Consider the following 71435-nt stretch of genomic DNA (forward strand, 5'->3'; position numbering starts at 1 on the left):
ATATTCAACCATGTACATTGCGACAAAGCAATGTCAGCAGCCAGATTTTCAACAAAATCTACAACAAGAGCTTCAAGAGGTTGGTAGTGGTACACTCAAACATTTGACATGCGGAGTGGCGGAAACAGTGTGTTCACCATATTCCTATGGCTACGCAACCAATGAGCCATTTAAAAGACATGAACATCCTAAACGTATGAGCATCTGTTTAAATGCTGACAACAATGATGAGACTGCTATATGGCTTTTTAAAACGCAGATGAAAAAGGGCCAGCCTCTGAGTTAATCAACCATTATTGAATGGCAAGAACAAGCTACATTTCACACGTCGCGAAACAAAATATTAAAACACCAATCGTTTCTGTTCAGATCTACATCTGACAAACCGAAATACATAAATGAGAAAGGATGTGAAGTAGCAGCCACAATAGAAATCAACCCTCCCCCGGAAGGTTGGCCCGACGAAGTTGAGCTTCACTATAAGCTTATCGTTTCAGTAAATGAACCCCTGATAGAAGTCAATGACTTGTTATCTAAAAAGCAATTCAAGGCTAACCTCGTTGAATCAACATTTAAATCTGATTTTATTTTTCTAGGACACCCATGCTTAGCAGGTGCTTTGTTTTTTGGATTAAGCCCGTTCAACATTAAGATTTACGTATGTGTTTGGTTTTAATCCAGTATTCCAACGAACGGGAGATCAAGGTCACATTAAGTACCATGTTCCCGGCAAAAGAGTAGGTCGAATTGTGTTCTACAAGATAATAGAGGAGGGTGAGTCGCTGTGCAAAGATATGGTGTTTACATGGCGGTTCAATGCCATAGATAGAGAATGGATTGCTTTACAGGTATGTTGTAAGATTATAATGACACATGCTTAATACGACCCATATTTGTTCGCATAGTATTGTCTTTTGAACATTTGGTGTCCACAATGTCTTTGAGCAACAGATTTTATTTTCTAAAAGAAAACATCTCTATGATGGCCTAAATTTAATTCAAATATTCCTTATAGACATTTTCACTGTTCTGTCTCCGCTGAAAGAACCTGTAAGTATTGAGAACCCAGCGGACCAGTTTGAAGAGGTAGCTTGGATATATATGGAGAATTCCTCCCCCGGGTGTTTGTCGTCTTAAAGGTACAAAACAACAAATTCCAACAGAATGCATGTTACCAAAAGCAGACCAGAAGTTATTTTTAAATCTAACGAAGTGTATTGAATATCACGTCAATAAGCAAAGCAAATGAGCAGATGAACATAAATAAATCACCATTTATCTGGCTGTATTTCGAATGTTTTAGACAAGGAGAAAAATATAATACATTATGATATAAATGCATCATAAAAAAGGTATGTATGTCTCTTATTGAATAGTGTTACCGTTTGTAGCTTGTATTAATTAATATGTTTAAGTTCTTCGACCGGATGCAATGCAGTGGGAGGTACAGCTGATTGTGGACGACAAACATCTCGTGTTTAAAATGATCCACATCGAGACGGGCCAGGAGTCAGTGAAATACGTGGAGTTTTAACAATACAATTAATAGTTGTTTAGGTGCACTAATCTAGTTATGAACTTAGTTGAGAAAAACATTGTTTGTCAACAATTGTTTAATTTTCTCGTTTGCGGAAAATGCAAAGACAAAATTGACTGGCAAATGTTGTGCATATTGACATATCTAATACAAGCAACAATATCAAAAGTCAGTTGTATGTATTCGGTGAGCTTTCTTTTAAAATTGCTTTCACCTGAATAAAGCTTCGTTTTCCATCCTAAAAACAGTACTAGTTTTAATATGTATGAACAATAGGGAAGAGAAAGAAATTCAAATCATAATGGCGTATTTAATGATTAAAACGACTGTGAATGTTTAGGTTTGAATTAATACTGCCCTTGAAAATGATAACAACAAAAAAGACATCCCAGAATTACCTTCATCTTTTATCAGGCTTAAGTAGCTTATTTCAATTAAACAAAAGGCATAGTTAAATGTGATTTTAGTGAATAAAAATATGGTTTATTGTGATAACCATAAAAGTAATTCCTATTTAAAGTCTAATAACTCTTTATGTAGTTAATATTTCGCAAATTAAAAACAACGAAAAAATCGTGAGATTGGCTTAATCCTATTATAAGGGACTTTTTAAGAAACTGGGGCTGCTGATCTCTCTATCGCATACGCCAGAGGGAAGCAGCAGAATTTACTTAAACCTCAAAGTTAATGCAAACTTGACCTTTGACCTACTGATCTCAAACAATCGAAAGCGGTCATCTACCAGTCATGGCCAACTGATATTCCAAGTATGAAATTCCTAGGTGCAAACGTACTTTAGTTATTAAGTGGAAACATACAATCTTGAACTACTCATCTCAAAACCAAAAAAGGGTCATCTACTAGCCATGACCAACTCGCATACCAAGTGTGAAGTTTCTGAACCTCAAATGACCTTCAGTTTTTGAGCAGGAACGGATTTTTTCACCTCAAGGTCACCGCACCCTTTACCCTACCGATCTTAAAATCAATAGAGGTCGTAGACTGAGCATGACCAACCTGCACATAAATTATAAAGTACATGGGTCCAATAGTTATTGAGTTTAAAGTTTGAAATACGGACGGGTTGATGGACATGAATGGGGGGGGGCGATAAGAATTTGTTGACGTCTGTAAAGTCCCTACAGATTTAAGATTTTAAATCTTAGGACTACAAAAATGTCAAAGCTAAACTGAATAAAGACTTGAACAAGAGCTGTCACAGTATGTGACGAATGCCCCCGGTTGTGACATTGACCTATGAACAAGGTCAGTACATGAAAAGTTGATCTTGCCTTTACATGTCAAATACATATGGCAAGTTATTTTAAATTGCCTCTAAACATAAAAAAATACCACCCATACTTGACAACCGACACTGTTATGTCCTTATATATGCAGCATTCCATTGTGAATAAACACCCAAGTGTGACCTTGACCTTAGAGATAGGGACACGGGTCTGTCATGCGACACGTCGCCTTGGTATGCCGAACACATGTGGCAAGTTATTTTAAAATCTGTCCATACAAGGGAAAGTTACAGCCCGGACACGACAACCTATACTCTATGTCCTTATATGCAGCATTCCATTGTGAATAAACACCTAAGTGTGACCTTGACCTTAGAGGTAGGGACACGGTTCTTGCACGCGACACGTCTTCTTGGTATGCCGAACACATGTGGCAAGTTATTTTAAAATCTGTCCATACAAGGGAAAGTTACAGCCCGGACACGACAACCTATACTCTATGTCCTTATATGCAGCATTCCATTGTGAATAAACACCTAAGTGTGGCCTTGACCTTAGAGATAGGGACACGGGTCTGTCATGCGACACGTCGTCTTGGTATGCCAAACACATGTGGCAAGTTATTTTAAAATCTGTCCATACAAGGGAAAGTTACAGCCCGGACACGACAACCTATACTCTATGTCCTTATATGCAGCATTCCATTGTGAATAAACACTTAAGTGTGACCTTGACCTTTGAGGTAGGGACACGGTTCTTGCACGCGACACGTCGCCTTGGTATGCCGAACACATGTGGCAAGTTATTTTAAAATCTGTCCATACAAGGGAAAGTTACAGCCCGGACACGACAACCTATACTCTATGTCCTTATATATGCAGCATTCCATTGTGAATAAACACCTAAGTGTGACCTTGACCTTGACCTTAGAGGTAGGGACACGGTTCTTGCACGCGACTTGGTATGCCGAACACATGTGGCAAGTTATTTTAAAATCTGTCCATACAAGGGAAAGTTACAGCCCGGACACGACAACCTATACTCTATGTCCTTATATGCAGCATTCCATTGTGAATAAACACTTAAGTGTGACCTTGACCTTTGAGGTAGGGACACGGTTCTTGCACGCGACACGTCGCCTTGGTATGCCGAACACATGTGGCAAGTTATTTTAAAATCTGTCCATAATATTCTGAGTTATTGAGTCGGACGGACGGACGGACAGACGGTGCGATTTTAATATGCCCATCTTCGTGGGCATAAAAATACCACCCATACTTGACAACCTACACTGTTATGTCCTTATATTCAGAATTCCATTGTGAATAAACACTTAGTGTATCTTTCACCTTAGAGGTAGGGACATGGGTCTTGCACACGACACGTCGTCTTCGTATGTGGAACACATGTAGCAAGTGATTTTAACATCTGTTCATACAAGGGAAAGCTACAGCCCGGACACGACAACCTATACTCTATGTCCTTATATGCAGCAGGTTAAAGGTCAAGGAAGTGGTGACTTCATTTAGCAATTTTGACAGGACTGAGGTACACACGCACAAACCGAGAACGAAAAAAGCCCTTGAGCCATCTTTTAACAAGAGGCCCAAGAGGGCCTATGTCTTACTGGCATGGCTCTTGTGGTCATTTTCAATCCAGAGCGTGTACGTATGAGTAAAAGGAAGCAAATATATAGTTCACTTTTTGTGTTTGGGTTAGCTGAAAATGCTGCACGTTCAACATCTGAGGACAGAAAATGTTGTAAGCAGATTAGTTGCTATCTCAATATGTGCTAGGTAAAGGTAATCTGAGGGTAAAAAATATTTGCTTTCAATACTGTACTCACATTAGCTGTAGCTTTAAAACAGTTGGTTAAAAGTTCAAAATTCAAGGACATCCGAGGACAACAGTGATGCGCTTTTTGCAAAACTGTACACATGGTCAAAATTCCATTGCTGAAGCTTAAAAAATTAAAAAGTAAGTCGAAAGGGGTGGGGCCAGCTTTTGCCCAAGGGGCATAATTTCAAATATTTTGTTCATATGGTGCTCCACAACAAATATCAAAGGTATGGGCCTTGTGGTTTGAAACAAGAAGATTTTGAAAATATTTCTTAAATAAGTCTCTAGGAAATTTGTGACCCCGGGGCAGTGCCAGTTTTGACCCAAGGGGCATAATTACCAACAACTATGGTAGTGGACCACTAAATTAGGCCTTGTTCAAAATAACAGGGATCTGCATAGCTGTTTCAGACAAAAAGGTTTTTAACATTTCCCAATTTAAGTATACGTAACCTGTGAAGCCGGGGGCGTGGCCAGTAATGACCCCATGGGCATAATTTGAACAAACATTTACAAGCAATCGTGACTTTACATGTAAACTTGGCTAAAAATACTCTTCGCTCATGTAGACTTGGCTAAAAATAGCATTACCTGGCCTTTGGTCAGTAGAGCTAAGAATCGTATATATAAGCATGTTTGGCCACCGTTGATAGCTTTTATAATATATCTGGATATAAAGGATATACACAATAAAAGTTTATTTAAAACATAATTATCTTACTAGTGTTGAATTGTGGACCCAAGGCCCGGCAAATTCAAAGTATGCCAATACTGGCAAGCATACAAGCACATATGTTTGTCATACACAGCTCCTCCAATCCCGACCAGCACAACAGTGAGATAAAGACACAAGGCTGACACTTATGACTTGTTGTACAGTTATTTATTACATACATTTAAAGAAGAATATCATTTAACAAGGCTAATGTACAGACATCAAGTAACACACACAATCATTTCATGCCTTATTTTATATAGGAGCACTTCAATTAAGCAGAAATCTGCTATGTGGGCGTGCTGTTCAGAACTTTGTTAACTATAAGATCAACGGCAATCTGGTGAACAATTTAATGATGTGTTCAGATATTTAAATATATCAGATGCAGCCGAAACAGTTGCCTTAAAGCTGCACTCTCACAGATTTACCATTTTTAAAACTTTTTTATACTTTGTCTTTGAAAGAGCAAATTTTTGCGTAAATATCTGCAAACAAGTGATATAAGACTGCTGACAAAAAATCAGATTGTAGATTTTCATATTTCCATTCGAAAATTAATGTTTTATGGCTTAATCTGTTACTAACAGTTTAAGAAAAATGCATAAAACATTATTTTTTTAACTAAAGTATAAAAATCTGCGATCTATTTTTTGTCAGCAGTCTAATATAACTGGTTTCCATGGATTTTCGCAAAATTGGCTCGTTCCAAGACAAAAAAATAAAAAAGTTGTCAAAACATCCAATCTGTGAGAGTGCAGCTTTAAATCTTGCCAAAAAACACACCAAGTTTTGAAGGTTTACAACAAAGACATTAACAAAGTTCGAATCAATTGCCCCAATAACCTCACTCAGTAATTTAAATAATCCATACATTAAAACTGAAAATCAGTGCATGTGAAGTTATGCTAACATAAGTATTCAATGAACATATAGTAAAAACATTGCACTTCACATGTTGAATTACCTGAATAAGAAATCCTTGATAAATGTAAGAGGCTGATGTTAATACAAATAAATAAATAAAACAATAAACTTCATTCATGCAATTTTGTGAATATTTTGCAAAATTTCTCATAATTTTTAAAGTCAGATAAAGCAAAATGGAGAATAACTGTTTGTTTAAATGTAAAATTGTAATAACTTTCAAATCATGAACCCCATCGGTAAATATTTCACTCTGTGCTATGCTTTATTTCAATAAGCGCGCTGTAACATAATTTCGAAAATAAAGTCGAAGAATGTACATTGGATTTTTTCATTTGAATAGTTTGAACAGTCTTAAATTTCAAAACTGTGAAAAACATCAAATTTATATATCTTTGCAAATGATTGAAAAGCATGTATAATAATTGAAGTACATAGTTTATTAAAACGTAGTAAAGAATGCTTGTAAGTGCATTATAATCTTGTAGAAAAATTAGCTCAAATTTGAGAATTAAAATCTAACGGATAGGCTTTGCTTTGCTTTAATACATTTCTAGCACGTAAATATACACAAACTTTAATATACAATTATCTTTTTTTACACTTTGAATAGCACATTACCATTATGCTGAAAAAGACGTCAGAATTTACAACTAATCGAATAAACTAGGAGTGTATGCATAATGTAAATTCAAACATAGTTTATTTAAGTGCAATTAAAACATAATGTAATTCAAAATATTACACAATTGCATTCTTCTATCGTTAGACAAAAACAATTCTTTATTTCCACTAACATTTCCAAAGAAAATAGGGTAGGTAGGTAGGTAGGTAGGTATAATTATTTTTTTGATATTTTTTTTTTTTTTGAGAACTGGCATTCTGTAGCGAACTGACCTTTATCAAGGTATATCACGCCGCCAACATAAATGACGCAATGCCATTGGTCTAGGAGGGTCACACCGTGACTCAATATATTTCCATATTGGGTCACCAAATTTATACCGTACCAAAATGGCGTCTATTTTCCGATTCCAATAAATATTCCAATGCATAAATGAAATATTTAAACATGTAAACAGGTTGCCATATCATATGGCATAAACAGGGCACAGGAAACCATAATCAGGTTTGAACGATATGGTTTCCTTTGCCTCTTATATCCCATATTGGGTCACAAACTAACCCCATAACTTATGATATCCCTATTGTAGCGAGTTTTAGATATAAATTGTAAAATTTTAACATGTTCTCTCATTAATGAACATTTTTTAAGAAATTATGGAAAAAAACACAACACATTACAGCCAAAAAATGCAGGGTCGGGAGGAAAATAATAAAGACATTCAGGTTAATGGAAACAAACAATTTTTTGTTTATGCCTGATTAATTTTTGATTCAGTCTGGTCACTTGACCAATACATAGAGGATATTTGTTTATTTCAGTGTAAGATCAAATTTTATTTCACAAGCGTCATAGAAAAATATTTTCACGAGTGGCAAAGTGGGAAGGGGAAGTAACAACAAAGGATTTTAAAAGTAGTTCTGAAACTTGATATTTTCACTCTTATTTTGCAGTGAAAATATCAAATTGATATTTTCACTGTTGTTATTTCACTGATAAAACTCCATATTTCATCGAAAAGCATGAAAGAAATTTCATTCATCCACTCATACCACCAGTTTTTACTCCTAAAACAATACATTTAACAAAATGAATTAACAAAATGAATTATCATCAACAAGGTATACATGTAATCAACAGACAATAGTCATAATCAATCCGGACTAGACAATCATTTCCAAAGATACCTTTGTCGCTTGAATAGCATTAAGCTGATTGGTCAGCTCTTTGTTAAAGTTAACGACAAAGTTAACAAGTTTGTTGTTAACTTTTAAACGTCAAATAGTTGACAATTTGCTCACATATCTAAATTAATCAATTGAAACAATGGTCTCGAATCTTGCTAGAAATATTCATTAAACTTCAAAAGCAGTAACAATTTGAAAGTTAACAATATTATTAACTTCAACACATTTCTGAACAATCAGCCCCATGATTATCAAAGAAGTACCAATTGATTGTATTGATAGACAAACTTATGAAACCAAGGCTGGTATTTATAAAACATTTAAGTCATTTCTTAAGTCAATTTCCTATACTTTCATAGACAAATTCAAAGAAAAGTCAAGGCGTTTTAAACATAGAAGTATGTATATTTACATACTATTAATGAACATGAAGTTAATTAGATATCATCAAGTTATTTTATCATTATGAAGGTGAGATGTTTAACTTAGGGAAATGACTTAAGTTAAAAAATGACTTTTAAGATGTTTTATGAATACAAGCCCAAAGATATGATTAAACAATTTGATTGCTAATCACAACTCTTTATATCCCTTTGAGAGCAAATTAAGTCTACAGATGAATATTATGAATTATACAATAAGCTATACATGTATAATTCCCTTAGACTTTCTGATGCATGTCCTTTGTACAATTTGTAAATAAACTTTGCACCAACATGGCCCGATTATAAAAACATATAACTGTAGATAGCTTTAAATTCTTAAGTTTGTTTTGTGCGTTATATATATATATAATATATATTAACTGATTTTAAGATGCATTATGTTTTCCTTATATCATTTTTTGAGGGATTTGAATTTTGTATCCTATGTATCATATTAGCAAAAATACCCCCCCACACACACAAATTTAAAGCAATATTTAAGTGTTAAGATGTTGCATAAAGAACTGTAAACCAATACAGTTTTAAGACCTAACAGCTTGAAAAAATGTAAAAAAGAAATGGTTCTCCAGTTATGTAAAAATAAACTAAGATTGCTTTTTTGAAAAAGTGATTGTCACTCTCATTGTGTGGTTGTAGCTAAGAATTGATCAATGATAGGCATAAAATTATATCTTTTGACTGGAGACAAACCAACAGTGACCTTGAAGTGTGGCTTATTCACCTTTATTCAATAGTGAGCATCTACTGCATTAGATCAGTGATCCTGTAAATATTAAGATTATTGTGACAAGATGGATGTAAAAAGTACTATTTTGTTTTATGAACAATACCAAGTTTCTGACTTTCAGATAACTGCAACCTTGACCTTTGACTTACTGATCTAAAAATCAATATAGGTCAGATACTAGTCATGACCAACTGGCATTCCAATTATGAAGTTCCTGGACAAAACAGGTCTTGTCATTGAGGGAAAACCTTTTTTTCACCTCAAGGTCATCGTAACCTTGACCTTTGACCTAATGCTGTCAAAATATACAGAAGTCATCTACTGGCCATGACAAACCTGCAAACCAAGTATGAAATTCCTAGGTCCAAGTGTTCCATAATTGTTAAGCAGAAACAAAGTGTGACATACAGACAAACTGACAGACAGACAGACAAAAAACAAATAATATAAATATTGTTAATATAATTATTATGACTCCCATTTCGGGAGAAATAATAATTATTACATTAACAATATTTATAATAATCTGGGGTTTTAACAGCTGAAAAATGTCAATCCTGAGGTACCATATGTTTGAGTATGAGGAATTAATGCCCAAAGCAGAGTCAAGGGGTTAAGACACGTTTGAAATTGATCCCTTTATCATTTATTTTTATTTCAGGGTACTTTGTACTGTTTTTTATGCAAATGTCTGAGAAATAAACTTTTAAAATTGAACAATAGTCTAAGGTCATAAGCTCTCTATACAGATTTCCGGATTAATATAAAAATAATAATAATAAATTTCTTATCGTCATACTTTGAAATTTATGCATTCAATTAATGATCTTATTCTAACTAGAGTTACTAGACAACATATTAAAATGATGTGTACATTTACATGGAAATTAAATATGCATGTATATATAATCAAACAATCATGAGTTCTCACTAAAGCACCACATGTGTACTGGCATCCACACTGTATGATTATTTCTCCACACTTTCAGTGGCAATGCACATGTTCCATGTATAAATGATGATCCCTACATTCAGTTCAGGCAATATGGTAATTATTTCATCAACAGCACAGACTAATTGCTATATATATCGAAGTTTCAAAACATTATCGATTTAGAGCTTACTTAGGTACCAATGGCAGTCAAAAATTGCTATGCCATTGTCTGAAGTCAGTCGTGAACAGCTAACTCAGGGATGTGATTGACCTGGCAGCTGGAGGGCTGAAACATTTTCGGCCATGGGTTTATGGGGCGCTCTTGGGGTCAAAAGCGCACTGCTGTAGAAGAAAAAATGGCTTTTTAGAAGCTCTTTTGAGGGCTCGCCTGACTTTAACTTGAACAACTGAAAGCAGCCAAATAACTTTATTCAGGTAAAAAAATAAATAAAAATTATAAAAAAAAAAATATTATTATTATTTATTTTTTTATTTTTTTTTGGGGGGGGGGGGGTCTATGGGGCCATTAGATGCGTGGAATTCCGCGAATCCGCAGACAAATCACATCCCTGTTACTATACACAATGTTCACATGAAAGCCTAAAATTGTCTATCTTTGTCTTTAGTCAATCACAGCATCACAACATTATATTCTTAATGGAATGAATGAATGTCAATGGTCACAACTGTGAGTACTGTCTACGGTGAAATCCTCTTCAAATTCAACTTCATGGGAGCACATCAGTTCCCTGAAACAAAATAAAACATTCTAATGAATATCAAAAGATAGTTTTGTGAGTGAACATCCTCACTAGTATTCAAAATGCAAACCTAATGCTTCCTATGAAGTTTAAAACTTGTATTTGACCACTGAAGTAGTCCAGACAAGATTCGTTACTGGTTGTATAAACTTATCAAAGAACCTAGAAATCTATTTAAATTTCTTTCTTAAAATTTTGCCTAAAAGCATCTAGAAAAAATAGGGAATGTACTATGAATTTTCCTAAATACTGTACATACTTTTTCCTAGTTTCAATCATCTATTCTATTAACATCATATTTCATGATCATATCACATTTCATGCTTACATCATTTTTCCTGCTTACACTATCACATTTCATGCTTACATCATTTTTCCAGCTTACACTATCACATATGCTTACATCATTTTTCCTGCTTACACCATCACATATCATGCTGACATCATTTTTCCTGCTTACACTATCACATATCATGCTGACATCATTTTTCCTGCTTACACTATCACATCTCACGCTTACATCATTTTTCCTGCTTACACTATCACATCTCACGCTTTCATCATTTTTCCTGCTTACACTATCACATATCACGCTTACATCATTTTTCATGCTTACACTATCACATTTCATGCTTACATCATTTTTCCAGCTTACACTATCACATATCATGCTTACATCATTTTTCCAGCTTAAACTATCACATCTCATGCTTACATCATTTTTCCTGCTTACACTATCACATTTCATGCTTACATCATTTTTCCAGCTTACACTATCACATTTCATGCTTACATCATGTTTCCTGCTTACACTTTCACATCTCATGCTTACATCATGTTTCCTGCTTACACTATCACATATCATGCTGACATCATGTTTCCTGCTTACACTATCACATCTCATGCTTACATCATTTTTCCTGCTTACACTATCACATATCATGCTGACATCATGTTTCCTGCTTACACTATCACATATCATGCTGACATCATGTTTCCTGCTTACACTATCACATTTCATGTTGACATCATATTTGTAAGAAGAACATTTTCTGCTTATCACTAACCTTTAATATTCACTCACCTACATATTGTTCTCGGAGTTCCAAAGCGAGGTCAGCCCTGTTTGCATTAGTTATGGCTTCCAAGAGTTCCTCGATTAAGTCTTCCTGACCACTGGCTTTAGTCACTTCATCACGCCATCTGAAGAATGGAACAAACCAGTTTGGGACTTATGTTTTGTGCATTTGGCCAAAATTTCTCGAAAAGTCTTAAACCTCTTATAACAGGATTAAGATAAGCTAACTATTTTTGTTTTCCAATAATTTGCATCACATTAACTTTTTTAAGAGTTTTTATACTTTAGATAGGAATTATCTGTATTCTAATCAAAAACAAGATCTGTCACAGAGACAGCGCACTTGACTATTCCACCGCTTTTCAATGTAAGGATTGAAAAGTTTTGGCGAAACATGCATGGATCACTGTTAGATTAGATTTCAATGAAATACGTGATGTGCTGAGATATTAACATAAATGTGGTTACATGCAAAATTTTAACCAGAATTTTTAAGTCTAATAATAAAGGGCCATTATTTGCGAAAAATAGTTATCTAACTTGGTTATTCAAGTAGGTTGGGTGGTTGAATACCATTGTATAAAGTCTCAATGCAATACATCAAGTAGTTGCTGAGATATTATCCTATGTGTGCTAACATGCATGACCTTAACCAGAATTTCGCATAATAAAGGGGCAAAAATTATATAATATGAAAATGAAAGATAGAGTTATCTTACTTGCTTAAATAAGAAGGTAAAATGGTTGGGAGCCTGTGTGTAAAGTTTCAATACATGATGTATTCGCTGATGTATTGACTTAAATGTGGTTACATGCAAAACCTTAACCAGATTTTTTATGTTGAATAAAAAAGGGGCCATTATTTGAATTTAATGCAAACTAGAGTTATCTTACTTGGTTATTTAAGTAGATTGGATGGTTGAGTACCATTGTATAAAGTCTCAATGCAATACATCAAGTAGTTGCTGAGATATTAATCTGTGTGCTTACACATGTGACCCTGCAGCTTTAAAATAGTCCAAGAGTTCAACATGGGGAAACATTCTGTTTAAGTCTGATGAATAATGGACTCATTATAATGCCTCTAGTGGGTTTAAAGGATTTGACATAGTCACCTAGTTTTTTACCTCATGTGACCTACATTTACAAGCGGTCGAGCCTGTTCTTCAAGAGGAACATACTGACCAAGTTTGAACATTATATGACAAATTCCTACCAAGATATGGTTCTGGACAGAAAAAAATGATGGACGGAGGGAAGGATGAACAGAAAAAAATGACAGAAAACATGTCAAAACAATGTCTCCATTCCAAAACCTTTGGTTTGACAGTGAATTATATGGTTTAGACTAACCTTTTTGGTGTGTCAAGCACTAATACTAATAATGGCTTCAAATTAACTGAGTTGAATTTCATGACTATGTTGGGTATGTTGGGTGTGGCATAATGAAACGTCCGATATGATAAGTAATAAGTACAACTATTACAGATCTATATATATAATGTAACTAAAAACAGTCCTACTTGATAAGTGCAAGGAATATATGTCTATGTGTGTTAGATTTTTCATTGTCCATCTGTATGTGTTCTATCTGTGCCTGGATGAGACCCAGCTCTAAGGCCACTGTTATCCACTCTACTCCAAGTTTGGCTGCGATACGTAACAGGATCAGGTCAGTCAGAAGGCCTGAAATGTTGCAGAAACCGACATGTACAGTAAGGCACATCCTCGGCACCCCAGCGGATTCATGACCTTTATGATAGGTTACAGAGTATGAGTAAGGAAGTAATTAGAACTAAAAGTCTCCTAGCTTTGAAGAAATCATGAAAATTGAGATATATATTATTTTTATATAAAACAAGAGGGCCATGATGGCTCTAAAACGAGATATGTAACGAAAAACACAACACATAAACATTTCATTGGTAGTACGCTACAATGACATGTAGTAGATATATTTAAGTAACTCTTATATCCTGTGATGTAACAAATATTCTAAAGATAACTTTAATATCCTGTGATGAAAAAAATATTCTAAAAATAACTTTAATATCCTGTGAGGTAACAAATATTCTAAAAATAACTTTATTATCCTGTGATGTTACAAATATTCTAAAAATAACTTTAATATCCTGTGATGTAACAAATATTCTAAAAATAACTTTATTATCCTGTGATGTTACAAATATTCTAAAAACAACTTTAATATCCTGTGATGTAACAAATATTCTAAAACTAACTTTAATATCCTGTGATGTTACAAATATTCTAAAAATAACTTTAATATCCTGTGATGTAACAAATATTCTAAAAATAACTTTAATATTGTGAGATGTAACAAATATTCTAAAAACACCTTTATTATCCTGTGATGTAACAAATATTCTAAAAATAACTTTAATATCCTGTGATGTTACAAATATTCTAAAAACAACTTTAATATTGTGAGATGTAACAAATATTGCCAAAATAAATTTAATATCCTGTGATGTAACAAATTTTCTAAAAATAGCTTTATTATCCTGTTATGTAACAAATATTCTTAAAACAACTATTAATACTAACTTGTGATGTAACAAACATTCTGAACATAACTCACCTCCCCCGTCAGTGGAATCAGAAATGCTGCGAAGAAAATCAGTTACTATAGTGATGTGTCTGCCAATATCACTTTGTGAAAATTCTGAAATATATTCAATCAATATGTGTTATTGTCTGATACAGAAAATTATCAAGCATATTTTTTAACAAGCATAACAGTGGTTGAAATTAAACTTAGCACAAGCCTGGCATTGATAAATGCTTGCATAGCTTTTTCGATTTTCAACTTTTTACACAGCCACGCGTGCTTCAACTATAAACATTAAAAACAATTTTATGTAATCTGGCTTGTTTCAATGACTTTAAAGCCAAAATCTCACAGATTTTCTGTTTGGAAATTACTTTTTTTATTATTTTGTCTTGGAATTAGTAAATTTTTGCATAAATGTCTGGAAACCAGTGAAACAACAATTTTTGACAGCAAATATAAAAAACTTCGATCTGATCAGCAGTCCTATATCACTGGTTTCCAGACATTCAAGAAAAAATTGGCTGATAACGGTCAATCTGTGAAAAAAATGGCTCAAAAAGCTCAATCTGTTAGAGTGCAGCTACAATGTAAGTACAATTTAATTTGACTAACTTTCATCGGTATTGGCTTGTCACCTTGCATAAAACGACCACTACACAAAATGAAATCCCTACCTGGGTCCAGCGGGTACACTAGGCAAGACGGCACCCGTGCATCATTTCTGGAGCACTTGATCTCGTAAATCCCCTTCGGACACTTCATGTTGAGAATCTCGCCCCTCCACAAGTATGGTGTGGCCTCGCCAGTCAGTATACAGTGGGCACAGACCATGTACTCGTCCACTTTAACAAATGGCCATTCCTGGAAAACAATGATAATCATAAGTACTGAGTGTTTTGACAGGAGTTCTAACAGCTGCAAATTGTTAATCCTGAAAAATGGAGGTGGGGGGAATTCTGAAAAAAATGGAGGTGGGGGGATCTGTTTTAAAAAAAGGGATTTATGCCCAAAGAAGGATAAAGGAGCTTGCACTGCTTTTGTATTGGTTTCAAAAGCCATTTATATTCATCTCAAGGTAATTTCTACTGTTTTTGATGCTAATGTCCCAGCAAAAAAAACACTTTTTAACTGCACAAAAGTCTGAAAATAAATTAAAAGGTCAATCTTGATTTTGCAATAAATCCTGAAATTTAGAACCACTAGTTTGGAATTAAAATAAGGAAAACAGAAGCTGCAAATGAAGATTAGAAAAGTAAGCATCTTTACTGGTCAACCTACATTGGATTGAGACTATTAACTCCAACAAACAGCATTCTCGGAGAATATAATCAATACTATCTGTTTTGGATATTGAGTATGACTACATAACATTTTTGATTGGGGAAAAATGCAAACATGCTTTTAGGTACAGATAAAAAAGTATAAGCCTTTATAAATGCTTATTTTTAATTAATAGCTACCCAGTCACAATTTCCCCAGTTCAAAAAGGGCAAAAATTTTGCTTATATTTTTTTATCTGTTCCTAAATTACATGCATTTTTTTGTTTTGACCAATGAAGTCAAATGAGTTAAACACGACAATGCATAAAAATAAAAAATAAATATTAAAATTTTTGCAATGAACCTAAATTGAGCACCATTAAAATTAACAACCATTGATTAAATAGTGCATACCTTCAATAAAGTCAGCATCTCACTTCTTATGTTCAAAACCAGGAACCACAACTCTTGGAGCTCTGCACCCCTCACCGACAGAGTTATACAACTTGGTCCATGGATCTTCTTCCTGGTCAGTAGAAGCTTGGTGTTGTTCCTCGTTGCTAGGATACCATCCTTCCAATCTTCTCGCTGAGTGACAATGCCCTGAAGTCTGGCGGACATTTTCTCGAAGAAATTTGGAAGTCCTTTCTTTAGGAACTGCAGCTGATAACGAAGCTCAATAGTATTTGATGGGACCTGTTGAAGGTAAATATGAAAGCGTTATTATAATAAAACAAGACCAGTGGAAGGCAAATATGAAAGCGTTATTATAATAAAACAAAACCAGTGGAAGGCATATATGAAAGCATTATTATAATAGAACAAAACGAATGAAAGGCATATATGAAAGCGTTATTATAATAGAACAAAACCAGTGAAAGGAAAATATGAAAGCGTTATTATAATAAAACAAGACCAGTGGAAGGCATATATGAAAGCGTTATTATAATAGAACAAAACCAGTGAAAGGAAAATATGAAAGCGTTATTATAATTAAACAAGACCAGTGGAAGGAAAATATGAAAGCGTTATTATAATAAAACATGACCAGTGGAAGGCAAATATGAAAGCGTTATTATAATAAAACAAGACCAGTGGAAGGCATATATGAAAGCGTTATTATAATAAAACATGACCAGTGGAAGGCAAATATGAAAGCGTTATTATAATAAAACAAGACCAGTGGAAGGCATATATGAAAGCGTTATTATAATAGAACAAAACCAGTGAAAGGAAAATATGAAAGCGTTATTATAATTAAACAAGACCAGTGGAAGGAAAATATGAAAGCGTTATTATAATAAAACATGACCAGTGGAAGGAAAATATGAAAGCGTTATTATAATAAAACATGACCAGTGGAAGGCATATATGAAAGCGTTATTATAATAGAACAAAACCAGTGAAAGGAAAATATGAAAGCGTTATTATAATTAAACAAGACCAGTGGAAGGAAAATATGAAAGCGTTATTATAATAAAACATGACCAGTGGAAGGAAAATATGAAAGCGTTATTATAATAAAACAAGACCAATGGAAGGCATATATGAAAGCGTTATTATAATAAAACATGACCAGTGGAAGGCAAATATGAAAGCGTTATTATAATAAAACAAGACCAGTGGAAGGCATATATGAAAGCGTTATTATAATAAAACATGACCAGTGGAAGGCAAATATGAAAGCGTTATTATAATAAAACAAGACCAGTGGAAGGCAAATATGAAAGCGTTCTTATAATAAAACAAGACCAGTGAAAGGCAAATATGAAAGCGTTATTATAATAAAACATGACCAGTGGAAGGCAAATATGAAAGCGTTATTATAATAAAACAAGACCAGTGGAAGGCATATATGAAAGCGTTATTATAATAGAACAAAACCAGTGGAAGGCAAATATGAAAGCGTTATTATAATAAAACAAGACCAGTGAAAGGAAAATATGAAAGCTTGATGACAATGAAAAAAGACAAAGCTATCATAATAATTTGACATAGACAGAGATGCTAACAACAACAGCAACACCAGCAGCTAGCGTAATAACGTGAATTTTCTTTGAAAATATCAAGTTCATGAATTATAAATTGTTTTTACAAATCATAAACAATTATAATTTATGTCCAAGGTGAAAATGTTTTGCACAGAGACAACACCTAGGCTACGACGCCTACTTCATATTTTTCTTCGAAAAATAGACAAGATTTCAAAATGGGAGGTCTGATTTTACCTGATCAGGCCACTTCGTATCCAGATCAGGGATTGGAGTGGTCGGTAGAAACCATGGAAACTGGAGAATACGTTCTGATCCCATGGTGGCTGGGGCACTTGTTGAATCTTCAACCTGAAGGTAGAAAAAATAGTAGAAACATAAAAAACAAGAGCTGTCGTAAGACAGCGCGCTCAATTTCGCCGCTTTGACTTAGAAGTGAATACAATAACAATGTAATATTACCACGTTTGGTCTATTTATGTCAAACCTAACTAAAATTATTCAATACATAAGGTGACTTTGATGTTGCCCTCCCACCACCCGAAAAATGACGCAAGTCATTCAAATAACTTGATTTCCCATTATGAAAATGTGGTTAAGAATATATAAGTATGCCTTTCAAAAGAAATTAAAATGAAATTTTAAAAAAAAAATAAAAAAATTCAAGGGCCATATAGTATATCCTTCCTAGTTTTCCCTTGGTAAAATATGGTTAAAATGTCAAAAGAAATTTAAAAAAAAAAATATATTCAAGGGACATAATTTGTATTTAGGGTTAAAATGGAGTAATGTTTCTTGTTGTAAGATGGTTGTAAATAATTTTGAATTTTATTAAGTGAATTGATTGAAAGGTGTAGAAGTTTTTTTTTATTAAAATCCCAACTTGCCCTTAACTTTTACTTGCCTAAAACTTTAACCTAAGTCAATCAGGGGCCATAACTTGTATTAAGGATATGGAGTTATGTAACCTCATTGGGTGATGGTCCTGAACACTTGTGTGAAGTATTAAGTCAATTGAATGAAGGGTAAAGAAGAAATTAAACAAGAGATGTTTGTCAAACATTATGCCCCCCCTGAGCGCCATGTTGTCAGGATTATATGGACAATTGAATGAAATATGCATGGACCGAAATGACAGCTGATTTGTTGCTGTTTTAAGATTATGACCATTAAAGTGTGAGGATAAAGTGTGTTATGACCGTCATGACCTTTGACTCTATGAACTCAAAATCCAGAGTCATCAGCTGGTCACCAGAAACCTAAATGTCAAGTTTGAGGGCCATGGGTGCAGGCATTGTCAAGTTATCACAGGACAAGTTTTTTTTGTTCAAGGTCACTGTGACCTTGACCTTTGACCCGATGACCCCTTAAATCATAAGGGGTCATCTACAAGTCAGATGCAACTCCAAGTCAAGTTTGAAGGCCATGGGTTCAGGCATTGTTGAGTTATCACTCGGACAACCTTTTACCATTCAAGATCACTGTGACCTTGACCTTTGGCTCTATGAATCTACTGGTCAGGCTTAACATCCATGTCAAGTTTAATGATCATAGGTTCAGGCATTGTTGAGATATCAGTAGGGGAAGATTTGCTAACTTTTTTGCGTTAAAGGTTACTGTGACATTGACCTTGGCCTGATGACCCCCAAAGTCGATAGGGGTCATCTACTGGGCAGGCCCAACCTTCATGTCAAGTTTGATGACCATAGGTCCAAGAATTGTCGAGTTTGCTTTCAAGGTCACTGTGACCTTGACCTTTGACCCCTAAAATCAATAGGGGTCATCTACTGGTCAGGCCCAACCTCCATGTCAAGTTTGAGGGCCATGGGTTCAGGCATTGTTGAGTTATCACTTGGACAACCTTTTATCATTCAAGGTCACTGTGACCTTGACCTTTGGCCCAATGACCCCTAAAATTAATAGGGACAATCATCTGGCCGGGTTCAACCTACTAATCAAGTTTTAGGGCCATGGGTGCAGCCATTGTCAAGTTATCACTCGGATAACCTTTTACCATTCCAGGTCACTGTGACCTTGACCTTTGGCCCAATGACCCCTTAAATCAATAGGGACCATCTTCTGGCCAGGCCCAACCTCCAAGTCAAGTTTGAGGGCCATGGGTGCAGGCATTATCGAGTTATCACTCGGACAACCTTTTACCATTCCAGGTCACTGTGACCTTGACCTTTGGCCAGATGACCCCCAAAAACCATAGGGGTCATCTCCTGGTCAGGCCAATTCTTCAAGTCAAGTTTGAGGACCATGGGTGCAGGCATTGTTGAGTTATCAATCGGACAACCTTTTACCATTCAAGGTCACTGTGACCTTGACCTTTGGCCAGATGACCCCCAAAAACAATAGGGGTCATCTACTTTTCAGGCCCAACCTCCAAGTCAAGTTTGAGGGCCATGGGTGCAGGCATTGTCACGTTATCACTCAGACAACCTTTTACCATTCAAGGTCACTGTGACCTTGACCTTTGGTCTGATGACCCCCAAAAACAATAGGGGTCATCTACTGGTCAGGCCCAACCTCCATGTCAAGTTTGAGGGCCATGGGTGCAGGCATTGTTGAGTTATCACTCGGACAAGCTTTAAAATTATTTTACCATTAAAGGTCACTGTGATCTTGACCTTTGACCCGATGACCCCCAAAATCAATAGGGGTCATATACTGGTCAGGCCCAACCTTCATGTGAAGTTTGATGACCATACGTCTAGGAATTGTTGAGTTATCACTCGGACAAGCTTTGGTCTACCGACGGACGGACGGACGGACCGACCGACCGACCGACCGACATACCGACATGCCTGTGCAAAGCAATATACCCCTCTTCTTCGAAGGGGGGCATAATAATAATAAATATCCCAACCTGCCCTAAAACTTTGACCTAAGTTCCATAGTCAATCAGGGGCCATAATTTGTATAAAAGATAATATGGAGTTATCTAACCTCATTATGTGATGGCTCTGAACAACTGTGTGAAGTATTAAGTCAATTGAATGAATGGTATTGGAGTTTTAAGTGAAAATCCCAACTTGCCCTAAAACCTTAACCTGCCCTAAAACTTTAACCGAAGTCAATCAGGGGTCATAACTTGTATTAAAAATAATATGGAGTTATGTAACCTTATTGTGTGATGGTCCTGAACAACTGTGTGAAGTATTAAGTCATTTGAACAAAGGGTATAGAAGTTATTAATAAATATCCCAACCTGCCCTAAAACTTTAACCTAAGTTCCATAGTCAATCAGGGGCCATAATCTGTGTAAAGAATAATATGGAGTTATCTACCCTCATCATGTTGTGGCGCTGAACAACTGTGTGAAGTATTAAGTCAATTGAATGAAGGGTATTGGACTTATAAGTGAAAATCCAAACTTGCCCTAAAACTTTAACCGGACGTTGACGCCGACGCCGGGGCGAGTAGTATAGCCCACTTATTCTTCGAATAGTCGAGCTAAAAATGGTAAATTGTTTAATTTATAATACCCTTTCTAATAACATTGACCTTGACCCTACAGGCCACAAACGAATCCCAAGCTATGTCCTCAAGCTACCTACTCGTCAAGTTACACTTTCCATCAATGCAAACTAAAGTTATTGAACAGAAACCATTCTATTCTGTTTTAAGAAACAGTGACCTTGACCCACATACCACATAAGCAATCCCAACTTTGTCGTGCCTTTACCGTGGGAATTATACCTGTATGACCTATAACGGGGCCAGTGTAGTTGATTATTTGTTGACACACCATGATAATTTTGATCTGCTTGCAAATTTTACAGTCGGGGATTTTAATACGTTCTCTAACCATGCACCTGTGTCATTCTCATTTAAAATAAAGACAATACATCGGGATCCAAGCGATGGAAATAATGAATTCACATTTTATAAATTTGATACAAAATACACGGCTTCTTTTGTGAGAGATATAACACAAAATATTGATAGCCTGATACATGATCTAAATACTGAGATCAGCGGGGAGGGGAATGTTGATAGATTGACATCGATTTTTACAATCTTTTTATGTGATCACGGAAATAAGTATTTTCGTAAAACAGCTAAAAAAAGAAATGTCGGATATTATGATGGGAATAGGAAACAGGAATGGTTTGACGATTTGTGTAAACATAAATATGAAATATATAAAAATGCAGTGCGTCAATTTAATCTTAACCATTTTGATGTTGATAGAGCATCTTTGTATAACGCGAAGAAAGACTACAAGTATCAGTGTCGGAAGTCTAAAAATATATTCAACTTTGCACGTTGTCGTAAAATGAATGATCTCAGACGAAAGACCCCAAGAGAATTTTGGAAAATATTTAAACCATCGAAGATGGTAAATGGGTCCGATTATATCACTAACGAGGAATTTCAAACTTTTTTTAGTAACCTCATGTCAGGTGTTGAATCTCGTGATAATGATGACTATGATGATTTTGTTGGCCAGTTCGATGCGGAGGTAGAACAAAATGTTACATTTGATTCGTTGGATGCACCTATCACAAATGATGAAATTAAAAAAGCAATTGGGAAACTAGGCTCAAATAAGGCTGCTTCTATTGACAATCTGTTATACGAGTATTTTAAGGTATCAGTCCCACTAATCATTGGGCCATTGAATTCTTTTTTTAATCATATATTGGACATGAAGTCATTTCTAAGGGCTTGGGCATCTGGTGTTATTATCCCAATCCATAAAAAGGGTGATCAATCAGATCCAAATAATTATAGGGGGATAACTCTTACTAGCTGTTTTTCAAAATTATTCACTGTTATATTGAATGAAAGATTAAAAGCGTGGGCGGAGGAAAATAGTATATTAACAGATGCGCAATTTGGGTTTAAAAATAAGTACAGTACTGTGGATCCTGTTTTTATTTTGCATTCATTGATTCAAAAGCAGTTTGAAAGAAAAAAAAAGCTTTACTGTTGTTTTATTGATTATAAAAAAGCTTACGATTGCATTGATAGAAACAGACTCTGGTATAAATTTATTAAGTTGGGAATTGATGGTAAAGTTTTGTCCCTAGTAAGATCAATGTATAATGAAGTGAAACTATGTGTAAAACACTTGGGAACAATATCAGATTTTTTTAATAGTGACATTGGCCTGTTTCAAGGAGAGATAACCTCACCGATATTTTTTTCTCTCTTTCTTAATGATACTGAAATGCATTTACAAGAAAACCTTGACGTCGGAATTAACATTGACCATATTTCAATTTATTTGCTGCTTTTTGCCGACGATGCGGTTATTGTATCAGAGACTAAGGCAGGATTGCAGAATTCTCTAAATAGTTTACATTCATACTGTCGCAAATGGAACCTCACTGTTAATATAGATAAGACTAAGGTAATGGTGTTCAGAAAGGGTGGAATTTCATTTCGTCCTCAAATGTCCAGTATATGCGGACCTTAGACGTCAATATATTCCGAAGTATTTTTACACTCATACGAGTTTGATAAAATATATTGTTTTAATGCAAAGTAACAACCAAACCACCCTAAGGAAGTTAGCGCTTTACTGTGATAAGTCCTTCAAATTACGTGATTCCTTAATATAGTATAAATTTTTGCTATGTTTCTTTGGTATTTTGATTGTATCATAAACGGTAGTGTTTAAACATAAATCTGTAGATCCTTAGGACATACGAGATGTACATATTCTTTTTCCTTTTGTGTGCGTGTTTTTCCTTTTGTTGTTATTGTTGTTGTTGTTTTTGTTGTCTTTTTTTTGTAATATTCATAGCCTTAAACAGTAGCCACAAAGTTGTATGTATCACGCAGCTTGAACCTTGCGGCTGTATTAATCAACGTTGAGAAGTATTTATATATAGAGAGAAATTCATATAGATTTTTATAACACCGAAATCATTACCTTTTCATATTATACCTTAATATCGATGACATTCTTGTTATTGTTATACACACTCTCACAATATTTATATCAAACTTATGATTGATTTATTAATATAGCTTATGTTATATTAGTCACATGCCATGCATTGTTTCTATACATATTGTTGTGACGATGAGCTTATTATGCTTAAGTCGAATAAAATTTCTGTTCTGTTCTGTTCTGTTCTGTTTGTCTTAACATGTACAGTATTATACTATGCATAGGACGCACATTTTTACCCAAAATTATCGTCTAAAAAAATTGCCTGCGTCCTTTCTATGCTATTAGGATTTTATCAGTTTTTCTCAAGTCAATTTCAGACCGAAAATGTAGGACTGGAGACAAACGCAGCAATGGTAAGTACCGGTAAAGTGTCCTACGAAGAGAACAACTGACGTAGGTAAAATCACGCAAGTTAACACACGCAGAAAAAAATATTGAATGTTTATTTTAAAATGATTTATTGAGAAATAAATTGAAAACAAATACCAACCTTGTAACATAGGTCAAATTTCAGCATGAGGTCGACAAAGATGTCTTGGGATTGAAGACTTAGGCTAAAGTGCTGTAGACAGAAGTTCAGTAGTTCCGTGGTCATCAAGCCACGCTGTAGGAATGCAGTTTTCAAACCATCAAACTTCCCTCGGGTCAGACCTGCCATGAATATAAAACAATTATATAAAAGACTCGTGGTGACATTTTATCTCCATGATTTCATGATTACAACTTCACAAATTTATTGTTTCAACTTCACAAGATTACAATTTTACGTCATGATTTTTCTACATAATATTTATTCACAAATTATTTATGTTCTTCACAAATTCATAATACTTCTCCACAAACTCATGATTTCCTGTTCACTATTTCAGGAGTTCATGATTTTACAATTTTTCTACATCAATTCAAGATTTTCAGGAATCGCCAATTCAATTTCATAAAGATATACATTTAGTGCAAAGATTAAACAAAATATTTGTTGAACTGGACTAAATCTAAAAGGAACAAGCCAGCTCCGGGATCTGGGAATATGCCCCCACCCTATCCCCTACCCAGATTTTTTCTTAATTAAGCGCTTCATTTCCGTACCTGTATTTTTAGCCATTCAGCGGGTACTTTAATTTCTCTAACATTTTTCATTAAACAAATAGGGATAGTAAGGTTTTTCCAAGATAAAATACAAACAAGAAAAAGTTACAGTCATGACACAAGAAATTGAGCCCGACCCATGGATAGATGGACAGACGATGTGATTTTAATATGCCAATTTTCGGGTTCTTAAAAACTAGGAGCCTTGCAATAAAGTTAGAAAAAGTAGAAAAAGTATGCTATGCTTAAAAGACTGGAATAGGACATAAATTATCAAACTATTGCACCATACTCAAATATATATTTACTCACAATGAAATTCATTTACCTGCAAGTTGTCCATAAGACTCCACATAGTTGACCACCTCGTTAAAGTCATGCCTGAAGATCGCCCTTAACATTTCAACGAGTGTTTCCGGGTGATGAAAAACTATACCCCGCAGCTTAGGGTTGTCATGGTACCACACTATTTCACCTGTAAAAGAAACAAGTAAGTATTCTGGCAGGTAATTTTGGTCATTTCGTAACGTAACTTCAACTGACTTATAAATTTTGCAGATAACATAAAATGGGTGGTAACAATGTCATTTGAAAAACACACACAACCTCTGGTATGCAGATGTCTTCACATTCAACCCTTGTAGGAAACTGTATTGAATATTAAGGCAATATAAAGGGGGGTTTAAATCCCAGCTCCTTTTATACATGCGCCAAAATAAGTTTTTTACCCATCAACCTGTGGCATATGGATAGCTGAGCACATTTTCCAAGCTCTTCTCAGCCGACCCCTGTACGGAACTGTACAAGATATTGATGCCCTTAAGATTGGTCCCATCCAAGCCCCTATTTAAATATCAATTCTAGACAAACCAACCTACGGTTTGCAGATATCTGAGCACAGTGTCCTGACTTATCTCTGTTGACCCTGTAGGGAACTGTACGAGATATTGAGGTCCTAAACAAAGGTCTCATCCCAGCTCCTCTTTAAATAAATATCAATTCAAGACAAACCAACATATGGCAATCAAGTTGATATCTGAAGCAGATTCATGGCTTTTCTCGGCCGACATCCTCGGCAGGAAACTGTATAAAATATTGAGGTCCTTTAAAAGGAGTTAAAACCCAGTCCCGTTAATATATGTAACAAAACAAATTCTACACCAACTTACCTGTAGCATGTAGATATCTGAGCACAGTTTCCAAACTCTTCTCGGCCGACCCCTGTAGGGAACTGTACGAGATACTGAGGCCCTTCACTAGGGAATCAAGTATTTGCAGGGCCTCCGACCACAGGAGTATCTTCTCCGGCCTTTCTTGTATCTGTGTCAGGAACCTGAAGTTGATGAGACATAATTGTTAATTACCTTGGATTGTTTATTTACTTATATGTGTGAACATTTGACTGTTAACCTCAACTCTGTGGCAGGGGATTAATTATTATAATTCATAGGTAGTGCTTGCCATGATAGCAAAAAAAAATTACCGACCAGGGCTTCAACCATGTCACACATTTTTGTAATGTGTTTTCCATCAATATACTTTCATGAATATATAATTTTGGGACTGATTTTTTAGGCATTTTCTGTAACTGCACTCGGTCTGGCAAAGTCAAAATCAGTCCTGACCGGCAAATTGTCGGTTTTTAGAAGCCCTGCTACCGACCATTATTTTTTGAAGGCTGGTCCCAGACACAAAACATATTTTTTGAGGCCCAGATAGCTATGATAATTGAAAATTTCCTAAAAATTTATAAATTATGGGCCATTGTTCAAAACTTTGTTTAAGTTAAAAATGTGATAAATGAGATCCAAGTTAACTTTTAAACTAGAATTATTTAATGTTGCCCTCATACATTTAAATAAAAAAGGTGAAATAGCCATCTCAATTCTTGTTAGAAATACTGGAGATCATAAGTGTATCCAGATATAGATCTGAAAGTTAACAATGATGACATTAACAACCTAGCTTGACAAAGTTCTGAACTATTGACCTAATAGTTACAACACTCACTTCAACCAGGAGTCAGGCAGGAGCTGGGGCTCAGATGACTTCAAGTTGCTGGTCAGGTCCTCATGGAAATAGATTATACCTGTGGAGAAAAATGTGTGAACATTTACTTTGTGTGGATTATTCCTATGGAAAAATATGTGTGAACATTTGCACTAAGTGTGTTTTTTATTCCTGTTGACAAATATGTGTGAACATTTCACTTAATTGGGATTATTCTAATGGACAAATATGTGTAAACATAAGCACTAAATGTGCACTATTCCTATGGACAAATATGTGTGAACGTATGCACTAAGTGTGTTTTTTATTCCTGTTGACAAATATGTGTGAACATATGCACTAAGTGTGTTTTATTCCTGTTGACAAATATGTGTGAACATAAGCACTAGATGTGCACTATTCCTATGGACAAATATTTGTAAATTCAATTCAACATTTTATTGCATTAAACATATCAGACATGTTTATAGCAAATACAAAATACATACATGTGCAAGGCATGGATTTAGGCACAAATTGTTTTAACAGAAGAGCAAAACATTTGTTTATGGATACAAACAACAACATACTTATTAGTTTCTTAAGATGTTTGCATAGTGTATAAATTTTGATAGATTAACTAGAGATTTATTTGAATTGTTAGATAACAAATTAATAAACTTTTGCTTTGTTGGCCACGTGTAGTAATATCTTTTAAAGTATTTGGCTCTTAAGTCAGCGTATTTCGGACATATTAGTAAAAAGTGATATTCATTTTCAATCATTCTTTGGTTGCAGTAGATGCATAATCTTTGAGACCTAGGTGTATTAACGTATCTACCACGTTCAATTTGTAGATCATGTGATGAAACTCTTAATTTTGACATTGCTTTTCTAAGTTTTGAATCTTTTACATCATAAAGGTATTTTTCTATCCGAAATGTATGTTTAAAAAGACAATATGTTTCAAGACGTCCTGAGTTATTAATAGATGAATACCAGCTTTGGTGATAATTATCTAGTATACGCTGTTTTATAACACTTAAATCGATAAACATATTAGACAGATTCTCCCAGAAATAGCCAAGCCCGTGTTCATAGAGAATCTGTTTAACTCTGAATGCCCAGTTACATCCATTATAGTTAAGTTCATTATTAGTATCGTTTTTTAGCATATTATATGTTTTATAGATTAAGAAGTTCTCGTTTAAATAATTAATCTTATCCAGTACTTTATTAGTAGTATTTTTCTGTGTATTGACATCGGTATTCGACCAAGTTCACCATACAGAGCTTCGCGATTGGTAGAGCGTCTCACACCTAATATTTTCCGACAAAATTTCAAGTGCAAAATTTCTACATCCGGTCCCTCATGGTAGCCCCATACTTCTGCCCCATAATTTAGTGTTGGTAAAACAAGCGAGTCGAACAATTCAACCCTATCACTAACTGGAAGGTCCAGATTATTGTAAACGACAAATAAATTATGGAGTGAAAACGATGCATGTTGGGCGACTCTTTGTTGAGTGCGATTCCAGTTTCCATTTTTAAAAAGATGTACACCCAAATATTTGAATGAAGAGACAACATCGATCTTAGAGTTATATAAATAAAAGTCATATAACGTATGGCGACCATTTTCAAAAATCATAACTTTTGTTTTATTAACATTAAGACGCAAACCCCACGTGTTACAGTATCTTTCGATGTCATCTAACATTGATTGTAAGGTTTTAGGATCATTTGCAAAAACTACCGCGTCATCAGCGAATAATAACATGAATATTTTCAGGTCATCAATTTCCAATATGCCATTTAAGTTGCTATTTATACTTTCTAAGATATCGTTTAGAAAGAAGAGACACAAAATGCTACTAGCCGGGTCCCCTTGTTTGACGCCTATGTTAGAATTAATTGGAGGAGACCTTTCATTTCTGTATCTTATGTATGATTTGACAACAGAATACATAGATTGTAGGCTTTTTACAAATTTTGTACTTATATTCGAAGACAAGAGTTTTCTCCACAATAAAACCCTATCAATCCGGTCAAACATTTTCTCCCAGTCTAAAAATGCAACATATAGTTTATTCTTATTTGCAAGAGATTTTGTGATAAGGGCGTGTAATACAAATATGCAGTCAATTGTCGATTTATTTTTTTGGAAACCGAACTGGTTGTCAATAAGTGTATTATGTTTATCCGACCATTTTATTAGTCGATTTACAAGTAATTTTGAGTATATTTTCGATAATATGTTATTGAGCGTAATACCTCGAAAATTCTTAGCCTCATGAGCACCGCCTTTAAATATTGGGATTATAATACCTTCTGCCCAATCTCCGGGGAATACACCATCATTGAATAATTTATTATAGAAACTTACTAAAAATAGCGAAATTATGTCAAAAGAGTTTTTAAATATTTCGGCAATAAGTAAATCACTTCCAGGACTTTTTGAATTACTCTGTGCAAAGACAGCGTCCTTTACTTCTGATTCTGTAAACTCAATATCTAAATCATCATCGTAAATAGTTGTATTTGTAGACGTCGTATGATTAGTATTATTGGTTACATGTACCCCATATAAAGTATCAAAATGATCATACATATGATCTAGTGTCACTCCAGTTGGGTCACTATCCTTTTGTTTATATTGCTTTTTAATATTTTTCCAAAATGACTTTGAATCTTTCTTTGAAAGTTTACTGATACGGTTGCCCTCAGTGCGCATAAATTGCCTTTTTTGTTTACGTTTGATATTATTATATGTTCCTTTTTTAATCAGAAATTCCATTTTATTTTCATCATTCCGATTGTGTAAAAACTTATTTCTAGATATATTAAATTCTTTGCGCGCCTCATAGCACTCCTTATTAAACCATATTTTCTTTTTAATATTATTTGTACTCAGATTTGATTGTTTATGAACATTTTTTGGCTTTCCAAATACATCAAGAGCACTTTCTTGCATAAGTACGGTAAATGACGTAACTGTTTCATCAATGGACTTATTATGTAAATCAGCAGTCACCTGGTCAAGTACTGGCCTTTTACCCAATAATTGGTCCCGAAACACATCGACGCGTGAATTATCCCATTTGATAGTAATTTCGGGGGCGGAGTTATTATTTTGATAATTTAATACGATTGGCGGTTTACGTACGAGATGGAAATTGATCGGTGAGTGATCTGACAACTCATTAGGGATCAATATTTCAAACAATTTCACTATTTTGAAATCAGATTGATTCAATATTAAGTAATCTACCAAACTTGAACCATTAGTGTTTATAAATGTAAATTCGCCAATATCAGAGTCTTTATGTAATCGACCATTAGCGATTAAAAGATTTGTTGATTTACACAATTGTAAAAGTCTTTTGCCATTCGTATCTAGCACGTGGTCCTTGTTTTTTCTAGGTTTATTATAAATATTAGATTGTAAATCTAGGTCATTATCGAGAAATCTGTCAAAAACAATATAATCCAAATCATTTGAGGTCCTACTATTTAAATCTCCAGTTATAAAAATCTTTCCCTGCGATTTATATTTTTCTATACCTACTTCTATTTTTTCAAACATATCAATATCACTATTTTTTAACACTTTAGAATCATGCGGTGGAATATAAATACAACAAACATAAGCATCAACATTAAAATGAAAAACAGACTTACAAATTTTTATCCATACTATTCCACTTTGTTGTTTTTCTATAAAACTAATTGTCTCACTTAATTCCGATTTATAGTAAACCGATATTCCACCAGAAAAACGACCTTTCTTAGTATTCGGTGACTTATTACCAAATAAATGATCAACACAGTAACCTTGAATATTCAAATTAAAATTATTTTTAGGTGATAACCAAGTTTCAGTGAGGATGCAAATATCATGTGACTTTATAATATCCACAAAGTCCGGGTCCGCTAGTTTTCTACATAGTCCGTTAATGTTCCATGAAATAATATCTAAAGGCTCTTCCTGACCCCCTTATTGGGGAGTTGTTTGGGGTGGGGTGTACACTTGGTTATTAATGAAAAGTTTGTCTCCAACGAATCGTACTCGGTGTCCTTTCTGTTTTTCTGCGTGAAGAATAGGGTAGAGTTTCTGCCGTGCGTCGCGCCACTCCTTGGGTAGTTGGATCCCGATTCCAAGTCCACGTTTCTTCAGGTCGTCCCTTGCGGTAGCCGCCGCCTGGCGGACATGTTCACGGTCATGGAAATAGTGAAACTTGACAATGATTGGGCGGGGTTTCTTTGATCTTTCAATGTTACCCAACCTGTGTGCCCGGTCAAATAAAATGTTAGAGGCGTCAATGGTCAAGACATCATTGATGACGTTTTTTACAAGCTGGCTGCATTCAAGACTTTCTTTGTCCATATGCTGATAGGATCGGACTTCCGGTTCCTGTAGGGCTCCACCCTCTACTACACCTTGTTGTGAACGCGCTATATTTTCTGGGATGCCGTAAAATATGAGGTTTTCTTTCATGCTACGAAATTCAGCATCCAATATCTTTCCGTTGGCATGTTCATTGGCTATTTCTAGAGTGTTGATAGTATCATGTAGTGTTTTACAAGATGTTTGAAGATGCTTAATGTCATCTTTTGCTGTCTGGATGGAGCTTGCATGTTCTTCAAACTTGTCGCTTATGAAAGAGGAGGCAGTTTCTACATCCGCTACTCGTTTGTCGATCGAATCAACTTTGGTTTCTAAGTCGTTCAGTTTAAGGTTCATTGTGGTCACTAGCTTTTCCACATTTTCAAGTCGAGAAACACTTGATTTTATTTCTTTAATATCTTCCATAATACTAGTAGCCCAAGGTGGTGTTTGGGCAGTAGGTTGCATAGTACCTTGACTGACCGGGTTGAACTGGGTTGTAAAAGAACTCGGTGGGGATTGCATGTACGGCCCACCAAACGCTGGAAAATTCATATTGTTCATGCTACGGAGTGTCGGTGAGTCAAAGACAAAATATTCAGGAGAAAATTGCTGGTGTAAATGGTTCTTTACGCGTTTAGTTTTTGAATCCGTATCCGTGTTTTCACTCGAGGTCTTTGTGTCCGGATTTCTAGAACCAGTAAAACCAGTTTTCGGCTGGTCACTGTGATCACTCGTGCGCTGTATACATGAATCCTCAAACAATGGAGATATTTCTTTTCGCTTTTTCTTCTTATTTGAGTTTTTATTTTGAGGTTTTTGTTTCGGTGGCATGAAGAAAGTTATCCTAATAATTAATATATCCAAAGCTTAGTCCAGAAAACACTTTATTTTACATTTAATTCCAAAGAAATCACGGAGCCTAAAATTCATGCCCTTTCCGCTGAGGGGAGATAACTTATGCACTAAGTGTGCATTATTCATATGGGCAAATATGTGTGAACATAATTATGCACTAAGTGTGTTTTATTCCTGTTGACAAATATGTGTGAACATTTTACTTAATGGGGATTATTCTAATGGGCAAATATGTGTAAACATAAGCTCTAAGTGTGTATTAATCCTATGGACAAATATCCGTAAACATATGCGCTAAGTGTGCATTATTATGCACTAAAAATGCATTATTCCAATAGAAAATTAAGTGTGAACATCTCATGAAACTTTGTGTATGATTCCTGTGGACAAATATGTGTGAACATAAGCACTAAATGTGCACTATTCCTATGGACAAATATTTGTAAACATATGCACTAAGTATGCATTATTCATATGGGCAAATATGTGTGAACATATGCACTAAGTGTGTTTTATTCCTGTTGACAAATATGTGTGAACATTTTACTTAATGGGGATTATTCTAATGGGCAAATATGTGTAAACATATGTGTGAACATATGCGCTAAGTGTGCATCATTATGCACTAAGTGTGCATTATTCCAATAGAAAATTAAGTGTGAACACCTCATGAAACTTTGTGGATGATTCCTGTGGACAAATGTATGTGAACATTTCATTGATACAGACTATATGATCATAAAAATATATCAATGTGTGTACATTAAACATGTGAACTATTCCTGTGGACAGATATATGTTAGCATTGTACTAAATGTTTGTTTTTGATGAGGACAAAATGGTGTTAACATTTCACTAAATGTGGATAAATAGATATAATTATTATTTATGTGTATGTTATAAGATTATTCCTGGGGTAAAAAATAAATGACTATATAAGGCATTTGGCATGGCAAATAAATGAAAACAGTGTAAACATTATTCCCAACAGGGAGTATAGCTGTTAACAAGAGTATGTGAACAATGCATCAAGAGTTGATTATTCTTATAGAAACATTTATATGAACATCATACTTAAATTATACCAGTGGACAAATATATTGCTTGATTTTAATTATATGTGTTCTATACATCGACAAACTGTGAGAACATTTTACTTGATTGTTTTAATTCTTGTGACAATGCTTCATCATAATTCAGACAAATTTTGAACTTGTTTTCATTTTTGAAAAAAGGTTTATAAGTCGGAGATCCAGCAATAATTTTATGCACACAAAAAAGTTGTTCACAAATTTAAAATAGGAGTTAGTAAAAATGCAGACAAAACATACACATTGGCAGGGTTAAACATCTCAAATTATTTTATTAGGAAAACATCTTTAAAAGCATTATTTATTCTCATCAAACGAGTCAGGTTATTAATCATGCAACAGGTTTTACTGCTACTTCTTTCTACATATTCTAAGACCAAACATTCAACAGTTCTATTAATAGTCCATGTTGAGGAAAAACATACCCATTCTTTTTTGTGATAAATTGAGCCTCTTATTAAGAAGGCAATCAAAAACTATTCTGTAATCTATTGTAAGTTTAATAATAATTTTAAGGTTGTTTTTAATCATATCATCTGGTTGAATTTTTTTTTGACAATAAAGTGAATACCTCAACAGGACTCCTTTCCGCAGATGACGTCACAACTACGAATTTCTGCCAAATTTGTCAGAAATTGAACAACTTACCACTAACATTCTTAAGCCATGTACAACTACTGTTAGCTGAACCACCACAGCAAAACAACCACACGTGACGTCTACTTATCAATAAATGTTGAGTTTTACCGGGAAAATCCTCACCCGATAGAGAGTCTGCACAGCTTACGACATAGATATTGTTGGGAAGCGTTATTCGAGTTTCCCTCAATTTCATCATTCTGTTTACTCTTTCCTGTAATGATAGAATAAGGTCAATATTATACAGTTATGCATGGGATGTATTCAGTTACCACCTAAAATCAAACTTAATTTTGAATTTGAATCCAAGTCTCTTGATTGGACGGTAAAAATAGCTGACCAATGGAGTGAATGGATTCAGTGAGGCATGTCTATGAATCATTTCATGTTCATATCCTTTTATTTGTGCAATATATATGTCATATACAAGTTATTATTATAAGAGAGTAATAAAAACAATTTTCCATTAGAGTTTTTAACATCTATAAAATCCCCAATATTTCGATCCATCCCCCGGTCTTCCGGCGCGAGGTAAAAATCCCCCGGAATTTAAAAAAAATTTTTTTTTTTTTTTTTACAGATTTTACATCAGGCAATAATGACAAAGTGAAACCACAGTATGTGAGTGAAACTGAAGGAAACCTTAACAACAAGTGATCAATTAATTTGAAGTAATGATCAAATGCAAAGAAATATTACTATTTTGAAAAAGTAAGAAATTAATAATATTCATTCCATTCTCTTAGTGTCTGAACGTCATCATAGCTGATAGTATTAAGCAGAGCTTTTTAAAAGACTTTGGAGGAAGGTATATTTAATTTACAGTATAACAGTATGACATGACAATGTATCATAAGAATATGATAAATCATGACATAAAATAATTCTGTATAATGAAAAAGTTAGAGGTTTTCATAGCAAAATATATATGTGAATACATTTATTCGTTCTTGCGTTTAAAAATACTTTGAAATTTCGCTGACTTAAACCTGCTAAAAAAATCCTCCTGAATACTACCAAAATCCCCCTAAATTTCAGCCTTTCTGAACAAATCCCCCTGAATGGTCTCCAGAAAATATGGCATGTATGTATAAAATGTATAGTTGTTTAAGGTTGATTGAATAAAAATATCACAAACAAGAAAAAGTTACAGCCCGCACACGAGAAGTTGAGCCGAACTAACAGACTGAATAAAGAATGGATGGACGGTACGATTTTAATATGCTCACCTTCAAGGGCATAAAAATATCACAAAGGGAAGATATTTTCACAGAGTTTTACTGATTTGCAGCTTAAATGGAACAAACACTATGATTATGACATATATATTTTCACAGGATAGCCAATGAAGTTGTACAACTTTTTTCCATGGGGTCCTTTTAAAAACAGTTTGTCAAAGGTCAAAATATTGGTTCCATTTAATTATAACAGTTATCACAGACACGAAGAAAATGGGTAGGCTAGCTAATAATTTCTGATAAAATAGAAAATCTGAGGCATTCCTTATGTTTATTTCCAGTATGAAGTAATCTTTAATTCCATTTTTAAATGCATTCATGTTTCTGGATTTTTTTATACATAAGTGGCAATTTGTTCCAGTCAAGACTAGCTTGATAATAAAAAGTAGAATTAATAAAACTATTTCCATGAGGCACATAAAAGTTACAATCTGAGCCCCTAGTAATATGCAAATGCATGTCAGACATCTTGGTGAAATTACTACGCATATAGGAAGGACTTTTTTGTTCAGAATTTTAAACACATTGTCAAGTCTTAGTTGCCTTACTCTATTTTCAATATCTAACCATTCAATTGTATTAAAATCTGATGATTTCAAATGAGATCTACATTTATACCCATGAATATAATCTAATGATTTTGTTTTAAGCAATGTGTAGCTAATTTTTCAATAGTAATACCATTATACCAGGACGAGCTAGCAAAGTCAGAATGACACTGAATAAGCGAATTACATAGCATTTTGCGAAGCTTAAAGTTTTTTGTCTGCCACTTGAGACTTGACACTTGTAACAGTTCACTTTCAGTACTATATCGTTAACAATTAGCAGAAAGATCATTGTCCAACACAACTCCAAGGTATTTCACAGACGATTTAGAGACTATAGTATGACCATTGCATTTGATCAGTGGTCAAAATTAGCCCAAGCCAGTAAGCCCTGCACTGGTTAAATATTTCGGGGCTTGCTCAAATTCTGGATTTCATAAAGCAGGTATTTTTCTAAAATTTGATGGCAAGCAATAATATAAGAATTCAGGCTTGTTCATCCAAATGTCTAATTTCGCTGACTGTTTGATTTTTGACTTTTGAATTTAAAAAGATTACGTTTTGGTCCAAAAAGAATATATTCAGTTTTACGCAAGTGTATTAAAAGCTTATTGCCTAAAAGCCAGCCTTTCCTGACAACCTTATATATCTTTTCCAAGAGTTTCTGCAATAAAATTTGCATCCTTATGTGAAAAAATTATAGCACTGTCATCTGCAAGATCAATTTACATGTTCCATTAATACTAATCCTCATGTCATTGATAAAGCATAAAAACAGAAGTGGCCCAAATGAATAATGGATAATGGATCAAAAGAATTATATTGAATATGGCCCTCTGTCAATAACGCTTTCATATTTCTGCTGAATAGCAAATTATATTTCAGGATTTTATATGTTTCGATTTATTTACATATAAATAATTTGTAAAAAATAACCTCAGAAAATTAAAACCAAAAGTACATTTTTCTAGGAATTCTATTTTTACGAAATCATCTTTTACCTTAACTCATTTTCATATGGACAAAAAAACTAATACGACTTATTTTTGAAATCAGCCCTTTAATTTTTTCCACCAATGTCTAAATTAAAATTTCCTCCGATAAAAATCATGTCCTATAAAACGGTTTTCTTTTGATGTTAACCATGTTCCATATCGTAAATGACTGGTTATAAGACGCACTTTTTTCCCTCAATCTCGACAGTTTATCATTTACGATAAACCATCAGAAAGACTATTCTGTTTTGTATAAGTATTGCATGGTTTAAAATAACCATCGCCATTTTCACGAAAAAAAATAATTCATCACTGTCAACAAACATGGTGGCCAATAATTTAATTCGTCCTAAAACCCATAACATAGTTTTTTCCTTGAGTTTTTCATGAATATTTTGCCTGCGTCTTATAACCCCTATCGTCTAATAACCAGTCATTTACAGCACTTAATAAATACATACCAGTTTAGCCACTTCTGACAAATTGTATAATTCGTGACGAAAAAAAACAAAAAAACTATCAATTGCTCAACCTTAAAGCTGCACTCTCTCAGATTGACTGCTTTGACAACTTTTTTTATTTATTTGTCTTTGAATGAGCCAATTTTTTTCATAAATGTCTAGGGATCAGTGATAAAAGACTGCTGACAAAAGTTCTGATTGCAGTTTTACATATTTATGTTCAAAAATTGTTGTTTAATGGCTAAAAGCATTACAAACACTTAAAGAAAAATTTCGGCAGTTTTCCAAACAATTGAGATTTTATCTATCGTGATTTATCTTATATGTCCGAATTAAAGGCATTGCTACCAAAATCAGCTGATTCTGAGACAAAAACTAAAACAAATGGCAAAACTGTCATTCTGTGAGAGTGCAACTTTAAGAGATCAAGACATTTTTCTATAATACATTACTGGTGCCTTTGGTATTTTTTTGAAAGTTATCCTAAATGATACAGAACTCCTTAATCCAAATTTCTCAGTCCGCACAATCCATGAGTGGAAAATTTGTGCCGCCAGTTTCATATAAATGCATATAAGACATTGACAAATACTGTGGTTTATGCATGCTTGTTCAATTTTTGTGGCAACATTTCAAACTGATTTTGGTTCCTTTTACAATAGAAAACAATTTTTTACCAAAACTGGTGTGCCGTAGAAAAAATGCTAACCTTTGTCTGTTGTTGTTTATCCATTAGAATAAGGGACATAACTTGACAATCAACAAAGCAAAAGTTATGGGCCTTGCTTCATCATCAATCCAATGTTTTGATGTTGTATACATGATCTTGCATACTTTGTATGTTTATTTCAATAATGAAATATGTTTAAATCAAAAATATGAAAATAGCTTTGATTGCTCACTCATGCATGAAAACTTGCAAAAATTGCATTTTTTCCATATGTCACATACAGCAAATATGCAAAAGACAACCAACCTGAAGCCTCTGGGTGTCAAGGTCAGGAAACCTTTGTCCCGATTCATTGTGGGCTTCCTGTAATTTCCGCCTCTCTATATCTAACTGCATGTCCAGGTCCTGGGAGTAAAATAGAAGGTTAGCTTTACATAAATGGTAATAATAACAAATAATAACAGTGATGTTTTTAAGTTAGCCTAGATTCTCTGGGTGTCAAGGTCACTGGGAAAATCTTTGTTCTGTTTCCAAAACTCGCCCAATAACGACCAAGGCTGGCCAATATCAATTTCTGCAGTTTTTATTGGCAACTAAATTCGCCAAATATGGTATTTCAAATATGGCTGTCAAAACCCGCTCTTTTACAAGAATGTTGGCAGCCATTTTATTTTTCATTTGACTGACTATTAAAAAATTGTTTGCCTTGTTCAAAACAGGTTTGGAATTACTAGCCAATTTAATTCTTCAACTGATTTGTTATTACAGTTGTGTTTAACTTGTTTGTGGATTTATGACAAAAATTTTTTTTGGAGACCGACAAATTGGACGATGAAGGTGAAATCAATTTTTAATGTTTCGCAAACGATTTACGAAATAAATATGATAAAATATGCTTCCTAATGTACAGTGCAGTCCGCTTTATCCATAAGTCTGTGCAATGTCACAATAAAGGATGCATGTCAAAATCAGCAAAATCCAGTCTAGAAAAGAAGAATCCATGAATGAAAAAAGAAAATTTGCTTCAATAATAAGGCTAGGTATTAGAATGTTTTAATCAAAATGTTATAGCATATGTAATAGTTAAAAAACTAATTCATAAGGGGATTTCATATTGGCTGAGTTTTTGTTCGATGCCAGCTGTATTTGCCTAAGTCTGAAGGGCGAAGGCCAATACTGCTGACTGAGGGAAAATAACTCGGCCAATATGAAATCACATAATTAATAACATTATAATAATATGCCCTTTATATCAGCCTACAATATATGCCTTTACATCATACATCATAACATTAGCCATCTGTATGCCTCTTATAAAAGTCTATGACAAATTACCTGCAATTTTCCATTCTCCTCCTGGTGCATCCGCTGTTTAATGGACTCAACATTCTCCGCTATCTGCTCCTTTGTACAGAGGTCAGCGTGGGTTCCAACAACCATGATAGTTGCCCCTGGAACAAGATGCATTTGAGGTGTTAAAAGTGATTAAGCGGTGTAAATGTAACAGCTGTTAGAGCTTTACGCCCCTAGTCCTTTGTAAACTATCATCGCACATTTAAATGGAACTCTGTTTTGGACGACCAAATCAAAGTAGTCCCACATACCCAATAACAACAAGCCAGAATTTCTGAGTATACAAAGGGCCGTAAATGTGACAATGTTTGAGCATAAGTTACATAACTTGTCACAAGAGAGCGTATTATTACATTTAAATGGAACTCTGTTTTGGACGACCAAATCAAAGTAGTCCCACATACCCAATAACAACAACCAGAATTTCTGAGTATACAAAGGGCCGTAAATGTGACAATGTTTGAGCATAAGTTACATAACTTGTCACAAGAGAGCGTATAATTACATTTAAATGGAACTCTGTTTTGGACGACCAAATCAAAGTAGTCCCATATACCCAATAACAACAAGCCAGAATTTCTGAGTATACAAAGGGGCGTAAATGTGACAATGTTTGAGCATAAGTTACATAACTTGTCACAAGAGAGCGTATTATTACATTTAAATGGAACTCTGTTTTGGACGACCAAATCAAAGTAGTCCCACATACCCAATAACAACAAGCCAGAATTTCTGAGTATACAAAGGGCCGTAAATGTGACAATGTTTGAGCATAAGTTACATAACTTGTCACAAAAGAGCGTATTATTACATTTAAATGGAACTCTGTTTTGGACGACCAAATCAAAGTAGTCCCACATACCCAATAACAACAAGCCAGAATTTCTGAGTATACAAAGGGCCGTAAATGTGACAATGTTTGAGCATAAGTTACATAACTTGTCACAAGAGAGCGTATTATTACATTTAAATGGAACTCTGTTTTGGACGACCAAATCAAAGTAGTCCCACATACCCAATAACAACAAGCCAGAATTTCTGAGTATACAAAGTCCGTAAATGTGACAATGTTTGAGCATAAGTTACGTAACTTGTCACAAGAGAGCGTATTATTACTAAGACCAGGTAAAGATAGTTTGAACACAAGAGCTGTCACAGTATGTGACGAATGCCCCCGAATGTGACATTGACCTACGAACAAGGTCAGTACATGAAAAGTTGATCTTGCCTTTACGTGTCAAATACATATGGCAAGTTATTTTAAATTGCCTCTGAACATAAAAAATACCACCCATACTTGACAACCTACACTGTTATGTCCTTATATTCAGAATTCCCTTGTGAATAAACACTTAGTGTATCTTTCACCTAAGAGGTAGGGACATGGGTCTTGCACACGACACGTTGTCTTCGTATGTGGAACACATGTAGCAAGTTATTTTAAAATCTGTCCATACAAGGTAAAGTAACAGTCCTGACACAACAACCTATACTCTATGTCCTTATATGCAACACTCCATTGTGAATAAACACTAAGTGTGACCTTGACCTTTGAGGTAGGGACACGGGTCTTGCACGCAACACGTCGTCTTGAGGTTTTTTTAAAAACTGTCCATACAAGGGAAAGTTACAGCTCGGACACGACAACCTATACTCTATGTCCTTATATGCAGCACTCCATTGTGAATAAATACTATGTGTGACCTTGACCTTTGAGGCAGGGACACGGGTCTTGCACACGACACGTCGTCTTGGTATGTGGAACACATGTGGCAAGTTATTTTAAAATCTGTCCATACAAGAGAAAGTTACAGCTCGGACACGACAACCTATTCTCTATGTCCTTATATGAAGCACTCCATTGTGAATAAACACTAAGTGTGACCTTGACCTTTGAGGTAGGGACACGGGTCTTGCAGGCGACACGTCGTCTTGGTATGTGGAACACATGTGGCAAGTTATTTTAAATCTGTCCATAATAGGAAAAGTTACAGCCCGGACACGACAACCTATACTCTATGTCCTTATATGCAACACTCCATTGTGAATAAACACTAAGTGTGACCTTGACCTTTGAGGTAGGGACACGGGTCTTGCATGCGACACGTCGTCTTGGTATGTGGAACACATGTGGCAAGTTATTTTAAAATCTGTCCATACAAGGGAAAGTTACAGCCCGGACACGACAACCTGTACTCTATGTCCTTATATGCAGCACTCCATTGTGAATAAACACTAAGTGTGACCTTGACCTTTGAGGTAGGGACACGGGTCTTGCACGCGACACGTCGTCTTGGTATGTGGTACACATGTGTCAATTTATTTTAAAATCTGTCCATACAAGAGAAAGTTACAGCCCGGACACGACAACCTATACTCTATGTCCTTATATGCAGCACTCCATTGTGAATAAACACTAAGTGTGACCTTGACCTTTGAGGTAGGGACACGGGTCTTGCAGGCGACACGTCGTCTTGGTATGTGGAACACATGTGGCAAGTTATTTTAAAATCTGTCCATACAAGGGAAAGTTACAGCCCGGACACGACAACCTATACTCTATGTCCTTATATGCAGCACGCCATTGTGAATAAACACTAAGTGTGACCTTGACCTTTGAGGTAGGGACACGGGTCTTGCACGCGACACGTCGTCTTGGTATGTGGAACACATGTGGCAAGTTATTTTAAAATCTGTCCATACAAGGGAAAGTTACAGCCCGGACACGACAACCTGTACTCTATGTCCTTATATGCAGCACTCCATTGTGAATAAACACTAAGTGTGACCTTGACCTTTGAGGTAGGGACACGGGTCTTGCACGCGACACATCGTCTTGGTATGTGGTACACATGTGTCAATTTATTTTAAAATCTGTCCATACAAGAGAAAGTTACAGCCCGGACACGACAACCTATACTCTATGTCCTTATATGCAGCACTCCATTGTGAATAAACACTAAGTGTGACCTTGACCTTTGAGGTAGGGACACGAGTCTTGCACGCCACACGTCGTCTTGGTATGTGGATCACATGTGGCAAGTTATTTTAAAATCTGTCCATACAAGGGAAAGTTACAGAGCCGGACGGACGGACGGACAGACGGTGCGATTTTAATATGCCCACCTTCGGGGGCATAAAAATATATTGATGGGTATCAAGTTATTATCAATAGTTCATTATTAACAAAACCATAAACAATGTCATTATCTTTAAGAATATAAAGGGCCATAAATCTGACAATATTTAAGCATTCATTAACTTGTATGAAAAAAATTGCATTACAGTGAGGAATTTAAGAAATAATGTACATAATGTATATGATATCTTGAACTGCTCATTATAAAGTTATTCATTAACTAGAAATGTGTCCATAGGACACGGATGCCCCCACTTCGTTTTTTTGTCACAGAAAATAAGCCATAATGATTTTTGAAGTATTTTTGGCAAAAAAGGGCCGTAACTCCTAAATGACTAAAGCGATTTCCATGACTATCGAACTTGATCAAGATATTATGGTCACAAACATGTGTTTAAAGTTTGGTGAGGATTGGACAAACAGTTTTCAAGAATTAGATCGGAAACAATCTTCGGGACGTATTTTTCAAGTCTTTTTTTGCAAATAAAGGGCCGTAACTCCTAAATGACAAAAGCGATTTCCATGGCTATCGAACTTGATCAAGATATTATGGTCACAATCATGTATGTAAAGTTTGGTGAGGATTGGACACATTCTTTTCAAGAATTAGATTGGAAACATATATTTTTGAAGTATTTTTGGCAAAAAAGGGCCGTAACTCCTAAATGACTAAAGCGATTTCCATGACTATCGAACTTGATCAAGATATTATGGTCACAAACATGTGTTTAAAGTTTGGTGAGGATTGGACAAACGGTTTTCAAGAATTAGATCGGAAACAATCTTCAGGACGTACGTACGTACGTACGGACAGACGTACGTACGGACAAGGGCAACCCTATATGCCGCCACTTTGTGGGGGCATAAAAACACAAAAAATGTGGACAGATGGAGACAACCAGACAGACAAGAAGGGTGGACAGGGGGATATAACTATATTATTATAAAACAAGAGGCACATCAGTGCCTGTGCTCCACTGGCCAAAAGGTTCAAGCAAAGACCACCTAACGAACATTTTCGTCAAGTTTCATAGAAATACAATCATCAATTTTTGAGGAGAAGTTATTTAAAAAAAAAATTTACTTTAATAGCTCTGGCTGCCATGTTGTGCAGTGGACCGAAATGATTTGGGCAATTTGAGTAAAGGAGCACCAAACAAACATTTCTGTCAAGTTTTATCGAAAAAAGGTCATCGGTTTCGACGACAAGTCGTATAAAGTTTTTTTTATTTTTTAGCTCTGGCAGCCATGGTGTGCAGTGGACTGGAACCATTTAACAAATTTTGGTTAATGACCACCCAAGGAACATTTCTGTCAAGTTTCATCAAAATCTGATCATCGGTTAACATTTAATCTGAATAGATTATGAAGCAAATATCTAACCTGAACAAGAACTGACGAGATAGAATCGACTTGGTGTTTCACTTACACTTTTCGGCCATTTAAGTTACTAAAAATAGCTGTTTCATAAACTTTCAGAATGTCACTTAAACGAAAATTAATGTTCAGTCAATATATACTTTCCTATGTATAAATGTAAGGTTTTTAAATTGATCTTTTTGTGAGAACTTTATGCTTATATGTTTACTCATAAATTATTATTGTTTAAAAATTATTTAAAGATGCTATAGGTGAAAAATTAAGACATTATTTTTTTTTCTATTAAAGGGAGGTAATTCAGTAGTAAAATGTAATCAAAGCTATTAAAGCATGGCATTTCTTTTCTAACCATGTTGATATTATTACAGTCTATTCAAGCAAGATGCCTTTTGTTTTTACATAGTACCCATAGGTTCTGAAAAACAAGGAGCACTATTCCCAACAGAAGGATGTCACTCCCTATCACTGCATGAGCATCATAATAAAGAAATGTTTACTCAAACTGCAAGCTGCTCAATTGAAATAGGTATTTACCTCAAGCATACAGTTTTATAATGTGGCAAAATAGTCAGACTACTAGATTGTCATTCGGACTAGTAAAATATGCCATTATGCTAGTCCAACTGGCTAGTAGGTTAAAATGTTTTTCGTGAAGACTGCGGACGAGAAGTCCTTAAAGGTTTTTCTATTTTTAACTCTCGCAGCCATGTTGTGCAGCGGACCGGAACCATTTGGGCAATTTTGGTTAAAGGGCATCCCGATGAACATTTATGTAAAGTTTCATCAAAGTCTGATAATCGGTTTCTGAGAAGATGTAGTTTAACGTTTTTTTCTATTCTTAGCTCTGGTGCCCATGTTGTGCAGCAGACCAGAACTGTTTGGGCTATTTTGGTTAAGGACTACCCAAGTAACATTTCTGTCAAGTTTCATTGCAATACGATCATCGGTTTCTGAGGAGAAGTCTTTTAAAGGTTTTTCTATTTTTACCTCTGGGGGCCATCTTGTGCAGTGGACCGAAACCATTGAAGCAAATTTGATAAAGGACCATCCAAGGAACATTTCTGTTAAGTTTCATCAAAATCTGATCATCGGTTTCTGAGAAGATGTTCTTTAAAGGTTTTTCTATTTTTTTGCCCTGGCAGCCATGTTGTGCAGCGGACCGGAACCATTTGAGCAATTTTGGTTAAGGACCACCCAAGGAACAATTCTGTCAAGTTTCATCAAAATCTGCCTATCCGTTTCAGAGGAGATGTCGTTTAAAGATTTTGCTATTTTTAGCTGTGGCGGCCATATTGTGCAATGGACCAGAACCATTTGAGCAATTTTAATAAAGGACCACCCAAGGAACATTACTGTCAAGTTTCATCAAAATCTGCCGAACCGTTTCAGAGGAGATGTCGTTTAAAGATTTTGCTATTTTTAGCTGTGGCGGCCATATTGTGCAATGGACCGGAACCATTTGAGCAATTTTGGTAAAGGACCACCAAAGGAACATTCCTGCGAAGTTTTGTCAAAATCCGCTGATCAGTTTCAGAGGAGATGTCGTTTAAAGTAAAAGTTTACGCACGCACGCACGCACTCACGACGGACAATCTGTGACGACATAAGCTCCATGGCCTTCGGCCAGTGGAGCTAAAAATTGACATTATATTTTGACAGGACACTTTTCTGGGTGAGTTGGTCAAAGAGAACAAAATTTAAGGTCCTAAAATAGATCATGCTTTTAAATAAAATAATGGCAGGTTTTTCAGTTTTTAAATATTTATATTTAACCTGGTGCTCGATCCATGATTGAGTCAAGCCAATCCCCGACCATGTTGTCATACTTGTCAGGCGTGTAAGAAGAGAGGTCAAAAACCAGTACATGGAGTGCCTCGGGTGTCAAGAACATGTGATGGGCTGCCGAGTAGATGTGGTGTCCACCAAAATCCAGTAATTGAACACGCAGGTCTGGCTCTGGTTCCCACAAATGCTGGAAAATAGAAGGCAACATTCTACTCTTAGGTCTGAAAATATATATTTATTTTTTTGATGTTCTTATGCAAAATTTTAAATATATGCGATGCAATGGGATGGCGAAATTAAAACCCTGCTAAACTATCTTCAGTAAAATTGGACACTACGGCCTAATTGTTCAAAACTTTTTCAACTGATTGTTAACACCATTGTTGTTAACTTTTAAATTTCTATAAGATTAAAGGATACACTTGTGATCTGCTGTGTTTCAAACAAGATTTGAGACAGCCTGTTCAGCTGTACTTCTCTATTTAAATATAACTCATGTTGTTAACTAAAAAAATATCAAAGTTCTGATCCATCGGCCCTAAATCAAGTACTTGTGGCACAAGTCAACAGCACAGCATTATCAAAGACTGTTAACAAACATGGCTTTTTCTTAAATGAAGCAACACTTATCATAAACAGCCATGTGTCACCTCGTTGCATCACACCATAAAGTGCACATGGTAAAACTAAAAGTTTTATTAAGATTCACTGCCCAACCCACCTGTTCCATGACCCACGTCCGCTCATGCAACTCTGTCAGTTTCGCTTTTCCCAGCAGGAGGACATTCCGTAGACTGGTTTTTCCCGCCATTGAGGCCCCGATCAGGATCAGCTTCTTACGATGCGTAGCTTCACACACTCGCAACTCCTGAACAGGAGATAATGATAAATAATGATCAAAATAAGATTGTTTAAACCTATCTTTCTTAAAAATAATGTACTTGTATATGCTGAATCCAAGAATCGACAGTTAGGACTAACATGATTTTAAATTTCTGTACATGTTTGCAAGAAAAAAATGTGATAATTTCAAACAAGAGAAGTCACAGACTGTCATATATCCTTCACTGAATTAAGAACCGTATCAACTTCACCTTATGACAAAGGATTACAATTAAAAAATGGAAAATAACTAAATAAAAAGTACTGCAGCTACAGTCATGGTTTCTGCGCATTGCGCTTTTCCAAAAAGAGATCTTTCTGTATATGAAATTTGAAGTCAATACCTTAAAAACTTTTCAAGTTATGCTTCGGACAAGATTGCCCAGACACACACATGGACACAAGCACACACTTCTACCACTATTATACCCCCTTTGCCAGAAATGAAAAGTAGTTTGAAATCGACGCCTTATACAAGCTCTTGCAATAAAGACAGGCATAGACACTTAATCTTTAGTTTATTTCTGATACATCTGTTTTTATGTAACCAAACGCCCAATGTCTGATTAAGTAATTTCAAATAAAACCCTTAACCTGTGACTAACAAAAGCCTTTACCTTGAGATTGGCATAGATGTTGCGAACGCTCTGGTCGCATATTACCTGTAGGGTTTCTTAAGTTTGTTGTAAAACACCTTCAAGTAGATCCCCTGAACTGTATTACAAACACACACGCTTACCTTAAGATAGGCATAGACGTTGTGAACGCTCTGGTCACATATTGCCTGTGGGGGTTTCTGCTGATTGTTGAAAAACAAGCTGATTCTCTCGGCAAGCTAGGCTAAATATATCCCCTGAACTTTCTTACAAACACACACTCTAACCTTAAGATAGTCGTAGATGTTCTGAACGCCCTGGTATTGCCGATGGGGGTTTCTTCAGTTTGTTGAAAAACAAGCTCAATTTGTCGGCGAGTTACGCTAAGTAAATCTTTGTAACAAACATAAGCCCTTACCTTAAGATAGTCATAGATGTTGTGAACACCCTGGTCACATATTGCCTGTGGGGGTTTCTTCAGGTTGTTGTAAAACACACTCAATCTCTCCGTCTCAGACAGTTTTTCCAGCTTGTCCATCATCAAAGGAAGCTCTGTTAATTTGTTACCTGCACGGAAAACAATGTGATGTGCTGGTTTGTATGTGTTATGTAATATAAAGTTTCTTTCTCGGTCAGCAATCAAGAAATAGCATGTGTTAATTTTGATTTTGACAGGTGAAATTTTCAATAGAAATTAGGTAATTTCGGTAAAAAACATGTCTTTCAATTATCATTAATACATTTTGGAAAACCAATCTTTAAATAATCATATCTAGACTAATGCACCAGTCAATTGTAACCACAGCCCCTCCAGGTCCAGGGGTATACCGGGGATAGCCAGGGAAATGGGCCATTTTTTTACTTTCCAGGTGGCCCCGCAGTGCCGGGTGACTGCGGTGGTTTTGTCTTCACGCCAAATTTAGTGGGAAATTGGCCTTATCCAGGGTCCCTAGGGTATGGGGGCATTTGGCGCGGGTTTTACCAACAGATTGTCTCCGCAGGGCGGAGACTTTGCCCGGGCTTGGCTGGACCGAAAGTCAAAGTCCCCGCTATTCCCCGGACCTGGTTACAAATGACTGGTGCATAAGTATGATGCATTTTGGAAAAATCTGTTTTTAAAGTAAATTTTTCAAGTATAATACATTTTGAAAAACCAGTCTTTAAATAATCATAACTATGCTTAATTAATTTTGGAAAACCAGTCTTTGATATAATAATTACTTAGTAATGTACCGGTATAAGGCCTTTAAGGGGAAAAATCTGTCTTTAAAGAAAAATTTCAAAATTTAATACGTTTTGGAAAACCAGTCTTTTAAATATCATTACTAAGTATGATGATTTTAGGAAACATCTCTTAAAAATATAATAACTTGGTTTAATACATTTTGGAAAATTCCGCCTTGAAAATTTTTTTTATACTAAGGATAATGCTTTATGTAACATCTGCTACAAACAGGAAAATTAAAACATTTTACATTCTGGACTGCTTAGAAAATGCAAAAGTTGACCATTCTTTCAAAATCCAATGTATAAATTAAAAAAAAACAACCACAAACCTTCCAGCATGAGTTCCTCCAGGTTCTGAAGTTTGTGAATCTTATTAGGCAGCCGTTCCAGCACGTTATAGTGAAGCTGTAATTCCGTAAGTCCCGCACAGTCACATATCTCGTCAGGGAGAACCTCTATCTTATTGCAGGAGAGATTCACATGTCGTAGTGTCTCTAACTCACTTATACAACCGGGGATCTCTTTCAAGTAATTCTCGCTAAAATCTATGGCTTCCAAGCTCTCCATTTTGAAAATCTCCTCAGGTATTCGGAGTAAGGAGTTGCGGCGTATTATAAGCTTTTTCAGCTTTTTTAGCCCTACGATTTTTGTTGAAATTTCGGTAAAAAAGTTATTTGTAATGTCTAAAATGAGAAGCTCAGGTAGCGTGAAAATCTCTGGTGGTATGTACGAGTTTTGCCTCATTGCACCGGTCAAATCCAAATACTGAAGGGCCTTGCATTCTGCGACTGCTTTTGACACATTCCTCAGGTTGTTTCCTCTCATGCGTAGCGTTTTCAACTTGGACATATTTCTGATGTCGTCAGTAATGGTAGCTATCTTGTGCCAGCTTACATCAAGGTAAGTAAGTTGAGTCAGGTAGCATACTGCCTCCGGTAACACAGTAAAACCGCCATCATATGGGTACCATTTCCTGGACACGTCTAACTTTTCAAGTTTTTCACAATACCTCAACTCACTTGGTAAATCTTCGAACAAATTACCACTTAAATTCAGAATCTTCAGATTTTTCAAATTTCCTATGGATGGACTCAGGTCTGAAATGTCATTTTCACTTAAATCCAGCTCAGCTAAATTTGTCAATGAAAATACAGATGAAGGAATTCGCTCAATGTTATTGTAACTCAAATTCAGCTCTACTAGATTTTGACACTTCCCAAATGATTCTGGAAGCCTGCTCAAATAATTTCCAACAGCACTAAAAGTGACCATATCAACCAACGTGCCCAAACTTGAGCCTCCAACAGGAAACGATATCAACTTGAGGAATGGCAGGCTAACATTTGTACAAGACATATCGTACAGACATCGCGGCACCCACCCCTTGTAGCGACCTTCCGGCACATTAAGTGATGTGTGACCTTTCGGTTCAGTCCGCAGATACTGCCGGAATACTTCGGACTGGCTGCTACTTGTCATTTTGGCTTGCTGCAAATCAGCTAAAATAAAAGCAAAAAAAATAAAAAAAAAAAAAATACTTCTGCCTTGGGTTACCCGACCCAATGTAATAGGCAACCACCCTAACGTTTTCATGGTTTGTTGGTCAATAAAAAAAGTGTGTGTGTGAGTGTGTGTGATATAATGTGTAGTTTTAAAAGCTTTATACTGATTAATACTGATTACTTAAACACCATTACCCAATGAGGACATTAATATAATTACATAAATCCTAATTAACATTCATATCAAAACTTGCAGTAAACGAGCAATGCAGAGGAATTCAACGTGAATTTTGGCCATGGAAAAAGTTTTACCCTAAGAAGAAACCCGTGAACATTGGCTTTAACTCTTACAGTGAGCGTAGAAAGTGTCTAATTTGTTGAGTGAATTGTATGTTTAATACTAACAATCATAAATACACTGTTGCATTACAATGCATGAACATTTATAGCCCAACAATGTAAAAATTCCTAATGACAGCATAATATTTGGTGTGAGTTTTATACAATGTTCCAATTTTACTGCGCCTGTCATGCTGTTCAAGGCTTATTTTGGCAACGCACCATCTCATTTCAACACTAGTCTAAAATAATAGACTTGTTATACGGGATTCTTCCAATCCCTAACGTCTAAACGGGAATGTGCAAAAAACGGGGGTGTTTTAAAAATATTGAAATTGTTTTAAGTGAAGTATTTTATGGTTAAAATTGATCATAAAGAGTTATATTCATATTTTACCATGTAAGTGAAATTTTATTTTGCACTAAACAAGCATTTAATGCATTAAAACAAGTTGTTTACCTTTCCAATAAAACGAAAGTTGACTGACACAGACAACAATTATGCGAAGGGGAACAACTCGATACAATCGTAATAACTCGGCCTCCTCCGAAAAGCTTCGAGATAGACCTCGTTATACAATCATAACAGCTATGGCCGAAATGTTCCGAGCGATTTAAAACTGTGCCCTAAAGCCTTGCAGGTGCCCTTCATGTATATATTGTTATGTTATGACAGAATGAAATGAAGAAAAGAAAAGCCGTCAAACTCATAATTTTAAGTTGGATATTTATTTTTTTGTGTACGGAACTAATATAAAATAACATTATCTGGTAATATTTCTTGTTTTTATGATATTTTATAGACGTTATATGCTTTAACCCGGAATCCTGATCGGAACAACTACCCACTTTTGATACTAAACAATTTGTACGTGAAGGATTTGCCATATCAAAAAACTAAAAAAATCTGTCAACGTACAATTATTTGGACTAATTTCAACACATGATCTCATTTTGTATTGTTAAAATTAAAATCCCTTAAAAACTATCTTTCACAAACAATATTGATGAATGATTTTGGATTATCATTTGTGTATAATATTAGCAAATTACGTTTTAATTTAAAATTATGTCTTTGTTACTTATATTTAATAATTAATGTCATTTTGATAGGAAAAAAAGTGGGTGGGGTAAATTAACCATAGTCATCGGACTAATTTAACGTTTTCTTTGCCTAAAAGTATAAAAGTACCAATCCATTAAAACAATTGTGCATATATGAAAACATCTACATAGCTGTCATATGTACTTACCGTACGTATGAGTACAAATTAAGACATTTCGAATAGCCTTTATTTTTTAGTTATTTTGGTTATCTTAATTCATTTCCGGTTTAGTTATTTTTTCACGAATGTTGTCAGTTTGTTTGGACGATCGGGCTTTTCCAGTTACACACCACTGTAATGTTTGATAATGTTCTGAATGAGTTTATAAAACATGCAGACAGAGATGATATTTTATCTATTATTTGTCAACTTTTTAATGTTATTTTGGATTCTGGTATTTTTCCTGATGTCTGGAGCCGCGGAGTTATATTACCTATATATAAGAATAAGGGAGATGTTAAAGATCCAAATAACTATAGAGGTATTACTATTTTAAGTTGTTTTGGCAAGTTATTTACAAATATTATTAATGAAAGATTAAATTGTTATTTAGAAAGTCATAATTTACTTTGTGAAGAACAAGCTGGGTTTCGTAAAAAGTATAGCACAGTAGATCATATCTTCTCACTAAAATTACTTATTGACTTTTACCTAGGTACAGGGAAAAAGTTAAACTGTGCTTTTGTTGACTATAAAAAGGCCTTCGATTCTGTGAATCGCATTCATTTGTGGCAAAAACTTCTTGCACATAATATTGATGGGAAATGTATTAGAATCATTCGTAATATGTATGCTAAGGCAAAATCATGTGTTAAGGTGAATAATACATTGTCTAACTTTTTTAGTAGTCATACTGGAGTACGCCAGGGTGAGAATTTGTCTCCAATTTTGTTCTCTATATTTTTGAATGATTTATCCCAATTTATGTCTACAAAGTTTGAAGGATTGGCCACTATGTCTAAGGTTACTTTTGAATGCCTTAGTGATGATGATGTTGAAGTTTATCTTAGAATTTTTATATTGTTATATGCAGATGACACGGTATTATTGGCTGAAAGTAGTCATGACTTACAAAATGCTTTAAATGCTATGTTTGATTACTGTACGTTATGGGATTTGCAAGTCAATGAGGATAAAACAAAAGTTGTTCTGTTTAGTAAATCAAAAGTTAAAAATAATGTAGTATTTTTCTATAACAATAAAATACTACAGTGTGTTGAAGAATTCTCTTATCTGGGAATACTTTTTAATTATAATGGCAGTTTTTGTAAAGCTAAGAAAAGATTAGTTGAACAAGCTAGAAGAGCTATGTTCTCACTTATTCAAAAGTCCCGAAAACTCAATCTTCCCATTTCAGTTCAGTTACATTTGTTTGATTCTATGATTGCTCCAATTTTGTTATACTCTTGCGAAGTATGGGGTTTTGAAAATATCAAAATAATTGAACAGTTTCAGCTGAAATATTGCAAATTAATACTCAATCTCAAGGCTTCCACCCCTAACTGCATGGTGTATGGTGAACTTGGTGTAAAACCCATAGCTTTACAAATTAAATCGAGAGTTTTATGTTATTGGAGTAAGATAGTGAACGAAAAAGATTGTAAAATATCTAAGTTACTATATAATACGGTTCTAAAACTACATAATAGTAATGTTATTGTTTCTCCATGGTTATCTTTCGTTAACAATACCTTAAATGAACTTGGTTTGTCTGATTATTTTAGAAGTCAAACAGTCATTAGTTCTGTTAATTTTAAGTCAATTGTTAAAAGTAGACTGTATGACCAATTCTTATCAAACTGGTCTAGTACTGTTGATAGCTCTTCCAAATGTCTTGTATATAGAATGTTTAAAAGTAATCATTGTTTTGAAGATTATCTTGACTTGTTACCTAGTAACCTTTGTAAAATACTTTGTAAGTTTAGGACCACAAACCATTCTTTGCCAATTGAAAAAGGCAGGCATTTGAACATTGAGAGAAATCAAAGATTATGTCAGTTATGTACTAAGAATGTTATTGGTGATGAATTTCACTACTTACTTGAATGTAATCATTTTTCAATCATACGTAAAAAAATTATTGTTCCTTATTACATTCGTCACCCCAACTCTTTTAAATTAGATGAACTTATGAACTGTAACACTAAACCTAAATTAATTAAGTTGGCATTGTTCTGTAAAATCATCTTACTGAAATTCAGATGACTCACTCTCCATACCCCGATTAACCAAAGAGCTATTGATAATTACAATACCATTCCATTGTGCCTTATTACTTCATATCTTCACTGATGTTGTTTAGAAAAATTTCTTCTTCTTTTTTCTTGTATTTGACATGTTTGTTCACTGTTTTATTTGATGTTAATTAATATGTGTTTCATTGTTTTGTTATGTCACATGCATAGTATATGCCTTGACGAATAAAAACTTGAACTTGAACTTGAACTTGAACTTGACAATAAGACTTGATGAGAATATACGTATCTTCCATGACCGAGAGTATAATCTATTGAATGACATTCATACGGTAGTACTGGTATTTAATGGTGTACTCATACTGTTTAACCCAGGAAAGACGTATCGGTGCTTTTTATCGGTGCTTTACACCTAGCACGTTAAAGAACCAAAAGGTCTCTTCACAAAGAGCTATGGTATCGCTGCCGGGTCTCTTGTATCTTATCCTTTTTCTTCGAATCTTCCAATATCTGTATTAGAATGCAGAGTGCAGTCACTTCTATCTCATTTCACTTATGGCATTTAATAAACACAATGTAAGTCGTGATGAGGTCACAGCGGGGCCAAGCCCTACTTATGCAGCCAATAGGCTTTCCGAGTTTCCGGAGAAAACCCTGCGCGAGGGTTTGGATAAACCTATATTACATGAGCCGGACCATAGAAGATGCCTTTCCGGCGCCCACCTCAGTTAAACAAAATATAGTAAAAATGATTTTTAATTTACCTCTTACATATGGGTCCTTTTTATATTTGCCCGTGGGCAAAATTACGATTTCCAACATGTCAATATATTTAGATCTACTTACATGTATCCGGGATGGGAGAATACAATGTCTGGGGGTTTGATAGCGTAAATTATAGTCAACTAAAATAGCATTTGAATTCATGCATGGGATTTTGTATGCATGTTTGTTTTTTTCAAAGTCAGATACATCATGGATTATATATCATCATGATGCAACGGGAGAAAGTTTTATTTATAAAACAAATCATATGTCTGATAAAATATGTTCGGTAAGGTCCGACCCGGGACGTTACGACTAATCATCGTACGTGTTCATGTAAAAAATAAAAAGGGGTCAACTGCAGGTTATGACCATCCCCCTGCCAAGTGTGTGGCCCGTAATCATACTCTAGCTATCAACCAGACATACTTTTTGTGTCCAATGTCACCGTGATCTTTAATCTCAAATCAATAGGGGTCATCTAAAGGCAATGACCAACCCCTCGACCAAGTTTGAGGACTGAAGGAATAAGCATACTCTAGTTATCAATCGGACAACCTTTATGCGTCCAAGGTCACCGCGACATGTCATCAAAATAAATAGGGGTCATCTACAGGTCATGGCCAGCCTACCTAAAAAGTTTGAGGACCATATGACCAATCATACTATTATTATCGATCTAGAAAGCTTTTCTAGAAAGAGTGTTACAGAAGAGCCTTAAAAAACCTGAAAACCAGAAAAAAGTAAAAAATACTTGTCATTCCCTTTTGTTCACTTGCTGGAACACCCAAAGTAAATATTTCACTCGCGGCTATGCCACTTGTGAAATATAACTTTTGGTGTTCACTCGGCGAAATATATTACGATCTTACACCGAATGAAACAACTATCCTCTCTCTCTCTCTCTCTCTCTCTCTCTCTCTCTCTCTCTCTCTCTCTCTCTCTCTCTCTCTCTCTCGTTTTAGAAGTAGATGTACACATGAAACAAATAGGAAAACAAATGTAGCTGTCGACTTTTTAGACAATATGTTTATCATCCAGACATATAACACTCCTCCCCTCTCACTTACATACACACACACTTGGGGCGTACATAGGCATATTCCAGTATTACATGTATAAAGACCGTGCCTAGGCCTACACAATCAATTTTGGTTCAGACCTATAGACAGAAGGACGGACGGACGGACCGTAGAAAAATGACCCTCACATAGAATTGTGACCCCCTATAGAATAACGACCCCTAACCCAAACCCTAACCCTATCCAATCTAAGGTACACTTACAACATAATTATCCCCACCGATGGGTATCGGAGGTGAATATGGTAATGGCACCCGTCCGTGCGTGCGTGCGTGCGTGCGTGCGTGCAACATTTTCATTTGTGACCGCAACTCTTCATTCATTATTGGACGGAATTGATTCAAACTTCCAGGGATTACTACTACCGATGCCTAGTTGTGCAGAAAGAAATAAATGGATTTGCTCCACCAAATTAATAATCATATACATATATGCGTAACATAATGCGATGTCACAAAGTTACGCGGCTGTTAAAGGTACTATCTCAACGAATCTTGGAAAAATCTTGGAAAAATAAAACTTAAGCCTGTTGAAATACTTGAATAATGATACCTTTATAGGTAACAAAAAAGATTTTGATCTAAAACATGTTCTAAACAAAAGTCATGCATCTTTAAAGCAAGGATTCCGTGATCTATGTTCTAAGTATGTTCTACCGTGTACCTTGAAAGTTGCAGGGTGTTCAAGTTGCAAAAGGATTTCTTTATGTATCCCCATTCCATTCGGTCATCTGTTTCTACTGGCATAAGTTTTAGCATATTAGCATTAGCAATGCGAAACCTGAGATACAACTATTTTAAACTTTGACAATTATTTTTGTTTCTTATCTCATAAAAGTCAAGCACCATTACAAATAAGCGTGCTTCAGGGTCACGTCAGGTTATAATAATGACAAATCCTGCAGGTGATGGGACACTTGCTGTCGGTAATCATTTCTGAAACATCATGGGCTAAACTCAGAGTGAATATCAATATGTTATCTTCCTACCAGAGTCTCCTATCTTGACCCTCATTAATCTGATAAATATAACGATCTAAAAATAGTTATATTCTGCTAAAAATAAAACGCCGGGATACATAATTACAGCGCGGAAATAGCCGAACAAGCAAGAACTCATACTCGGACTGCAATACAACTAATCTATTTTTATGGTTTCGACGTCATCCTGCTAAACATAGAGCGCATTGAGACAAAAAAAATGGGTTAAAACGACATGAATAGAAGTAGTTCTTTGGAGTTTGCGGTCTTAAGACTACCTGCGCGCATGCGCAGATAGTCTATGTTTAAAATTCAAGAAACTATTATAATTATATGTATTACCGTGATTTTCGGCTCAAATCGATCGTTTTGGTGACGCCATATTGCACTGAAACCAACCGTTTGGTCACGTGGATTCCCCGCCGTGACACATTTTTTTCTCACCATTTTAGAAAAAAGGTCACCAAAATACAAAATACTGACTACCACGTTCAAAGCTTTACATGGACAATCGCCAGTATATATGAAGAACTTCTTAGAAGTTCACGAGCCTAGGCGCAATCTAAGATCATAGAATGCTGCGCCTACATTAGTGGTTCCAAGGAATATTTGTACTGTCACCTTTGGAGAACGAAATTTTATGTATGCGGTGCCCAAACTGTGGAACTCTCTTCCATCTCAAATCAGAGGATCTAAAATGTTGAACTCCTTCAAGAAGACACTTAAAACTCACTTCTTCCTCAAACACTATGGTTAATAAACTGTGTGAAGTGCATCAGTATTTCTGCTGGATTGCATATATTCACTTAATTTTCACTCAGAATATTATTTACAAGCTTCGAAGAAGTTATATACTTGATGATAATAATTTGGTATGAAACATGCTCAATTATAGAGTGCAGAACAATTTATATTTTAAACATGTATAGTGTACTATTTTGTTATTTTACTAAAATAATTGTAACGGATTTTATGTTTTATTTCATAATATCACTAAGCTTTATCTTTAAAACAATTAACCTTTTCATTTACCTTTTAATTTAAGTTAAAGTTGCATTGTCTTATAATGTATTTATCAGTTTTATTGTCAGAAAATTAAGTTCTTGGAATAATATGTAAGGATGAGTGTAATCACGCTTAATTTGTAGCTTAATTGTTTGATTTGATTTTTTGTGTTTGTGTATGTGTATTGTAAAGCGCTTTTGAACGTATATTGCTTTATGAAAAAGAGTGCTATATAAATAAGGTATAATAATAATAATAACATAGGTCGCGGCCCTTCTGAATGGGGGATTATATATGTCATGTTTAGCAATATAGCACTACAGAATTTTTCCACCATCTTTTAAAATAAAAAATGGTAATTTCTTGTTCACATTTTGGAAATAAGTAAATATTTAGCATTGGGAATTGGATCGATTTGCCCAAAATTTGGTTTTACAACATTTAAAGGTGCACTCTTACTCTCAAATAAGGTTTACACCAATAGATACAATTGTTTTATAATATCAAAAAGGGTGAATAAATGTCGAAAACAATGGTTCTTATGACGGATACCGAGTTTAATTTGAAAGAAAGGTGCAGAAAACACGGCACTTCTGCCTTATGAAACGATAGTAGATTACAGTAAATCTTTTAGAACTCACCAATCATTTAATATATAATTTTGCGTTTTCGGCTATTAAATACACGACTACAATCTTGTTGTTAGTTATTAATAGTTTCCATAAATACATTATTCAGAAAGAAGTTAAACGTTTATCACTCAACATTTATGTTTGTTATACATGGGTATGTACTGAAATTGAATAAGAGTGTCACTTTAATGCAAACAGACGAAGCTCCCTTGCCTAGCGCTCTGCATTTAAAGGGTAGTGCTTGAAAAGTGGTGTACTCAGTACTGGTTCAACCCAGGAAAGTAACTGTACCCGGTGTATCGGTGCTTTACATTGAGCACGTGAAAGAACCAAGATGTCTCTTCGAAAAAGAGCTAGGGTATCGCATCCGGACTTCCATGATTACCACCACTGTCTATTCCGCGTGCTGTCCCTTCAGCAAAAACAAAGGACCCCGTTGAAAATAAGTGGTTGCACTTTCACGGGTTATCCTTGACCGCAAGGTCTAAAGAAATACACACACACATACTGTTGTAAGAAGATTCAGTTTTATTTAACATCTATAATGGTTATAAACTTTATCAAGTGTGTCTATATATAACGACATGGTGTTTAAAGACATGAATTACTAGAACATATCAATAATAATCAATACGTATACACACAGATTATAATACAGAAGAAACTTTATCACATCATTTACTAGTGGGGTGGCTCTAACGGGGGTATCTTGAACTTGATTTTACAAAAACAAAGTCTTAAACTCGTTTTAATGAGAAGATACGCACATTATACCAACACAAAAATATTGTTCTGAACTAGATCTTGTTATAACGGAGTATTTTGTAGATAGTTCGAGAAGTTGGGTCGTACAAAATACTCATCTCGAAGACTGTACGAACCAAGACACAGGAAATTCAATGGGAACTTTTTTCTGCTGGTATTAATAAAACAACGACTGTGCAGAACGATATATTAACATATGATAAGTCACACTCGCTGGCACGAAGTTTCGCGAGAATATAGTCTTGTTCTGTGGGTGTAATCCGGAGAACCTGGAGAAAATCCACTATACCGGCTTGATGACCACCATCCAAACTCAAATTCGCCCAGGCCTTGGTGAGAAGCGAGTGCGCTATCCACTGCGTCAATCGGAACACCACGCCCATTTTATATTTAAAACTACCTCAGTTGTATGCCGATGCATTAGTAAAACTACATGTAGTTCGTAAAATAAATAATAATAATATTTTACTCCTCGTTGCCATCCTTATCATTAATCAATTGTAGTGATTTAACGTGTGATTTGTATAACTTAGTTAAAATTGAATCTCATTTAAGTGTTTTATCGCAAAAAAATATAAAGATTCATAAGAGAAGGGTCCTAAGGCTTAAGTGCTAAAATGAAATCACTACGCGTTCTATTTGCTGCATAGTTATATGTAAAGAATTCTGATATTGTAAACCGTCCATTTACATCCGAGGTTGTGTTCGTTGGAAAATTGCCGTGGTGTTCCGATTGCCATGCCTACTTGGTTTGATTGCATACAAAATATGAAGTTAGTTAATATTCATTAGTTAACAACCGACGTACAAGTTATTATATTATTTTTTAATCAATGAAACGAAAAATGGCAAGATAATACGGTTTATTTTCAAAAACAAATTGAATTACAATTTCTTTGCAGCAGAGAAGATTTTGATGTCTTTAATGTTCCTGAAAAGTCAAGAAAAGAGTAAATAAATTATAGAGAAATGACACAATTCAATATTTAATGATCGTAACCAAATGTTATATTGTTGTTGTTGTTGTTGTTGTTGTTGTTGTTGTTAGCAACGAGTTTTCGCCCTCCGACAAGTTCAGGGCCGAGTCACCAAATGGTTTTCATTTTTAAAGGAAATACTATCAGAGATAAATAAGTTAAACTATTTTTTTGTTTTACAAACTCAAATTTTAGTAAGTAATTCTGTGAAATGAAATGAGATACTTGTATTGAAGTGAGTTATGCTTGAGATTTTTTTTAGAAATTAGGGCCAGGTACCTTCTACAGAGGTGTAGCTCTTGTTACTTTAAGCCTCCTCACACATAGGCGAACCCCCCTAAGCCAGGATCTTTAATGCATCAGAATTCCTGGATATGGTGCAAGATGGTTCCATTGGATTTCCAGACCCACAGCCCTTTCCTAGTGACACCGTTGACATGATCCTTTTCTTGGTGGGGGATGACGCCTTCAGCCTCAATGAGCACATGCAGAAACCCTATGGACAGAGAGCTCTGACCGGAGAGGGAAGAATTTTAAACTACCGGTTATCCAGGGCAAGGAAACGCATTTTGGCCAACCGATTCCAGGTAATTTTGTTTTTGCCAAACAAATAGTCGAACTTCCGGTAATTGAGACTTATCAAAATAGTCCCTGCAACTAAGATAATTATGTGCTTACACAACAAAAACCTTAATGTTTTGATCCATAAATAATTTGTTCGATAAGCATAGATTTGAACCAACCGAGTTCGACCTATCGAAGTTCGACTTTCATTTATAAAAGAATCTTTTTCACGTTATTTTTTTACCAATGGCGATATTTGTCTTCGGTCATTTCAGATACGCCTGTCAAAGATGAACCACAGTCCATCCACAGGTGATTGTCAATATATGCTGCATATTCCACAACTTGATGAGGATGAGGTACCCCACTATGCAGAATGCACTGGTTGACCATGAGGACAGAAGAGGCGACCTAGTTTTGGGGGAATGGAGGAGAGATCGCAACTTGGGGGATACCAGTACTGTCAATATCAGGGGCCACAACACAGCAAGCAAAAAAAGGAAGATTGTGAGAAATACTTTGAAGCACTGGGTCAACATTCCAGTGAGAAGTGTGCCATGGCAAGACATGATGGTGCCAAATTAGAGGTTAAAACTAAGTGTAATTTAGTGGAGATGAATTTAAAAATAATAAAGTATTTTTGTTTTCGAAAATAGAATTGTTAACTCAAAGTCTAATAAAAAATAAAGAAATGAATCAAAATATTAATTTCAAGATATTGATAAAGAAAAGGTAATAAATAATAAACTTCAAAATGGTATGGAAGTCGGAGAAAGTTAGAAGGCAAATTGACCCCACCTGGTTTTCGCCAGTCTTGTATAAAGCGTTCGGTTACGGCCGGATGCAGAACTACGCTTTCGGAAAGCTTCGGACGGCTTCGGAAGCATGCGCAGAGTTGCGCTTTGGTTCGCATGTTTGCGTTCGTAATCGCTAAGATTGTTCGCGCGACACAACGCATTTTAGCGTTTAACGGTAACCGTTCGCCACACTTCGTAAAATGATTCGCAACAAATAGTTCCCTTTTGTTACGGTTACCTTTCGTTATATTTCCAATTTTCGAACCGGTTCGGTCAAAATTCGCCAGAATTGACAAATTTACCAAATTCGCGAGGCTGCGTTTAAAAATGGATTCGCCTATGTGTGAGGAGGCTATAAAAATTAAGAAGAAAATGATACAATTAAGTGCATATGTACCTTACACATAAGCTTATTCAATTGACCGATAGGTACTGTTTTATTATCCACTCTGAGTCCTATCTCGTTCTGGCAGTAGCACACACGTTTGTTACATGCTACCGAGTCGTAGTTACCGTTGGAAACACAGTACAACATCCTGTCAGTCAGCCCTAACACGTCACAGTAGAAGTACTCTTTACGAGCGCATCCTGGAAAAACACAAGATATAATCAGTTCTCTTTTAATGAAATACTCTGTCATAGAACAGAACAGAACAGAATTTTATTACACGTAAACTATTCAGTTTATTTATGTGTTTCATATACATATTAAATAAATTACAATTACAATTATACATATATTATGTCATACATATAAAATATTAAATACTTATCTTTCTATGCTGATCAATTGTACAGCATTGTTCGCAGCTTCACATGATTAACACCATCCAACGTACATATATAATCGAGTTATTGTGAGGCAACAGCAATACTTTTGGTATGGACAAAGTAAGATCGCTATGTCATTCGTTGTATTCTTCTGTTTGTACCGATTAAACCCTAACAGCATTGCAAGTTGCGGTTATTAAAATTCATTGCATACATACTAGGATAGAGTAAAGCCCGCAATGGTATTTTGATTTCCTACCAAAACGCAGCTTGTAAGTGGATTTGACATTTTGATTTACTACTGGTTAGTGTTTATGCCACGTTTCATTACCACACTTCCATGGCAAAAAAGGGCATATGGCACTTCTGAGTAACTATTGGTTCCGCAGTAAAAGTGCTTACTACACTTTGATTGAGTACTGGTTCCGCAGTAAATAAGTACTTATGACACTTACTTTGATTCAGTACTGATTCCGCAGTAAATAAGTACTTATGACACTTTGATTCAGTACTGGTTCCGCAGTAAATAAGTACTTATGACACTTTGATTCAGTACTGGTTCCGCAGTAAATAAGTACTTATGACACTTTGATTCAGTACTGGTTCCGCAGTAAATAAGTACTTATGACACTTTGATTCAGTACTGATTCCGCAGTAAATAAGTACTTATGACACTTTGATTCAGTACTGATTCCGCAGTAAATAAGTACTTATGACACTTTGATTCAGTACTGGTTCCGCAGTAAATAAGTACTTATGACACTTTGATTCAGTACTGGTTCCGCAGTAAATAAGTACTTATGACACTTTGATTCAGTACTGGTTCCGCAGTAAATAAGTACTTATGACACTTTGATTCAATACTGGTTCCGCAGTAAATAAGTACTTATGTCACTTACTTTGATTCAGTACTGGTTCCGCAGTAAATAAGTACTTATGACACTTACTTTGATTCAGTACTGGTTCCGCAGTAAATAAGTACATATGACACTTTGATTCAGTACTGGTTCCGCAGTAAATAAGTACTTATGACACTTACTTTGATTCAGTACTGGTTCCGCAGTAAATAAGTACTTATGACACTTTGATTCAGTACTGGTTCCGCAGTAAATAAGTACTTATGACACTTTGATTCAGTACTGGTTCCGCAGTAAATAAGTACTTATGACACTTTGATTCAGTACTGGTTCCGCAGTAGATAAGTACTTATGACACTTTGATTCAGTACTGGTTCCGCAGTAGATAAGTACTTATGACACTTTGATTCAGTACTGGTTCCGCAGTAAATAAGTACTTTTGACACTTTGATTCAGTACTGAATCCGCAGTAAATAAGTACTTATGACACTTTGATTCAGTACTGGGTCCATAGTAAATAATTGCTTATGATCCATTTGATTAACCACTGGTTCCGCAGTAAAAGTGCTTATGGCACTTTTATTGAGTACTGGGTCCGCAGTAAATACTTACTTCTGACTCATTAACTACTGGGTCCGCAGTAAATGTTTATGGCACTTTAATTATTTACTAGTTCCACGTCGAGGAAGTACACTTTGATTTCAGATGATTCCACTTTGGTGCCGCAAAACGGCAACTTGACTATTGTGTTCACTATACTTACTACAAGTCATGGTGTTTTCTATGTCATGCTCGATTTTAGCCCAGTATCCATCAATCATTTCGTCTTTGTACGTCACACAGATAGCCCTAAAAGAGTTACATGTATACATGTACGTCTGAATGAACGCCAACAAGCATCATATTTCTATTGTTAGTACCTCGTAAGCAAACACAATCATGAATATTACGTTTTATTACATTTTATTATATGCTTTCCGATGGTTTGTCCAATGATACTTCAGCGCACACAGGGCTGGGACACAATATCCACGACGTCATTTCCTATATGACGTTACTTCCATGCAATTAGGCGCATTTTTTTTAATAAAATGTAATCAAATAGAGGATATTTATTGCTTTCAGTGTAAGATTGTATTTTATTTCACGTTGTCATAAACAAACATATTTTCACGATTGGTGAAAGGGGAAGTTCGTATTACGTATTACAACGACAAACAGTTCAAAAAGATATTTGAACGGTGATAAAAGTAATGCAAAAATACATAAAAAGGGAGTGTCAATGATCAAAACAACTTTAGAGGCATTGCATTGTTAAGTGTCATTAGAAAATTATTAACGAATTTAATAAATAGTAGACTGTCAAAGTGGGCAGAAAGTTATAATGTACTTCTGGAAGCTCAGGGCTAAGATGGGAACGACTGACAATATCTTTGCCTTACATGGACTTAAAACACATTTTGTACACCAAAATACACAATTATTCTGCACATTTACAGATTTAACTAAAGCATTTGACTATATTGTAAGGGAAAACCTTTGGTTTAAGATATATGGACTAGGTAATCGTGGAAAATATCTAAATAAATTTTCCAATATTACTCCTGATCATAAAATTGAACTGTTTGACAAACTTATTAAGCCAATTTTGTTGTTGGGTCTGAAGTATGGGGGTCCATGAAAAGAAAATGGGTTTGTTAGCTTTGAATGGGCTTTATTGTTACACAAATATGTAGTATTTGGCAGTGAAAAAGGCCTAATGTTAGAGGCACATGGGTTTATTTGACTGTGAATGGGCTTGATCACGGGTTGCCAACATGTGGTGTAATAGGCACTGAAAATCCTTCATGACAGTTGCTCATGAAATTGTTTGGTTTAAAATGCCCGAGGGTCGGATTTTTCTATCCGGAACGGACACACATGATAGATATTTTTCTAGCATACACTGTATTACACTTTTTTGTGAAAAAATACATAGAAAAGCGCATCTTTGTACATTTCACCAAAAAGCGCGTGCGATGATGTTTACTGACGTCATGACGGGCAGTAATTTGTATTCACTGCATACGTCAAGAAGTTCCTCAGTATCACGTCTTTGAAGGGTTATTTTGTTTTGTTTTGAAGATATATTTGGTAAAGTTAATGTTTATGGAACTAATCTATTGAAATCTTATAATTATGGTTTCGTAAAGTGTATTATAAAATAAATAAAAAAAGTATTACGTCACAGCGCGTGACTCATCCGGCATTGGGGGGGGGGGGGGGCTGATAGAATTTTTCAGCACGACTAAATTCACTGGAAATGCCTATCCGGTGTGCTAGACACGTTGCATTAATGCGCAACATATCGTATTCTAGTAGAATACGATATGTTGCGTTTTAATGCAACGTGTGCAAATTTGCACCTTGGGTATTTTTGGATGCGTTTATATCGTAATTGATAACACTGAAAAACAAAACAGTTTGTGTTGAAAAGAACTTTAGACATGATAATGAAGCTAATATTATTAAGTAAGATATCAATATCTGAATTTAATACCACTCTTGTTTACTAAGTGATATTATGTTGCAGTAATTTAAGAGAAATAAAAATTATTATCCTGTCAAAAAACATTATTTAAACTGTTTCATGTATTGACTCGCCCATCGCCATGAATGTATTAACATTTATTGTATGCCTATCAAATTCCTTTTCCATATCCAACAGTGAAAATACAACACGCCGTATTGTAGAATCCGTATCATGATACTGTCGTTTTCTGATTCCGTATCATGCGACTACCGTGTGTAATCTCGGAACTACTATCGCGAAAAATAGCGTGTTCAAAAAAAACCTGGTAAAACCTGTCAACTTTTAAATACATTAAATTATTTAGAGGTTAATACACGGCGTAGCCGGGCCGTTGAGTGATAATTGGCCCGAGTGACTCATAATGGCCCGAGACGTATATTATCATAAATATAAGGAGCTCGCCAATACAAAGAAGAAGGCGAATTCGCGTCATCGATAAAAATAGCGATTGACTCGCGAACTTGCCTCAATTCTGCATATTATGATCGTCAAAAAATCCCACGAAAATTTACTTTGTTAAAAATGGCCGCGGTACGTCTACAGGAAATGACGATTAGTGTATACTCGTAAAATAGGTACTGTTTTTGTTGTTGTATTGTTTGTGTGCTGTGACATTTAACAATTGTTTTCGTATTAGCAATTTGTTAATTTTGCTAAAACACAAAATATTTTGTACTTATTTTGCTCAATAAAGTGAAGTTTGTAACTTCTGGCTTCGTTTCGCTGAAGTAGCCTCCCTTGACTTCATTACACAAAACTACTTAACGCATTCGAATTCATACGCGCATTTGACAGATGGCGGTATATTTAAATCAAATTGAAACCGAAAAATAAAAAGGAATAATTAAATAGGCAGGTATATAATAAATGGAATATTACGATTAAACGCTGTGCTGGTGACCTGCATCATGTCTCGTTCGGTGAGTAAACATGTATCCGTCTCGACCTTATGATCGAGCAGTTCTTTTCGTCTGTAATTTGTTTTGTATGAGAGCAAATGTTCGAACATTTAAAACGTTGGGAAAAAACAGGATTACCATTTTTCTCATAGACAGTAAGTTGTTTATTTCCAAATAATCTTTATTTGAGCTCAGGCAACATTTTTTAAATTTTAAATTAGTTTTTGTCAATATTTTCTGATTCAAAAGTGACGAGTTTAGCTCTGATCAAGGGGAAGTAACTACACTGGATTTTAAAGTAAATGTAGTTCGAAAAGTTGATATTTTCACTCCTAAGTTTGCAGTGAAAATATCAAATTGATAGTTCAAATTGTTAACCGTTATCACGTCAAAATTAAACTTCAACTATGAACTACGCTATTAAAACATAATGTAGCCCAGGGGCGTAGCCAGGCTTTACTGAATGTAACGCACGAAAGGGGGCAGGTGTGGGAGGGGAATATCCCTGTAGCCGATGGGGGGGGGTTCGGGGGCCTCCCCTGGGGAAAAATGGAAAATGGAACTAACATGTTGAGCTCTAAGGTGTATTTGGAGGGACTAATAGGTTCGAAGCCGCCGACTTTGTAGTTACCAAGTGATCGATTTAGGCTCAGTAAGCTACATGTTACTAGCACAAAGAAGCAATGCTTACTTTAGCTGATCTTCCTGTTATTTTGATATCAATTTTTAGCTTAGCCCTCGACTTTGATGCCTTTTTTTTGCAATATTTTTTCATTTTTCAAATTGATGTTACGCACAAGCGTAAGTGCGTAACGCTGGCTACGCCCCTGATGTGGCCGGTACTCACTTGGATCCACGGAACTGCATTGCAAGATAAGACCCAAACATATCACAGCGCGGCGCCCTCTCATGACCCCGAAAGGCAGCGGGCTGTGCATTCCATACCGCCAGCTTCGTTCTGCAGCTGACTGATGATCGGAAACAGAAAAAGTTGAAATACTGATTGCTAAAGAACATTATTTAAAGGTTTGGATAAAAACGGTTTTGATGACGTATATTATAATTAGATGGGTGTTCCGTTAACAAAGGATTTATATTATGTGCTGGATTTAATGTTGTTTTGTCGTATTCCCTATCGCCGTCGTAATCGCTGTCGCCCTCGTCTTTGTTGTTGCTGTTTTTGTTGTTGTTGTTGATTTCTGCTGCTGCCGTCAAAATTATCTTGTCGCCGGCAGACAAATGTTGTGCAAGAATCAATGCCCAAGCATGGACATATTAAACAGCATTAGTAAATGCACACGAATTGCGGCACTTAAGAATACATGTATACTCTGTCACATGGTGTGAGCCGTACAAGAGCAAACACAAAGATAAGGCAACGTAACACGGCCTTATAAGTCCATTTAAGGTCAACATTTATCCCGACTTTAACTTTGCAGACCATTGTTTGAAAGAGCCCCTATCAGCTTTAATTTGTTTATAATATTATATGCCGATATCACCTACTGGCTCTCCAGCACCGGTCGATATTGCTCTACTGGGTCGGTATCGACTTTTCGCTCGTCAATACTGGCCGATATCGCAATACTTGGCCGATATCACTTCCTGGTTTTTCAACACCGGTCGATATTGCTCTACTGGAACGATTCAACCTCTAGGCTCTTGAACATCCTCTGCATCAATGTCAACGCCTGACACCTCAACACATGCCGATATTGGTATACTTCATAATATGAACATTAAGCTCTGATATCGAAATCAGTGCTCTACCGGGCCATTATCACATCCTTGTTCTTCAACACCAGCTGATAGTGCTCTACTGGGCCGATATAATCCCTGACTTTTTAACACCAGTCAAAAAAGCTCTACCGGTTTGATATCACCTCCTGGCTCTTTAACAGTGGTCGACATTTCTCTACTGAGTCGATATCACTTCCAGGCTCTTCAACACCGTCCGATATGGCTCTGCTGGGTCCATATCACCTCCAGGCTCGCCAAAACTGGCCGATATCGCTATAAAGGGTCGATATCACCTCCTGACTCGTCAACCCTAGTAGATATTGCTATACAGGGTCGATATCACCTCCTGGCTCGTCAACCCTGGCCGATATCGCTATACAGGGTCGATATCACCTCCTGGCTCGTCATCACTGGCCGATATCGCCATACAGGGTCGATATCACCTCCTGGCTCGTCAACACTGGCCGATATCGCTATACTGGGTCGATTCCACATGCTGATCCTTTAACAACACTAAATAACCTCTAACGTTAACTAAACTAGGCAAATCTCATTTGCTAGTACTTGAAAATAGTCAATTTATAAACGTACTTTTGCTTCGTAAGAAAAGAGCACCTACGTTTGTCGTTGATACAGGTGTCACAGCATCCACAAAAGCCTTCGTACTGTTTGAACTTTGAATTACAATTATATTTATGGGCGCAGTCTATGTCCTTGCACGAGCACTCTCCTGCGTACGCCCCACAGGCCAAAACTGCCAGGCATATCAGCTTTAGGATATTTTCTTTTATTAAGACGTTTTCACCTGTACCTATGAATATTTAATACTGCTAATACATTTGTATTTTTCTATATTTTAAACCTAAAAAGGAATGCGAAAGTTGTAAACAGATGCCATAAACCGTAACGCATCGTCGAGTATCGAGGATGACTTATAAAATAAAACATCTTTATAAAATATATATATATCCGGGTCACTAGATAAAGAACCTTCCCGGCTCAACCTTTCCACACCCAAAACCCTTTACCCTCTACAATAAAGGTCGAAAACGAGGAAAACTAAGCAAAAAGTGCCTTGTTTATTTTACGTATTACAACAGAGAGTTTTAATGCACATGCCAAAGTTTATGTATTGTCCAAGGTCAAGGTAATAAGTCACAGACCGGGTCGAAGTATGAAGGGAAAATGTAACACAAGCTTTGAATAAATATACGACATTTATTAATGCCATAAAATGATTTTACTAAGTATCGTTTAATGAAACATAGAGTCAAAAGCATGTGTATTTTATCATTTCCCGAAACACATATCTGGATGGACCAAGCTACAATATATATTACACAAATTGCAGGTTTGGAGTACCATTATGTGACTTTTAACCGTATAATGCAATTTTGGTGGCGCGAGTAATGGCGTAATCCCGCATAGGTACTAAAGGCCCGGGCCTGCATATGACTCTCAAAAATAGTATATTAAAAAGTCTTAAAATGCATTATAAACTGAAAGGGAATGGGGAATGACTATGAGACTATAAACCAGTCCATTTTTAAAGTTTTATTTGCTGTTTCGGGTTTGTTTTCAGATTTAAAAAGGGAGTTTTTCTAAACAGTAGTAATGAGAATTGAATCGATGGAAACTTCGGCAAAAACATTGGCAGTGTCTGTATACCACGTGATAAATTGTGTCATTATAAAGGCTACGTCGGACGGCAATACTTTGCTTCATATGATAAGTTTAAACTAAGATAACTTGACTATTTCTTCACTGTTGTAAACGAAACATATCGCAGTCTACGCCGCTTACAAAGCACCGTGTACGATCTTTTACCAGAGTTTGATTTAGAGTTCAATGTTTTAAAACACATCGACAAACCTTTTCACAAAATGGCCGTCTTGCGGAGCACTGTCGAAACATTATTTAGGAAACAGGGTTGTCTAAGTGTTTGATGAAACTAATTATCTTATCAATCTCCGGTAATAAAACGAAGGCGGGCATAGACTGTCCTTTGTTTCATTTAAATGTGTGTAGTAAAAAAAAACGTTATCTTTGTTTTATGTCTTCATTTTAAGCAAAATGTTGCCTTCCGATGTAGCATATATGACGTAATTTATCACCTGGTATACATACACTGATAGTATAAGGCGTGTTTTATGTAAATTATTATTTATTTTGGTCAAAATAGTGAATATATGTCATTTAAAAAATTATTCCACAATTTTTCATGAAAGAAAATTAGTATAATAAATATAAGGTGAACATGTGCAAAAATTCATCAATTCCAAACGGACCTAATCATAGTTCCTAAAATAATTGAGATAATCTAATAATTTTTACTGTTCTGATAAGGTAAGATTCCCATCTGCAAGAAAAATATAACTTTTATGCTAGTTAGATGGACCTTTATGGCATATTCAAACAAAAAGCACCGACCAGAAACTGAAATTCGCCATTACGAAAGAACCGGGAGGTTGCAAAACAACGAACTCCCCCCCCCTCCAAAAAAAAAAAACACGTTAAGAACAGACTGATATGCAAACTTTGCGCATGCATTTCAAAAAGAAGATTAAAATATCATTCCTACCGTTAAAAACTCGTTGAGTAAGACGCGTATTTATCCAAATAAAACGTTTTTTTTTGTTGCAGTAAGTTCATTGTTTTTCCATTTTTGATGCAAATCAGTATATTCGATAGACATTTCAAAGTTTACCTAAAATATAATACAATCATTCTTTACCGTAGGTGTTTGTGTGCTGTTGTGTATTTTTTTCTGCTTTCAGATTGATGGTTGTACGAGAAAGACCTGATACCTTGGACCGTCAGTCATCTTCCTACGAGCTGATGATATTCATCGCTTTTTGTACATACTTGTAAATTACTGTTTGTTTTGTAACTTTCTTCTTTGAAAGTTGTGAACCAGATTCATATCATTTCAAACAAACTCTCATTCCCCTCATTCTTCATATGAAATAGTGCACATATCGTATATTTGCTCCTCGTTCATAATACTGTGTTAGTTTATAAGTTAAACATATGATTTTTTTTTAAATACTTAAAAAAGCCAAAGGTGACTCATTGTGAACTCCAGTGACATATCGTGCCATCAGTTTAAATATATGACTTTCATGTTTTCTAAAACATATTTTGTACCTGTATATATATGTTTCAGTTAATTCTGTTACCATCATGTTTGTTTCATATGAATACATTTTATGAAAAAGAAAAAATATAAGTGCTTTAATGTCGCAATGTATATAATCGGTGTTTATATTTGTGTTTGTTGAAAGCTTCTTAGGATATGGGGAAATTTATTTTGGCGAAAAAAAGGACATAGATATTTCCAATGCTGTATCACACTATAATAAATAGTTCATTGTTTACATGAATTGTGTTAATGTACGTATATGACATTCTTGCAACAACTTGTAATGGATACTACCAAATATGTAAATATATTGATTGAATGTGGTTTTACTGAATATATCTACATTATTTACAGTATGAAATTATTGCAATTTATAATCATCATATTAAACTGAGTTGTGTTTGTCGAAGAAATGTATGATAGTGATAGTGTGAATGTATGTTTTGTATGTTGCTTAATATGTATAGTACATGTGTTTTTGTAATACTTTTTGTGTGAAGGCCATGCTGGAAATAAGTAGTATGTCTGTAATGATTGTACACTTAGTATGTAACCTTCGTTAAATAAAGTTGTTATTATTATTATTATTATTATTACCCCTTTCTATCTAAATTTCTGTTAAAATAGGCCCTGCTTTCTATTTGCCACAAACTGTTCCCCAA

At 35.3% G+C, this 71435-nt stretch overlaps 1 protein-coding gene and 1 pseudogene across 2 annotated transcripts; one reads left to right on the plus strand and one right to left on the minus strand.

Annotated features, from left to right (window-relative positions):
* Positions 1-5490: 5490 nt before the first annotated feature.
* On the minus strand, positions 5491-51260 carry LOC128240903 (malignant fibrous histiocytoma-amplified sequence 1 homolog). 2 transcript variants are annotated; one of them, XM_052957891.1, is made up of 19 exons: positions 51179-51260; positions 48414-49583; positions 47276-47424; positions 46101-46247; positions 45368-45566; positions 39058-39173; positions 38029-38127; positions 33934-34024; positions 26857-26935; positions 26016-26179; positions 25175-25321; positions 24251-24411; positions 18084-18197; positions 16270-16551; positions 15270-15456; positions 14623-14706; positions 13547-13709; positions 12030-12148; positions 5491-10933 (listed from the first exon to the last, which is right to left on the minus strand). In XM_052957891.1, exons 2-19 carry the CDS (start codon positions 49561-49563, stop codon positions 10926-10928), a joined length of 3459 nt encoding a protein of 1152 aa, XP_052813851.1. In that variant the 5' UTR covers positions 49564-49583; positions 51179-51260; the 3' UTR covers positions 5491-10925. The 2 variants fall into 2 exon arrangements, with proteins under 2 accessions (XP_052813851.1, XP_052813850.1); XM_052957890.1 differs by having other exon boundaries at positions 33919-34024.
* Positions 51261-59805: 8545 nt separating this feature from the next.
* Positions 59806-68139, plus strand: LOC128240967 (uncharacterized; annotated as a pseudogene).
* The last annotated feature ends 3296 nt before the right edge of the window (positions 68140-71435 follow it).

Source organism: Mya arenaria, chromosome 7 (genome assembly GCF_026914265.1).
Source record: "Mya arenaria isolate MELC-2E11 chromosome 7, ASM2691426v1".
Lineage (NCBI taxonomy): Eukaryota > Metazoa > Mollusca > Bivalvia > Myida > Myidae > Mya > Mya arenaria.

Coding starts and splice junctions, on each gene's coding strand:
- LOC128240903 (XM_052957890.1), bottom strand. CDS start 49,563: ATGACAAGTAGCAGCCAGTCCGAAGTATTCCGGCAGTATCTGCGGACT. Junction 18,198..24,250: donor AATTTGACCTATGTTACAAG/GTTGGTATTTGT, acceptor TTCTACCTTCAG/GTTGAAGATTCAACAAGTGC. Junction 12,149..13,546: donor ATATTCCTTGCACTTATCAA/GTAGGACTGTTT, acceptor TCCATTCTTCAG/ATGGCGTGATGAAGTGACTA.